The following is a 72,089-nucleotide window of genomic DNA, read 5'->3' on the forward strand; positions in this document are numbered from 1 at the left end:
TTAGTTGGCCATTATCTAATGGATTTGGTAGTTTATAATGTATAGTTATGTGTATTCAATTGAATAATAATTTCTAGTTTTGCTTTTGAAGACTTATTTGTTTTCTAAGAGAGTCATTTGATATGACATTAGATTTTAAATTTTTAGTCTCTTAAAATAAACTGTAAGCATTATTAAGATTTGTTTTATTTTCTCCAATTTAAATAGTTCTTCCTATAACCTGTTTTGGAGAACATGGGGCAAATTTACTTATATGAAATTTGTGGCTTGCTTATTGGAATTAAATATTGTTAACTAGTTATAGAAAAATCTGCTGATTCCACTTATGTTGAACCTATGAACAGAAAGTATAGAATTTGTTTTATATAAGAGTCAGTGAATTTATTACCCATGAATGATGCCAGGTGAGCAACCTTTGAATGGTGCCAGATGGAGATGGAAGATTTTATTTTTTTATTTTAATGAACAGAATAGAAAAGCAGGGGCGATAGGACTACCTTCATGGTACTGCAGCGAATTAAGCTTGCATTTCCATTCTAGCATTATTTCTTGGTTTGAAAGAGCTAAGGACTAGGGATAAAGGGAAAGGTTGAATGGTGGTCATCAGTTGAGAATTTGCATGATATGAATTACTACCATAACTAAGATTGTAACATTAAGATTTTAATACTCAAATACTTAATGTATTAGAGCTCTTAGAATCAATTAGTTTAGCATCACTGTATCTCTGAACTGAAAGAGATCTTAGCAATCCTCTATCTCAAAACCATATTTGTTCTGATGAAACAAAAGAGGCCTAGAGAAAGGAGGAGATTCACTCAATTACATGGCTAATTAGTGGTACACCCACAACCCAACTCTGGATTCCTGCCTTTGAATCTATCACTACTGCCATCACAGTATATTGATGAATTCTTAGCAGGGAGAAGAATAAAAACATCACCTTTGACACCACCCCCCCCTTCCCCGGCCCCAGTAGGAACTTTTGAAACAAACAAAAGAATTAGCTGCTGGTTGGAACTTTCACATCAAGACACTGCTTCCTTATTTGACAGATTCTCCCCATGAATTTCCATATAGACATTCTTCATTGTCAATTAACTATTAGAAAGAAAAAAATATTTACAGCCTAACTTAGATCTCCTAATGAACAGCAATTATTATTTTAATATAATCCAAATGCTCTATAACCATTGCAGAAAACAATTAAAGGCAAGCTGAGAGAGAAAACCTGTCACAGTCACCACATTGCTGATCTCTTCTAGACTATTTCATATTGTGGATATTTTTCTGGAGCTAAAAATGGTCATTTTCCCCAGTCTCTTCATCTGGGCCATATAGTATATGACTGTCCTCATACCTTAAAAATGCTCTATATTAAAAATTAATGCAGTAAAAGTTCTGTCTAGTGACAACATTGAAGAAAGATCAAGTTATAGGATATAAGATGCACAGAAAAATGAACATGTATAAATGTGGAAATGTGTCTTGATTTATAGCCAGAGCTTTTGCTAACCAAACATTGGTGGTTAAGATAATTTTATACAGCTTTCTCCATATCCTTTCTTTCCCCTTTATTATTTCTATCCATAGCCACTCATTCTTGGCTTAATACCTAGCCTGCCTGATTCTCAAATCTAGAACCATGTGGCCCTCTGGGCAGGCTCTGGGCAAATTGCCTGGCACTTCTCTTTCCTACCATTCACAGGCCTTTCACCTCAACCCATGCACCACTCATCCCTGTCTGACTGGCCCCTGTGAGCATCAATCATGGGCAGGGCTGGCTACAGGAAGGATTCAATCCCTTTTCTTCTAGCTCAGTACTGAGACATTCGCCTTTGTTAATTGTGTGGCTTTAACCTAGTACACCTCTCTTGGTAAAGATTAATTTTTCGTATCAGGGATAACAATGCCGAGGATAAGCATCTTGGCAGACTAGATTTAAAATTCAACATAAATTTATTTCCTGGTTTATATTAAGCAAATACCTTTTCTTTCTAAGTCTGTTTCTATCTCTTAGAGGTGTAAGGAAGCCTAAATGAGAGAATTGATGCAGTTCATCTTGCAGAGAGCAACCACCAATACATTATACAATGTCCATTATGATGCAAGGCAGGAGAACATGGAGAGTAAGAACTTAGGAGGCAGTCAGACATACCCATCACTTGTAAATTATTTTCTTCTCAGAGCTCAATTTTCTCATCTGCAAATTATAAGAATAATAGTGCAATCTATAGAATATTTAGAGAGAGGATGCAAGAAAGCAAGTTCACATTGTACAATATTTCCTCCCTCTGATTATCTTATTGGCATGGTCACCTTTTCCAGCAGAAGACTGGGTTACTTTCTCTTGGGTCTCCCAGAAAATTGGAGAAATTCTACACCTTATCTATCCATTCATTTATTTATTCATAAAACAGATGTCTATTATTGGCTTTTGTCATCCTTCACCTTTGTGTTGGACTTCCTCCCAAAACTAACAGCTAGGTCTGTCCCCAAAGTATCTCACCTCTCACTGGATAAGCTGAATTTCAAGTCCCCAGCAACTCTATCTTCTGTGTCCTGCTGTGGTTATGGGAGCAATACCCCACGGCTATTGACCCCCTGAGGTTATCTTCTCCATTTGTGTTTGATTGACTCTCCTTTTAATCCAGAACTTCTTGTTTTAAAACTAATTCTCAAATCTTCTTCCCATTTGAACCTATTTCTCCCCTATTTCTTTCCTTCAGATCTAGGTCCTTGTGCCATCCAACATACAATGAACTGATTTGATAAGCTATATTGAGCTCACAGGGAAAAGTTAGAGGATATTATTTATCCAATTAGTAACATATTCTGAGAACCTGCCAGGTACCAGACACTGTAGTAGTTTTTGTGGAAGTCAATGGGGAAGTAGATGAATGCAATAGATGTTTCCATAGATCTTACAATCAATTATAAAGAGGCAATTTGAACACTGTGTGCTAAAAATTTCTACAGTAAGGGAAACACGTAAAACACTCACCTGATTAAGACTTGAGGGGTCAGAGATGGCTTCCAGAAAGGAGAAATGTCTTAATAAAGAGAAAGGAATGGTTTGAAGTCAGTGTTTCAGGCCAGGGAAAGTGCAAAATGTCTGAGCAAAGAGAGGGCATGATCTGTTCGAAAGGGGAAAGCATTCAGCATGACTGGAGAATGGAGTGTCAAGAGGGATTGGAAATAGATTGGGTGACAGACTTACACAGCGCTCAGGTTACAAGTGGCTTTGTAAACTGCATGGAGCTTAGACTTTATCTGAAGAGCATTAGGGAGCCATTCAAGCATCTTAAATAGGGCAGAGACATTGTCAAGTTTTGGTTTAGAAAGTTCATTTTAGCCGAAGTATAGAAAATTATCTGGAAGGAGGGCAATTCTGGAAACATCCATCCAATTAGAAGGCTTCTTGCTGCAGTAATTTAGATGAACAATGAGGTTTCTCAAGCCAGAGAAACAGAGAAAATCTGCAATCATTCATACATCCCTTTATTCATTCAACCAATATATATTGACTGTGTCAGGCACTATTCTGGATTTCAGGGATTTAATAGTGAATGAAAGAGACAGGGCCCAAGCCTCTAGTGGTGGATGCTGGCTGGTTGTGATCAGTGCTAGCACAGGGTGCTGACATACCACAGGGCTGACATCTTGCTGGGACTTTGAGGGGTGAACTAAAAGACATATTTTTTTAAAAAAAGTAAAAGGCAAGCTCAGATCTGAATCCAGTTATTCCACAAATATTTATTATTTCCTGTGTGCCAAAAGCTCTTCTTAACATAGAAGATATAGCAGTGAAAAAGACAAATTCTATAGGTCATGGGGCTTAAATTCTAGTGCAAAGCTTCCTTTCTAGTCTTCTGATTAATGAGTATCAGTAGAAAGCTAGACTAGGGGATGACAATAGAGATTACTGGTATATAGGACATACTGATAATCAAAGGTGAAAAAGGAGAAAGCAAGACTAATGCCTAGAGAATTCAGGAAAAGAAACAGCTTTGGGTAAAAAAAGACAAGGTCAGTTTTGTACATGTTGAGTCTGAGGTACCATAGAGATATCAAACAGGAATTCATCAGTAAATAGTACTGTAAAATGGTTAGGTATCTGGGCTCTGTATGCAGCTTGCCTGAGTTCAAATACTAATTCCACCACTTATAAACTCCATTACCTTGGACAAATTAATTAACCAAGTTTTGGCTATTGCCACATCTGAAGTTAGAGTTAGACATTTTGAAATCACATTCATGCATTTGTATAAGTTGTGCATGTCACAAAAGTGTCACACTTAAAGTGACACCACTAATATAATAGATGTAAATTTGTGCATTTATTTTAATAGCTATTTGGTAGATGTAAGCAAGGAAGCATTATCTTTTTCTAGTGTATATAAAGGTACTGAAATAATTAATAGTGGCTCTAATACAGTTGATTATTGGTGCTATCTATATGGTATGAAATTTCCCAAGGAGAGAGTGTTAAGAGAAAAGGGTGAATGGCCTAGGATATCACTTCAAGGATCAACAACAACATTTAAGGAAGTGAAACCTGCAAAGGAGACTGAAAAGGCCTGGCCAGAGAGGTAGGAAGAAAACCAGATGTTCACGATATCATGAAAATTAAGGAAAGAGAATGTAACAAGAAGGACAGAGTCGTTAAACCATTCCAAATGGAGCTGAGAAATCAGGCAACCGAAGAACCAAGAAGTGGCATTGGATTAGAAGTGGTAACCATGGGAATAGAAATGGTGGAGGAACCTGGCTGCTTTGCATAAAAAAGTGAATAGAAGATGATCTTTTGTGTGTGTGAAGAGAAGGTGTGGTGACTTGAAGGAGATGTGAAATCAAAAGGGGTTTTCTCCTTTATTTAAGGCAGGAGAGTCATGAACGTACTTCAATACTAAATATAAGGTGCCAGGAGAAAGGGAGAGGTCAAATTTCTTGAGTGAAGTGGTGGTAATTGATAGAGAAAGATCACTTGGATGTTTGGGGGAGGATGAAATGGGATATCGGGCCTCCTCAAATATCCATCGGTCCATATGTACAATTTCACTGTTCTTCTGGAGGCTTTTCCTCTCACAAGGCCTGAATTTTAGGGCCACCTTAGAACAAATACTCATACAGATTGAAACTGAAGGGATGGAAAAAAATATTGCATGCAAATGCAAATGAAAAAAAAAATAACACTGGGATAAAAATACTGTTATCTGACAAATGAATTCCAAAGAAAGGCCATAAAAGAGACAACAAAGGGCAACACATAATACTAAAGGGATCAATCCAACAGGAGGATATATACTAAGTATAGACTATACCAAATGACACAGCCCTAATAGATGACTCCTTCTGTTATGTTGGTGAAACTTGATTTTTTATCAGAAGCCTGGGGAGTTGGCCAGCAAAGTGACTTGACTGAACCACTCCACTGGGAGCCACTATGGAAAACAGTATGAAGTTACCTCAAAAAATTGAAAATGGATCCCACTTCTGGTTATATGTCCTAAGAAACCTGAAATAACAATCAGAAAGAATACATGCACCCCAATGTTCATAACAGCGTTATTTACAAAAACCAAGACCCGAAAACAGCCCAAGTGCCCGTCAGTGCCCATCCTATATAACAAAATTGACCGTCACACCCTCACACAGATGGTCACCCCATGTGGTCACAAGATGGCTGTGCCCATGTCGTCACAAGATGGCCACCCCCATGTGGTTACAAGATGGCTATGCCCATGTCATCACAGATGGCCGCCCCCATGTCATCACAAGATAGTCACCACAAGATGGCTGGCAGGGGAGGGAAGTTAGGGGTGACCAGGCCAGCAGGGGAGGGCAGTTGGGGGCAATCAGGCTGGCAGGGAAGCAGTTAGGCACCAATCAGGCTGGCAGGGGAATCGTTAGTGGGTGATCAGGCTGGCTGGCAGAAGCGGTTAGGGGCAATCAAGCAGGCAGGCAGGAGAGTGGTTGGGAGCCAGCAGTCCCGGATTGTGAGAAGGTAAGGCTGGGCTGAGGGATACCCCCTCAGTGCATGAATTTCATGCACCGGGCCTCTAGTTATATACATAATGGAAAACTACGTGGCTGTAAAAAAGAAGGCACTCTTATCCTTTGCAACGGTATGGATAGACCTGGAAAGTATTATCCTAAGCACAATAAGCCAGTCAGAGAAAGACAGCTGTCACATGATCTCATTTATCTGTGGAATCTAAAGAACAAAATAAAGTGATGAACAAAATAGGACTAGAGGCATGGATAAATGGAACAGACTCACAGATCTCAGAGGAGAGGAGTGGGAGGAGGATGGGAAAAGATAAACCAAAAATTATATGTGCATATATGCATGACCAATGGACACAGACAACAGAGTGGTGAAGGCCTGCAGGGGGAGTGGGACCATAGTGGAGAGAGACAACAGGGGTACTGGGGGACATCTGTAATAGAGCCAACAATAAAAAAATAATAAATTAGTTGAAAGAAATAATGCAGTGTATATAAATTAAAATGTCATCATGACAGTCTTATAGAGTAAAAAAAAAAAAAAACATGGTTGAAGCACTAAGAAAGCTTGCTGAGTGTCAGATGAGGAGTTTTTCTCAGAGGCTGTTCTAAGAACACTGAAACTGAGATCTGGAAAGATTGGACCTGTCTCCACTATGGCCCCCCTCCCCCCGCAGGTCCAATTGGACCAATTGATAAAACAATCATTAATCATCTGAGTCACTTGGTAAGTTAGTGGCAGTGGCAGAATTAGAATTCAGGTAGTCTTACTCTCAGAACTACAATATTTGTCATGTTATGATCATTAGAAAAACATAGTCTGGTTTTCTTTCTAAAATGTGCCAATATAACCAACTTAAAAATTTTAAAATGTAAATAACACACACATACATTTTTGGCCACATGGTACCTATGAATATGTTACTTAACATTTTTCCCCATAAGAATTATTTTTCTATGCTAATAAACAAAACTGGAATACACAAACACTTTCAGAGAAGGCTTCCAGGATGACTAAGAAAATACTGCTTCTTTGAAATTTCTCTCTATCCAATGATTTTGTAATTCCTTTATTTCACTGAAGCAATGTGATGTGCTATAATAAGAATTCAATCTGTTGTGATATTATTGCCTAGGAATATTAATCAGACTCATAAGCTTAGACATGATTAGGTCTGCCCTCTTCAGACCTTTTCAGACTCAGGATTCTTATTAACTCATCCATTATGTGGCATTTATGCCTAAAAAATGCCTTTTTATTTCCCTAGACTGAAAACAGCTGTTTGTATTTTTCATCCCAGGGTGCCATTTATTGCATTAGCAGGAATCACAGCCTTTGTTTTGTGTTTTCTCTTCTACTACTTTGGTTGAATAATTGGTCTCCTGAGGGCAGCTTGAGGTGGGCAGCCTTGGTTTGTGGCCCCTAATTTGCTCTTCTGTGGGCATAAATTCACAAATGGATTTATTCAAACCCCTTATACCATAATAACCTTGAAAATCTTAATTTTATGGCATATCCTTTACAAAGAGTAAACACCTAGAAATTTCAGGTCTGTACAATGACTAGGAAAGAGAACTAGAAAATTGCATTAAAAATTTTTTTTATTATTGTTGAAAGTATTACATATGTTTCCTTGTTTCCCCCATTGACCTCTTCTAGCCCATACCTGCCCCCCACCCCAGCCCTTCACCACCCTATTGTCTGTGTCCATGGGTTATGCATATGTGCATACAAGTTCTTTGGTTGATACCTTCCCACCCTCCCGCGCCTTCCCTTTGAGGTTTATGAGTCTGTTCCATGCTTATATGTCTCTTGATCTATTTTGTCTGTCAGTTTATTTTGTTCATTAGAAATTGTGTTTTTAATTTGACTTCTTTTAAAGTGAATGCAGTGTAATTGTATCTGAATTTTTAAAAAATCATGCTTACTAAAAGTTTTAAAATAATACAGAAATTCAAACTAAAAGCAATACAAAATTGTACAGAATAGAAGCACATATTTTTAAAAATAATAAAATCAATAGAGAAATGTTTGCATTAGTCATATCATTCAAAACAGCCATTTGAGTCTCTTGACCCAGAAAAGCATTTCCTATTGTTGCTGGCATTTACATGATGGAGTCAGGCTGGTATTATTAGCCTTTAGGCCCTTTCTGAAAGGGTGGTAGGTGAATTGTGGAGTGGCAAGGTAAACTAGCTCTAGAGAAATAACCGGTGTTTGTAAATTTCTTCCTTTTCCCAAAGAGGCCAGTTTCTCCCTCATTTTACTCCCTTTGCAGTGTTGCCTGGTTAAAATTTCAAAAATTAAAACTTACTTGTCTACTGAATAGGACCGAAGCTACCAGTGGGTTACCCTCAGTCCCCCCAGGTCCATAGTATTGTACCACAAACTTTTCTCAGTGAATCCATTCCAGCCACCAGTCTGTTTCTCTTCTCCGCCTGGCCAGCGCTGTCCATATTTATGGAAAAGGTGGCTTTGGGCAGATATTTCTAAGCTAAAAAAAGAGATCCCTGTTGTCTTTTATTTTTGGCACCTTTCCTTGAAATTTAAAAACCAGTGCTAATTGGCCCTGGCCAGTGTGGCTCAGTTGGTTGGAGAGTCTTCCCTTACACCATAAGGTTGCCAGTTTGATTCCTGGTCAGGGCACATACCCAGGTTACGGATTTGATCCCGAGGTTGGGGCATGAATGGGAGGCAACTGATAATGTTTTTCACTCTGTTTCTTCCTCCCTCTTCTCTAAAATCAATAAAAACATATCCTAGGTAGAGGATAAAAACAAAGCAAAACATGATGCTAATCAATAATTTATTATCTTCCTACTAAGTATAGAGTAGACTATACCAAATCACACAGCCCTAATAGATGAATGCTTCTGTTATGTTGGTGAAACTTGATTTTTATCAGAAGCCTGGGGAGTTGGCCGGCAAAGTGACGTGACTGAGTCACTGCACAGGCCTATAGAAGGACCTACTATAAGCGTAGAAGCCGATGGTCTCGCCCTCTAGCAGTGGCACGCAGTCTTGTGCTATAACTGGTATTTTACTGACGTAAAGGTGCCCAGTATTCAATCTTGATTTGGTGGGATAGAGCATCATCGGCTTCCCTGCCTGGGGAAATCAGTTGTTTTGGGTACAAACGGTGGCATGATGTTATTTTCTTCAATCATTAAGATTTAAAAGTAAGGGTGACCGATTTTGCGTTGGCTGGAGCCGGCGGCGGAGGTGGCAGCGGTATCCCCGCCCTAACTCACCGCGCCCCCTTTCCAGCCCGCGACGCGGCCCCAAAGCGAGGCGGTGGCGGCGGCCGGACACAAGCGGCCCAGCCTGGGAGCCCCGAGAACCCCCCTAAACTGCAGCTGAGCACAAAGGCACCTGACACAAAGGCGGTGATGGGGTGCCCCTGGGCGGATTCGGGGCCCCGTGACGCCAGAAGCCCACGTGCTCGGTTCCCTGTCGCCCTGCTCCGCAGCCCTGCTCCCCGGACCAGCCCAGAGCCCCGCGTCCTCCTCTCCGAGGTGTCGGGGCTGGGCCTCACCCTCTGCCTCCGCCTCCGTCTGTCTCCCACGATGGCGATGGCGAGCAGCAGCGGCTCCAAGGCCGTGTTCCTTGTCGGAGGGAAATACCAACTGGTGCGGAAGATGGTGCCTGGCTCCCCTGGGGACATTTACCTGGCGATCAGCATCACCCATGGCTGGAGGGGCAGTGACGCTGGAGGCTCAGAAGTCCAGGCACCCCCAGGTGCTGTAGGAGAGCAAACTCCCTAAGATTCTTCAGGCGGGGTCGGCATCCCCCACAGATGGGCAGGAAAAAGACCACCACGTGCTAGTCCTGGGTCTCCTGGGACCCGGCCTGGAAGACCTCTCCAATTTCTGTGCCAAAAGGTTCACAATGAAAACTCCTATGTCCGCTGACCAGATGGTCAGTAGAATGGACTATGTGCATACGAAGAATTTTATACACAGGCATGAAACCAGACAACTTCCTAATGGGCATTGGCGTCACTGTAATAAGTTGTTTCCTTATTGATTTTGGTTTGGCCAAAAAGCACAGAGACAACAGGACAAGGCGACACATGCCACACAGAGAAGATACAGATCTCACCGGCACTGCCCGATATGCTGGCATCAATGCACATCTTAGTATTGAACAGAGTCGCCGGGACGACATGGTATCATTAGGATATGTTTTGATAGCACTAGCCTGGCCCTAGCCGACTTGGCTCTGTGGATAGAGCTCGGTCTGCGGATTGAGGATGCGAGTTCGATTCTGGGCAGGGGCACGTGCCTCCCGGGTGGGGGGCGTGCAAGAGGCAGCTGATCAATGATTGTAATCATCTGATAAAAATTGGGTTACTTTAATAGTACATTTTACAAATTTATTTTAATTATTGGGGAAATATACTGATATTAAAATTGCTTATTTACACTTGATAATCCTAACTCTTGATCTTGTCCTTAGTAATGTAAAATGTATTAGTGTGCCTCTTTTAAAAAATTCCACCAGTTTAATTTTTAAATAAAATTTTTTTAAATATATTTTATTGATTTTTCACAGAGAGGAAGGGAGAAAGATAGAGAGTTAGAAACATCGATGAGAGAGAAACATCGATCAGCTGCCTCCTGCACATCTCCCACTGGGGATGTGCCCACAGCCAAGGTACATGCCCTTGACTAGAATCGAACCTGGGACCTTTCAGTCTGCAGGCCGATGCTCCATCCACTGAGCCAAACCGGTTTCGGCTTAAATAAAATTTTTAATGTAAGTGCTTACTAAAGCATAAATTAAGAGCTATCCTTGTTTAATACCCACCTATGAATATCGTCAAAAGTGAAGAATGTTTCAAAATAACATCTTAAAATTTTTTGAATACTCTACCTATTTATATTAAAACTAGAGGCCTGGTGCACAAAAATTTGTGCACTCAGCACGGGGGGCTTCAGTCCGGCCTATGCCCTCTCACAGTCTGGGACCCCTCAGGGGATGACCACTTGCTGGCTTAGGCCTGCTCCCCGAGGGATTGGGCCTAAGCTGGCAATCAGACATCCCTCTGGCAGCCCAGTAGCCCTCGGGGGATGTCCACTTGCCAGCGGGGAGCAGGCCTAAACTTCAGTCAGACATCCTTAGTGCTGCTGAGGAGGCGGGAGAGGCTCCCACCACCACCGCTGTACTGGCAGCCATCAGCCTGGCTTGTGGCTGAGCAGAGCTCCCCCTGTGGGAGCACACTGACCACCAGAGGGCAGCTCCTGCATTGAGCATCTGCCCCTTGGTGGTCAGTGTGTTTCATAGTGACCAGTCATTCCCAGTCTTTCTGCTGTTAGGGTCAGTTTGCGTACTAACCTTTTACTATATAGGATAGAGGCCTGGTGCATGGGTGGGGGCTGGCTGGTTTGCCCTGAAGGGTGTCCCGGATCAGGGTGGGGGTCCCACTTGGGTGCTTGGCCAGCCTGGATGAGGGGCTGATGGCTGTTTGCATCTGGTCGCAGCCCCTTCAGGGTGGGGGTCTCCACTGGGGTGCCTGGCCAGTCTGGGTGAGGGGCTGAGGGCCGTTTTCAGGCTGGTGGGCGACTGAAGCTCCCAACCTCCCTTTTTTTTTTTTATTCTGGGATTTATTTACCTTCTATGGCTGTCACTGGAGCTGAGAGCCAGCTCCAGCTCTGAGGCTCAGCTCCAGCTTGAGGCCTCAGCTGCTGAAAGCAGGTATCTTGGGGTTTGTTTGGCTTCTATAATTGAAACACTGTTGCAGCTCCAGCTCTGAGACCTCGGCTGGCTGAAAGCAGGTATCTGGGGTTGTTTAGCTTCTATAATTGAAACATAGTTGCTTTTGGAGCTGTTGCTTTCGGAGCTTTTCCTTTCGGAGCTCAGAGCCGGGCCACGGCAAGCGGGGAACCTTGGCTTCCTCCATCACTGGAGCAAGCAAGCCTCCTGTTCACTTCAGCTGCGTGGCTGCCGGCCGCCATCTTGGTTGGCAGTTAATTTGCATATCGCCCTGATTAGCCAATGGGAAGCGTATCAGAGGTATGGTTAATTACCCTATTTGTCTTTTATTAGATAGGATTGCAGATCCATTATAAATAAAACATATAGCCTTTCTGATTATGTAGGCCATTCGTCTGAAACTTCTCAGAAGAAAGCCCAGTGAGAAAGTGTGAATAGTTCAAAAGTCTTCACTATTTCAGAAAATGTTAAAGTTCATTTGTCCTTAAAAAATTAGTAGTATACCCCTGCATTCGAAAGTGATTATGGGCTGTCCGTGCCCTGGTCATTGAAAAAAAATTAGTAGTATACTCATTTAAAAAGGAAATGGCAGAATTATCTAGATTTTGATTACAGAGTCTCTCTCTTTCTATGCCTGTTTTGGAAATAATATTTGAGATAACATCTCAACTGGGATAAGGCAAAATTTATAATAAAAAATTTCTAAAATAAGTAAACCACATATACAGTAAACCTTACATGTAAATAATATTTCTACTTTTTAAGCATTTATTTAATACATAGTCATTAGCTAAGGTACTTTGTGAGGGCCGAAAGTAGGCAGATGACAAGATCCATGAGATTACAATCATACTAGAGAAATCTTAAGTAATTAGAGAACACCATCATCATGTAAAACTACACACATTACGTATAACCTATGCATGCAGAGAGCTGAGAAATAAATGTGGATCAAAGTGATGAAAGATGAAATTTGAGTGGGCTTATGGCTTGAGTCAGATAGCCTGTATGTTGGGGGAAATGTCTATATGTGTTTATGTAGTATTAGTAAGAAATGGAAAATAGAAAAAAAGCAGAGAAGAATATCAGTAGATTAGTAAAGTGCTGTATCATAAAAGGTCATAATACCTAGTGGGATTTGAATTTGATCTTATGTACACAATAGAGAGAATTAAAAGTTCTTAAACAATGGAGTCAAAGTGTAAACCACCTAAAATATGTATTAGTCTCATTCTTTATTCCTTTTACTGTCATACTTTTCAAACTCACTTACTAATAAAGATTTTGTTTCTAGTATCACTTGTTCCCATCACTGGTATAATCTTACCATTTTCTTTCAATTCTTGTGTGGCTTTTTTTTTTTTTTTTTGGTAATTAAATATGGGTGCCCTTGCTATATTTTGGTTTCTGATATTAATGGTTAAATGTATTTAACTATATGTGTTTTGTCTTCTACCATAAAGAAACATCTAAGGAAGTTGAGTCTGCATTTTCTTTACATTCCCATTCTGTTGATCATAAATAACACTTTATAATTGATCATGACTATCAATAAAAGAATAGTTTTATTTGGTTGAAAATAGAATAGTTGAGTATTTATTAGGATCTGTTTTATCGTGTATACAGTTTCAGTTGGACTTAAGGTAAATATTCTTAAGCAAAATTCAGCACATTAGAAAATGTCTTTTTCTCTCATTGTTTTTTCTTCCTGAAAATGACAGTTTTTCATGCCCATGATGGAATAGAAAGCAGAAAATAAACTGCAGAAAATGCCCAAGACCTTCCAGACGTAACAAACAATGGCCCCTCAGAGGAGAAAAGAGGTTCTGTCTGCATCAGGAAACTAAATGGAATCATATCTTAAAGCATTGATGCGGGGGGGAGAGGGGGGTCTGGGTACACACCCTCCACATACCATAGGGCCCAGTGCTGCTAAACACCAACCTAGGAGCTCTGCTTGTCCCTCCCAAGGTGTAAGAAATAAGGCGAGCCCCCCGAGTCAAGGGTCCTGGTAGAACACAAAACATACTCGGGAGCCAGGCAGCAGGCAAAGATCTTTACTTCTATGTAGAAGGCTGCACACACAATTTGGGGAAGCACATGCACACTGAGCAGGTGGTCTGCTAAGCTTTATAATCCCTGATGCATGTGACCTGTTGCTTACTTGTGATTGGAACTCAGATGCACAGTCTTTCGTGATTGGCTAATTCAAGGGGAGGGGCTGGCCTTTGCTGTTTTAAGATGGTGACCCCCAGGGGAGCTGCAAGCCATGTGGCCAAAATGGCAGAGTCCAAATTGGTGGCTGTCTAAACTGTTCTTTGACAGAAAAGATGATTTGTTTATTCTCACAAAGGGCAGACAGGTCCAGGGAAAGCAGCCACAATATCGCTTATAGCTTTGAACAGGACACCAAAAGCCAAACTTGACAGCTTCTGACATTACCTTGCACAGAACTACCTCCTGGGAGGCCTAAAATCAGCATGCAAGATAATTACCTTCCAGCAGCATAAAAGCAGGACCCCTTGCAGGCACTGAAATCTGATCAGATGAACTTCACTTGGTTGGTTTTTGTTTGTTTTGTTTTCTTTTTTCTCAATATTTTATTTTTTATTGCTTCAATATTAATGTTTTTCTCTTTTCACTCTTGTTTCTTTTATATCTCTTTTTTGCTTCCTTCTTTTTCTTATTCTATTTTTTCTTTTTTTCCTATTCCTCCTTTTTATTTACCTCTTTATTTTCTTTTTACCTTCTCATTTTTCTCTTTCTTTCTTCTTGTCTTTTTTCCCCATTTTCTTATTTATACTTTTTACTCTTATATTTTTCTCTCCCTTCTCTCTTTTCAGAATATTTTTTCTGTCCCTTTTTTCTTCTAGTATTCTTGTTATTTTACTTTATTATTAGTATTATTATCTTTTTCTTTCTTTCTTTTCTGTTCATTATTCTTGTCCTCTTTCCTAATTCTCTTTTCTTTTGTGGATGTTTTTGCTATTGTTTTCTGGATCTTTTGTATGATTTGTTTGTTTCTTGTGTATTTTGTTTTGTGTTATTTTGCCCTGTCAGCGCCTGTACAACAGCTCACATGACATGGTTGGGACTGAGACTCACAACTAGTCAGCCTGAAAAGAGATCCCGTCCATGACAACAGAAATCAAGACTCAGTTACAACAGGAGAGCCCAAATAATCAACAAAAGGGTCACTGCTAGAGCATCAAGCTTTGGAGTTCAAGGAGAATGCACCAATGGATCCCACATGACATTTACTACAAAAGGCCACCCCATGGACACTAGTAATCACAGCAGGTATATCTAATACATAGGAACAAACACAAAGAGACAACTAAAATGGGGATACCAAGAAATAATCACTAAATTAAAGAAAAAGAGGAATCTCCAGAAAAAGACCTAAATGAGATGAAGATAAGCAATTTATCAGACACAGAGTTCAGAGTAATGGTTATAAAGATGCTTCAGGAACTTGAGTACTACAAGGAATTAAATGGGGACTATAATGGAAACTACATCAGCATGAAAAAGGACATAGGTGCCATGAATAAGAATCAGGTGGAAATGAAGAATACTATATTTGATGTGTAAACACACTGGAAAGAATTAAAAGCAGGCTTGATAAAGCAAAGGATTTAATCAGTGATTTGGAAGACAAGGTAGAAAAAAACACTCAACTAGCGAAGTAAAAAGAAAAAAAAAAACGTAAAAAACATGAGGAGAGTTTAAAGGAACTTGGGACAATATGAACAGAACAACATCCATATCATCGGGTACCAGAGGGAGAAGAAAGAGAGGAAGGAATAGAGAACATGTTTAAAGAAATAATGACAGAAAAGTTCCCTAATCTGGTGAAGGAAAAAACAATACAAGCACAGAGAGTCCCAATCAAGAGGAACACAAAGAGACCCATAAAAAGACACATTATAGTTAAAATGGCAAATGTAAAGACAAAGAGAGAATCATAAGGGCAGCAAGAGTGAGGCAGTCAGTTACCTATAAGGGAGCTCCAATAAAGCTGTCAGCTGATTTCTCAACGGAAACACTACAGGCCAGAAGGAAATTGTATGAAGTATTCAAAGTAATGAAAAGCAAGGATGTGAAATCAAGACTACTTTATCCAGCAAAGCTATCATTCAAAATAGAAGGTGAAGTAAAGAGCTTCCTAGACAAAAAGACAAAAACAAAACAGAAAAAAAACTAAAGAAGATAATTACCACCAAACCAACATTTCACAAAATGCTAAAGGGACTGTTGCAAGAAGAAAAAGAAAGAGAGAGAACGAGAGAGAGAAAAGAATATAGGCATAAAGAATTTAAAAGGCAATAAATAAGTACCTATCAATAATAACCTTAAACATAAATGGATTGAATGCTCCAATCAAAAGACATAGGGTAACCAAATGGATAAGAAAACATGACCCATACATCCATTGGTTACCCTATGTCTTTTGGTTATATATATATATATATATATATATATATATATATGAACTGAGCCACCTCAGAACAAAAGAAACACAGATTGAAAGTGAAGGGATGATGGTAAAAATATTTTCCAAGAAAAAAAAAAGCAGGGTTGGCAGTACTTATATCTGACAACATAGACTTCAAAACAAAGGTTAAAAGAAGAGACACAGAACAAAACTATATAATACTAAAGGAATCATTCCAACAAGGGGATATAATCTTGGTAAACATATATGCACCCAATACAGGAACACCTACATGTATTAAAAAACTCCTAGAGGACTGTAATGCAGAGACAGACATCAATACAGTCATAGTGGAGAATTTTATTTTATTTTTTAAAAATATGTTTTTATTGATTTTTAGAAAGAGGAAGAGAGAGAGAGAGAAACATTGATTGGCTGCATCCTGCATGCCCCCTACTGGGGCTAGAGCCCTTAACCTGGGCATGTGCTCTGACTGGGAATGGAACCTGTAACCTCTTAGTTCATGGGTTGACCCTCAACCATCATCTGGGCATAGTAGGGAATTTTAACATCCCATTGACATCAATGAATAAATCTTCCAGACAAAAAGTCAATAAGGAAACAGTGACCTTAAAGAAGACACTAGATCAGATGGATTTAATTGATATTTACAGAACATTTCATCCCAAAGCGACAGAATATACATTCTTCTCTAGAACACATGGAACATTCTTAAAGATAGGCCACATTTTAGGACACAAAACAAGTCTGTACAAGTTCAAGAAGATTGAAATCATATCAAGCATTGTCTCAGATATCAATGGCATGAAGCTAGAACTCAACTATAATAAAAATACACAAAAATATTGAAACACATGAAGGCTAAATAGTAGTCATTAATAAATGAATTGGTTACGAATGATGTCAGAGAGGGAGGAAATAAAAAACTTCCTGGCAACAAATGAAAATGAACACACAATAATGCAAAATCTATGAACCACAGTGAAAGCAGTCCTGAGAGGGAAGTTCAGAGCTCTACTTCAAGAAAAAAGAAAAATTTCAAATAAACTATCTAACCCTACAACTAAAATAATTAAAAAGAGAACAACAAGAAAATCCCAGAGTAAGTAGAAGGAAGGATATAATAAAGGTCAGAGTAGAAATAGATGACGTAGAGACTAAAAACACAATATGAAAGATTAATAAAACCAAGAATTATTTCTTGGAAAAGATAAATAAGATTGATCAGCATTCAGCCAGACTCATCAAGAAACCAAGAAAGAGGACTTAAATAAATAAAATCAGAAATGAAAGAGGTGAACTAACAGTTGACACCACAGAAATATAAAGGATTGTAAGAAAAGACTATGAGCATCTTTATGCCAACAAACAGGATAATCTGGGTGAAATGGATAAATTTCTGGAAACATATAATCTCCCCAAACTCAACCAGAAGAAATCAGAAAATCTGAATAGGCTGATAACTAATACAATTGAAGTAGTAATCAAACAACTAACAGCAAACAAAATTCCTGGGCCAGATGGATTTATAGATAAGTTTTATCAAACATTGAGAAAAGATCTAATACCTATCCTCCTCAAACTATTTCTTTTTTTAAAAAATATATATATTTTATTGATTTTTTACAGAGAGTAAGGGAAAGGGATAATTAGAAACATCGATGAGAGAGAAACATCAATAAACTGACTCCTGCACACTCCTTACTGGGGATGTGCCTGCAACCAAGGTACATGCCCTTGACGGGAATCGAACCTGGGACCCTTTAGTCTGCAGGCTGATGCTCTATCCACTGAGCCAAACCGGTCAGGGCCCTCCTCAAACTATTTCAAAAAATATAAGAAGAGGGATGATTTCCAAACTCTTTAACAAGGCCAGAATTATCATGATTCTATAACCAGATAGAGATATTAAAAAGAACGAAAATTAGAAGCCTATATACATGATGAAGATAGATGCTAAAATCCTCAATCAAATAATACTACATCAATTTCAGCAATACATTAAAAAGGTCATACACCATGAACAAATTAGAATTATTCTGGGGGTGGATTCAGGACTGGCACAATATTTGCAAACCAATAAAGGTGATACGTGACATAAACAAAATGAAGCATAAAAATCACATGATCATATCAGTAGATACAGAGAAAGCATTCCACAAATCCAGCATAAAAACTCTCAGCAAAGCAGAAAAAGAGAGAACATGTCTCAAAATAATAAAGATCATATATGACAAACCTACAGCCAATATCATACTCAGTGGGCAAAAGCTAAAGCCATTTTGCCTAAGAACAGGAACAATACAGAGATATCTGCTTTCACCACTCTTATTCAACATAGTACTGGAAGTCCTAGCCACAGCAATCAGATAGGAAGAAAACATAAAAGGCATCCAACTTGGAAAGGAGGAAGCAAAACTGTCATTATTCACAGATGACATGATATGTACATAGAAAACTTCAAAGACTCCACAAAAAAAACCTGCTAGATTTAATAAATGAATCTGGCAAAGTAGCAGGATACAAAATTAACATCCAGAAAACAATGGCATTTTTATACACCAATACTAAACTCTTTTTGAAAGAGAAACTAAAAAAACAACAACACCTCACTTACTACTGGAACAAAAAAAATAAGATACCTAGGAATAACCTTAACCAAGGAGATAAAATACTTGTCCTCAGAAAACTATAGGACATCAAAGAAAGCAATAGATGAATATGCAAATAAGTGGAAGCATATACCATGGAAGAATTAATATCATTAACATGTCTATTCTACCCAAGCAATCTATAGATTCAATGTCATCCTTATTAAAATATTGCAGTTTTAGAGCAAATATTCCAAAAACTTATCCTAGGGCAAGAGAAACAAAGGGAAAAATAAACAAATGGGACTACATCAAACTAAAAAGTTCCTGCACAGCAAAAGAAACTTTCCTCAAAAGAAGTATTTCTAAAATTCCTCAAAAAATTAAAAATGGATCTGCCATTTGACCCAATGATCCCACCTCTCAGACTATATCTTTAGAATCCTGAAACACCAATCAGAAAGAATATATGCACCCTATGTTCATAGTAGTGTTCTTTACAATAGCTAATATCTGGAAACAGACCAAGTGCCCATCAGGAGATGCGTGGATAAGAAAGCTGTGGTACATTTACACAATGGAATACTATACAGCTGTGAAAAAGGATCTCTTATCCTTTGGAACAGCCTGGGTGGACCTGGAGATTATTATGCTAAGCTAAATAAGCCAGTAAGAGAAAGACAAATATCACATGATCTCATTTACATGTAAAATCTAATGAACAAAATAAACTGACAAATAGGTCCAGAGGCATGGAAGCATGCAACAGCCTGACAGAACTCAGGAAAAGAACAATCAAAACTTATATGCATAGTCCATGGACACAGACAATATTCCTGGTGAAGGCCAAGGGTGGAGCTGGAGCTTGTTGGAGAGGGGCGAGTAGGGGGGTGGTAGATGACATCTGGAATACCCTCAACAATTAAAAGAAGAAAGAAAAAGAGCTGGTGAAAGGCCGCTGCGTTCCTTCATTTTGATTCTTTCTCAGTACCTGAGACTCAACTGTGGAAATATGAGTCGGCATGTAACACCAAGACTCGATTGGAGTTCAATACTAGTAGAAGATGAAGAATCAGACCAGCCAGTTGGAGCCATGGTTGACCAGCAGCCTAGGGATGAACAACCTCAACAAGAGGAGCCACCCACTGAGAGTCAGGATATTACACCTGATGAAGAGAAAGCAGACGCAGGAGCACCTGAGGTTCAAGGGACTGACCTTGAAGCTGTTCTTCAAGAACTGGCGAAACCAATGAATGAGTGGGGCTGAGAGTGGAGATGATCCTGAAGTCATCGGGCATGCTTGTGCAAATCCAGAGCCCATTGAAATGCCAGAAACAGGGGAAGGAAAAACAGCCGTTTAAAGGAAGATGATCTGAAGACACAGATTATTTTTATGTTGGATACTTCACTGTTAAAGTTCTCTCAATAAAGTTTTACAGCATTAAAAATAAAATAAAAAAGAAAAACATGTGGGAGGGAAATAAATAAATAAATAAATGCATTCATGCAATGATTGTGCAGGATTCTCAATGCACTGGGGGTGAATCAGGACCATGTAAAAGTGTGTGCATTTGTTTTTTTGAATGATGAACTCTAGGTTTCACAACTTACTTTTATTCATAGCTAAAACGTAACTACCATGATAAGAATATCTTTTATAACTCATTCTCTTAAAAGTAACTAGACTCAAAATATTTTAAAAGTTGTTTTATAATAACTAAATAGTTTTGTTGCTATAAACCAAAAATTATAAATAAAAATCACCATCAAGTATAGCCACTAATTCTAAGGGTGTGATTAAAAATAATAGGAAAACACTTTTTTACTGGATTTAATTTAAAAGCCCATGTTATCGTGGATGTAATGCACAGAAAAAACAATTTAAAAAAAAGAAAACTAGATTTGTGTTCATTTTACAAGTCTTTAAGACTAAAAATACCAGATTCAATTAAAAGATTTATTAAGAACCCAATACAACTCTTTGTACATAGTAGGAACTTATTAAGTGTCTGTTCAAAGATGGGTCATTCTATAATCACAAGTAATAAATATCTTCCTAAATTTTATGTTTTATATTTGAAACAGGAACTTGGTGCCCTCTAAAAATTATTTACAAAATGAGAATAGAACATAAACATTAATAACAGGCCATAAATATCCATAATTTGGTCATTTCAAATGGGAAGCAGGGCATAAAGTCTGTCTAATTAAAATGAAAAGTGCTATTATGAAGTTAGCACATGAATAAAACAGAAGCCCAGTGAAAAAGTATTTTAATATACTATAGATATTCTATAGTGTTTGATACCAACAAGCTAGGATCAGGTTGGGTCTATAGCTGCTTAGGAAGGAACCTAGCTAATTGAAATATTGAACAATAGGAAATAGCACTCAGTGTATTAGCATCAGCAATTGGAAGCTATGTTTGTTAGAAATAACCATGTCATTAATGTCCTGGAAACATCAGTGACCAGAGGTATAAAGCATCATTTTTTTTCAAGCTGGAAAAAGTTTAGAAATCAACCCCTTTATTATCCAGTTTAGGGAACTAAGAAATCAAGTGAATTGAACATGGCCTGTAGCTGGTCAGCAACTCACAGCTCCTGATACCCAGGCTGGCATGCTTTTCCACATTAACAGGATTATTAAATAGAAAATATGTTTACTGAGACCACAAATATCACCAAACTGGAATGGAGGAATGGCACAGGCTATCACTTTAAATTATAAAATGGAATCTCCTTGGTACAAATTACTGATAAATTAAGAGGTCAAATTGGCAAGAAGCTCAATTGGCAAGAGTGTATGGAAATTCAAATGGGCAAAATAACAGCTTTAAAAAAGAAATGCAGTGCCGGAAGCCGGTCCATCCTTGCTGCTTGACACAGTCGCTGCAGAGAAGAAACATCTGCACAGCATATGTTTCAAGGGACTTGGCATATATGACATACTGTTCTTAATATGTTTGCTCCCCTTTTTGGCGCTCTGTGTTTTAACCAAGGTCACCTCTCCGAGAAAGGTTGTTTCCCCAGGTAGGGATTTTTCCCTGAAGTTAGGGAGGGAATAAAACCCCTTAACTAAATGCCAGGTGGGTAGTTAATCACTTTAACTACGAACAATCACCCTTAAGCTACATAATCTTTACTCCCTGGAATGGAAATAAGAAACGCCCTAACCTTTGCAATAGAAATTGACAGGATTAAAATCAACTGGTATAAATACAGATGTAATAAGACAATAAGAGACAGAACTTGGCTAGAGATCCTGGCTAGGCTGCTGATCAACTGAACGCTGTCTCCGTGTCATTCCTTCTTCGCCGACTCCGTCCACACCTTTGGGGACCCCTGGACCTGCTGGGGTTGGACCCCAACAATGCAGTGAAGGATGGCCAGGTAGGTAAACAACTGACTATGAGTCAATAAATAGAAAAGTGTGAATACCAGGTTTATGCATGAATACTAAGCAAACAGGACTCATGAGGTAATTCTTCTAGTTTATTCTCCATTAATCATCCCTTTACTATATAGTATTATGAATGCTAGAGTTACAGAAGGCTCTGGAGAGATTATAGGGTAGGGAAAGAAGTGCCTGGGAATGGTGATCCTAAAAGGTGGACCCTTAAAGGGAGACTTGACAGCAGACTCCATGAAAAGACTGTGCACGGAGTTGGGTAACCACCATTTAAAATCTCCGTTTTATATAGCACATAATGAAATTGATTTAGAACCGAAGATTATGAGTCAGATCTAAGTAAAACTCTCCACACGGCCTGAGGTGTGTAGCCCACTTTTAAAATGTGAGTGATATATTGAGCGATGAGCTTCTAAGAAGTCATTTGAAAAAGCAGGTGGATTCTCCTGGTTGGGTGGTAATATGATCCTATGTGAAAGCAGAGAGGGGGTATTAGGCAACCAACTATTCTTTGCTTCCTTTAGATTCCCAGTGGGAAAAGAGGGAGAACAAGTTGGAGCTGAAGTCTGCAGGGTGGAGCTCTGTTTCTGCTCACTCACTTCATCTCCCGTTAGTCTCTCACCTGCTTCGGTGATTTTGTTAAAATCAACAACACCAGCAAACACATTCACTGAGTGTTCACTCTGTGCTAAGTGTTTTATATTCATGACTTGCTTATTACTAACTTGTGCAAGCTACTTACCTTCTCTGTGTTTCGCTTTCTTTATTTGTAAAGTATGGAAAATAATAGCATCTACTTATGATGATAATCATAATAAATGAAAAATACTTAGGAAGGGTCTTTGAACTAAGTACTTAATTAATAATAGTTATTATTAGCTCAACAAAAAAAAAATCTTTGCAAGTCGTGGTTGCTCCTACTTACTCCTCCATTTTACAGATAAGCAAATTGAGACTCAAAGAGTTGAGTTAGCTTATTTAAGATTATAAATCTGGTAACAAACAGAATAACCACTTAAACTTCCAAATCTTGTGTTTTTTTAACCTTTATGCCATGTGGGTCCTCCCCTTCTAGGTATCAAAGTTGCAGCCACACCACATTAAATGTCCCTGCTTAGTGGATCTCTATGTTGAACATACCCTGAGCTCTCAAATCTCTTTATTTGCCTTTTGCTCATTTTATTTCCTCTGTCTGAAATCACCTTCCTCTTCCCATCTTCGCAGAGTTAATTGCTTGTCTGTGTTTCTTTAACACTTATCTCACATACAGCACTTATCACATTGTCTCATAATTTGTGTGCCAATGAAAAGTAGCATTTAAGATGCCAGAGTCTCTTTTAAGGGCTCCACAAGGATGCATTCATTGAGTCCTCTCAATAACCTGAGGATGTTTTTATTGATGAGACATATAAGATTAAGTAACTTGCCCAAGAACAGACATGCAGGAAATGATTATTGATTGAATGATGGGTAAGTAAAAATGCTTACTAAAATGATCAAAAAGTCTTTTTATCCCCGGGACAAAATTAACATCCTCAACTTTTTTTTTTCATGGTGGAGAAAACAAAATGACTTACTTCTTCACCTCATGATCTTGACTATCCATATAAGTTAAATGCTATTTTATTGTCTATTCAAAATCCCATAAACCAGGGCATGCATTATAGTATCAATGTTAGTATTTGTATCAAGAATCTATTATTTTCCAAACACAGAGGAAAAAAGGAAACTTTTTTGTCTCCAAGCCAAACTTAAAAACTTGCCTTTCTGCCCAGCCAGCATGGCTCAGTGGTTAAACACCGACTGATAAACCAGGAGGTCATAGTCCCATCCCTGGTCAGGGCATATGCCCAGGTTGTGCGCTCGATTCCCAGTGGGGGGCGTGCAGGAGGCAGCTGATCAATGATTCTCTGTCATCATTGATGTTTCTAATCCTCTCTCTAATTCTCCCTTGCTCTCTAAAATCAATAAAAAAATTTTTTTAAAAAGGAAAAAACTTGCCTTTCTAAAGATGATTTTGTTGTCTAGGAGGTGGCGGGGGAGGGGTGTAGGGGCAGTGGCTGTGAATAATTCCAAGCCTCAACCACCTGTGGTGTTTTTGGGGGCCTTTTCTAATCATCAGAGAAAAACACATTCTCTTTCCTTTCCTCCCCAACCTTTCAAGGTTTCAGTTCTTGAATTAACTGCCTGATCTGGCGGGAGGAAATCTGGCTTTAAAATCCTTTTAATCAAAAGGGCTTGAGCAAGCTAATGGATATCATCCCTTTGGCAAAAGGAGATGATATAAAAGCTCCTTCTCAAAAAAAACAAAAAAAATCCTTATTTTCATAATTCTTTTATAAAATTAAAACCTGTTATACTGTAGTATAAGGCAAAAAAAAAAAAAAATTAGACTTCCCTCCCTCCCCCCAAATATTTTCTCCATTGCTCCAGTTCTCAATATCCTTTTAACGTATTTGATGGTGTTAACTGATGGCAAAAAAAGGAATCCTTTCATTTACAAATAACATCTTCATTTTAACCACTACGTAGACTAATTAGGAACTTGTGCCTCAAAATCAAACAATTCTATCATTTCAATGCGGTTTTAAAAAAGTTTCTGAGGGGATTGGGAAAGTCACAGAACACTAGAGTGCTCTGAGTTGAGAACAATAAAAATGTCAGCAATAAACTGTTATCTTAGTAGGCCCTGCAATTTCCATTCAAAACATTTGTAAGAGAATATTCACAGACATGCAACACAGACATGCAAGTGATGTATTTTGCATAGAAAACAAACTTATAAGATTTTGGAATCATAAATAATCCTAATTCTGATAACCACCTACCTAAATTAATGTGTTTAGCCAGCATTTGAAACATTACCATTTATCATCTTATCTTCTTTCTTTTTTTATATATGAAACTAATATAAGCTGGATCTTTTTTGTTTGTTTTACTAACAATACAGTCTACGATGCTGGTGGGATAAAGTAAAAAATGGCACAAAGTAAATTTATCTAACGGTGAATACATATAAGTGAAGATTTTTGGTTCCACTTGCAAGGGTCCTACAGTAACACCTGTTGCAACAGAACTCTACTTCATGGCTGAGAAGGAATATGTCTCTACAATTATAAATATGTTTAATTGTATTTGAATTTTGCAGGCCACACAACTTTTCAGCTAATAGATTAGGTAATTTGGTTGTATATCTCCAATAGGGGGCAGTAGAAAAGTTGAAGGAGTGGCATACTTCAATAATAAAGATATGTACCATTTCATAGGTAATTCTCATCTCTGCTTGAGCACCAGGGGAGGCCCCCTGGGAGTGGGCATCTTAGTGCCTTCCTTTACCCAGGCATTCACAAGCTAACTTGCAGGAAGCTATAAAAATGGATGAAAAGACACCTCCAGGTCTCTTGAAGGAGCTGAAATATCTCTCATATGGAAGTGGACAGTCAAGATATGGAGGAACTTGAACTCCCATTTTGTTGTTGTTATTTTGTGTATAGCATTAAGAGCACAGGAATTTAGGATTCCAAAATACAACATGGCAACTGGTCTCTCTCTGTCCTCGGGATCCTTGCTGAATTTCCTACCAGTTGCTCTCTATAAATATAATCATTGTAATAATGTCTCTACTGTACTTTTTTTTTAGTTGGACACATAATGTCTCCAGAATATCTTTTGATAACATTTCCTTTATTGTAGTATATTGGATAATGATTTTAGTAGCAACCAGGGGACTTTATTGCTAGATTCAACCCAGTGTTGTACATTAAACTGTTTCAGATCCAATCAACTTTGGTATAAAGTAAAAATGAGGTCTAACAGAGTCCTCACTAAATCATCGCTTCAGCTGTCCTTATATGAGCAAACTGAATAGTTATATACATCACTGAGACATTTTATTTATTTTTCCTTATTTATATTTATATATTCTCTTTACAGATATACTATAGCAAAAAAAATTCTGTTCCATTATTCCTAAGCTTATTTTTTAAGTACAAAAACCCCCAAACAAATAAAAACAATGAAAAACAAACAAAAAAACAATAACAGCTTGTCTGGTTTGTCATAACATTATTGTAAACTATTCTTCTTACAAGCTAAATATTTAGAATCCCGAATTTCTACTCTGCCACAAATTAAAATGTGATATTTATATGAAAATTCTGAATTAACCAACTACACGGGTATGTCTCTAAATGTTACTGGCTTATAAAAATAAAGAGAAAGATAATTATAACAAGCTATCAAATAATGCTTTTACAGATAATAAAATTTGTTGGTGTATCAGCTTTATACTCCCTATCATTTATGCATTTCCATTTCTAAATTAATAGTGAGCAATAAAAATTAAAAAAAAGCTATATTAAAGCTAGTCTTCCTAGTTTGTGCTTGCTTTCCAGGTCCAAAAAATTTTTTAATTGTCAAAAACTATAAAACTTATTCCAAGAAAATAACAGGCTACACAGTTAAGTTTTGGCAAATGCAACTTTATATTGAAATTCACACATCTGTATTTTAAAGAATGAGACTCACAGACTCTAATATATTTCTAAAATACCAGAAATCATATTAAAGCTTTCACAAGTTAAATCTTAAATAATTTAAATGACAAATACACTGAATGTGCAGAAAATATAAACAAGACTGTGCCCTCTGTAGAATAAACACTTCACAAACTGTGCAGGCTGTCACACTAAGGCTGTGGTCTCCCCTTGACAGCTGACTTAAAATATAAACATACATCAACTGCCTGCTTCTTAGAACATACTAGAATGAGTAGCACAATTTCATTATTCCAATAATGTGCACCTTAATTTTTAAACCACGTGAGGAAAAAGAAAAGAGTTAATGATCTTCCATGTACTTCCAGATGCATGATCATGACCAGTTACTGATTTGATATCCCTTGACTATTTGCTCCAATACTAAGTAAGATGAAAGATATCAGATAACTCTTCAAAGCAACATGTTTATTCTGAATTATTAGAACAGCTCAATTGTACCATTAATGTTGCCTTCCAGGCCAAATAAAAGCGAACTGGGAAAATTTTGTACCAAATCAACAAAAATCAAATAATACAGTTCAATGCTAGCAATTTAACTAGTAGGTAAGGAAAGTGGTATTTAGTAATGGTAACGTATTAATTTTTAAAAAGTAGATTCTAGCTCCGACTGGTGTGGCTCAGCAGTTGAGTGTCTACCCAGGAACCAAGTGGTCAGCAGTTTGATTTCTGTTCAGAGCACATGCCTGGATTGTGGCTCAATCCTCAGTAGGGGGCGTGCAGGACACAGCCCATTAAAGATGTTTCTCTCTCATCAATATTTCTATCTCTCTATCCCTCCCTCTTCCTTTCTCTCTAAAAATCAATAAACACACATTTTTTTTTTTTTTAAAAAAAAAGTAAACTCTAATTGGAACCAATATACTGCTTTGGAATGCACCTCCAAACTTACAAGATGATTTTTTTAAATGTCACAATTCAGTAATTCATGGCATATCTTTAGTGGATTATGGTACTTTAAGTCCCCAAGTATTTTAGTATTTGCAAAACAATAATAGTATGAAATGTTTTAAACTCTTCAAACTTCTAAAATTAGTTTTTATCAACATATTTACCTCAAGTCAACTTAACTTATTAAGATGTCCAATGCTAGTTTTTTTTGAAATGTTTTTTTCATAAGTAGTGGTATACACAGCATTTAGCACTGATACTTAGCACCTGCTAATTTCATTACCTAGTTTTCAACCACATAAAGAAACTTAGGGCAGTGGTTCAGTCCTTTCTCAGTATCAAACCTCCATGGGCAGTCAGCAGGGTCACGCTGAGATGTAAAATAGGATTATCGGTGAACAATTGCAAAGACTGCAGAAAGTCCCCCAAATCCCTAGAACCACTAATCCCATTCTTGATTTTCTTCTCAAGATATGGCTACAGGCCACAGTTGCTTAACAGAGAAGGTCAGTGTTTCAGAAGGCTAAAGATTTACAGATGCTCCTTCATATAACACAGTAAGGTTCCCTTGGTAACCTGGATTTTCTGCAGTAAAGAAGGGTTGTGCTGAAACAGCGTCTCAGCTCCCTGTTGGAGAAAATGCAGACAAAAGGATTGATTCCTGCTTGGGCAAAACTCATCCAGACAGCAGCTGTTAGAAATCCTCCCGGTACGACCGGCCCTCTTGCAAAAACTCTCCAATAGCAGGCTACCAGATAGGGGCCCCACAAGGTTAGGAAGAGAAAAGTCATTATGTAGAACATTCTGCTGATCCTTTTTTCCATTTTGAACTCATCTAAGACCAATAGCCTTCTTCTGCTCGTGGGGTTTGCATTCTGCCGGATGCCCAGCAAGGTAGGTGGTGTGGGGCCCCTTCCAAATCCCGATAGCCAATTGGCAGCTGCCTGGCCGCTGGCTCCGGGGCCATGAAAGGTCCAGTTCTGGCTGACCGCTGCTACAAACTGAACTGGCTTCATTTTCCTTCGATCGTGGACAAAAAATATCAGCTTGAGGTAGACAAGCTGTGTGGCTAGGAGGATGAGAGCAAGGAGCAGCATAAATCCCAAGGAATCGTTGGCCCTGAAGGAGCGGTGTTGGAAGGTGCATTGATCTTCCTCCCTAATGAATGAGTAAGTGCCCACATCTAACACTGGGGGAAACGCCATGGCCACCGACAGAGTCCACACCATGCAGATCACAGCCAGGCACGTCCAAAAAGTCAGCCTCTTTGTATAAAAGCGATGATGGGCGATAGCTAAGTATCTGGTGACACTGATGCAGAAGAGCATGAAAGCCGTGTGGAAACAGGACAGAACCCCCAGAAAGGCAATCACTTTGCAAGTCAGAGTCCCGTACGTCCAGGTAGAGCCATTTTTGACAGAGTTGAACACAAATGGGAAACAAACTGCAGATCTGAGGACATCAGAACAGCCAAGGTCCAACAGGAAGTAGTAAGGTGCTCTATGCAAGGTCTTATCTTTCACCAGCAAAATGGAAATCAGAAGGTTGCCCACCACACTGACTCCTATTATGAAACCCAAGGAAGTCAGTTTCAGAAAGGCTGTTAGAGGGGAGAGATTTTGCAAAATGTTGTCAGCTGCATGGCTATAGTTCGCCATAGATGGATGGAGGATAAAGATACAGCCTTAGTCAAGTCTCATGATCTAGATAGAACAAGGAAAAGACAGACCCATACATTTTACTGAAAATGTAATCCACAGAGAGAATCGATCCAATCTGCTGTCATGCTTCCTCTTTTCTTCCATTTGATTTGCCATCAGAATATCTGGGGGGACAAAAGAGCTATCAGGCATGAAGTTAACAAGCAATGATGTCAGGCAGTACTAACGTACAGCTGTTGATTTATGGGAAGTAAGTAAAGTTTTAATTTTGAATGTTATTATTTGCTTTAGTATTGTTGCTTGAGAGTTCAGACCATTGGCTTGCTTAGTTTTGCAAGCTAGATAAACTTAAAAATGTTCCTCTTTTGGAGAACATGTGGTTTGTTTTTTTTTTTTTGGTACCTTTAGGACAAAAGGGATAATGTCCCACAATCATAAAATAAGCCAGTCTAGGAATTAGTCACTAGTGCTGCAATGGAATCTAGACAATTGACAATAGAAGACAGAGAGGAGACTACATTTCTTTGAGGTCTATTAGTATCTGTCAGTATTTTATAGGTAACTCCCCTGTAGATATGGATCCAAAGAACCATTGCAAAATATTTGTCTTTTAACTCATGTGTCACTATTCATGCTGCATATTATGAGTGTATTTTTTGATTCTTTAGAGTATAATTTCAACATTTCTGATTTCTAAATGAGTAGGAAATTATCCCAGGATTTGATGTGATTTAATCTTTTGTTTCCCCACTCCCACCCCACCCCATTTTTGGCAAATCTTTCCTCTTTTAAGCACACACGATTATTAAAAATGGTTAATGCAAATACTGGCCAGGAAAACACACCCAGAGGAATAATGGACTTCCATTTGTAAATCTTGGATGCCTGGATTCAAATAAATTTAACACGAACCTGTATTTCTTGGTCAATTAAGCCTTTCCATTTACACTGATCATCTTAGTTGCAAATCGAAAGTGGCTTCGTTAAAAAAAAAAAAAAAAATGCACATTTTCTTCTAGATGCCTGGGAATCACACCGGGAAAATCGGCTTCCTCTGCTATTTCCACTAAGCATATTTCCTTTGCCACTTTCCACTTGCTCGGAATATGCTGACGGTAACCCAGGCAAAACTGCTTCGATGATTTTAATTTCCCCACTGGTACGTCCCCGGGTAAATGCCGATCTCATCATGCAACATTACGAAACCTGAAATCCGCCACCCCTGGATTTATAATGGGGGGAGGAGGAGGAGGGGAGAGACATGCATTACATACGCGAAGATGGTGCGAGAAGATTGTTTCTGTGCTGCAAGGGAACTGTTTCCGGCGGCTCGCAGGCTGGTAGTCCTCAGTCTCGCAACGCTTTCCAGAAATGGAGCTTTGAATAAGCCCGACTGAAGATGCATTGTCCGAATGTACTTCCATTATGTAGTTTATTGTAAAAAAAAAAAAAACCAAAAAAAAAAACAAAACAAAACAAAAAAAAACCCACCTGGGGGGGAGGGGGAGCGCTTTCCTGGCGAACCTGCAGTTTCATCGACACTGTGAGCCCTCCTCCCCACAAACTTAACCGAGAGGCTGGCCTCCTACCTGTTGGTGTTGGGCATCCCGACAGACTATAGCTTCTTCTTTCTATAAATTGCTGATTATTTTTTATTTTTTATTTTTTTTGGCCTTAGTGCTTTGACTGAGCATCCAGGCAGGGCTCGGCGGCGCCTGCGCGCTGAGCCTCCACGAGTTCCAGCCGCGTCCGCCTGGCGCAGGGCGGCCTCGCTCAGCGGCGCAGGGCAGGGGCTGCGGGGGCCTCGCGCGGACCCGCGCCCGGGGCTGGCCGAGTTGGCCGCAGGTCCGGTCCTGCTGAACGGGCAGAATGAGGCTCCTGTATCCCTGCGGCGGCTTCTGAACTCCACCCGTTCCCGCATGGGAAGTGGGAAGCGGAGAGGCTGGCTGGGGGCCGCAGGCCCAGCCCCCCGAGGGCAGCGCCGAGAGGCCACCTGGCCCGGGGCGCCCGCGCCCCCTCTTCCCGGACCCTCGCCTTCCGCGAACCTTTTCCTCCTTCCTCTGCAGAGTGGTCCCCAGCAGCGCCGCTGACCTTGCGATTTGCAAGTTACGGGGTGGGGAGGAGGCTGGGGGAGAGCAATAATAAATCTACAAAAAATGTAAATGACTCTTCCTCGCCTTTCACCCTAAGCAGCAACAGACTTTCGTTTCCGTCTTGCAAGTGCGATTTACCAATAGGTTGGTCCTGTCAAAGCACCTGTGTGTGTTTCCCTTTGTTATTACTGAAGAAAAATACCAGGAATACATAAAGGCCCGGTGATACCACGGCACACCACATGGCCTGACACCGGGGCGCTTTAGGGATGCCTCTATCATGCATTTCCTTACGTTGCCATTTCGGAAGAATTTTGTTGGTGGGGTAATAAGAGATTTTAAACAACTCCCCACTTCCAAAAAAACTAGCAGACTTGCTTTTTCCTTCATTCCCAATGTAAAACGTCTGCTTCTCACCCATGCTTTATTGCTTTGTAATAATCTGTTAATGAAACAGAAAAAAAATAAAGATCTTTACAGTAATAAATTGATGTCCGAACAGCAATAAAATACCTCATTGTTGGGTGGTGAGAATGTGACGTCAGGGAAACTGAAGCCAATCAGCATACAGATAACATGAGTTAATTTACATATTGTATTTCTATTGGCTATACCAAGATAAAGCTTTTCCTGTTTAAAGCCTAAAAATATATACTTCACTGTCATGATGTCATACTCATTACACAAAGCCCTATGTTGGTAATACTGAAATGATTACATTTTCCTAATTTGTTTTCGCATGTCCTAAATCCATTTAAAAAAAGATAATGATCTTTTTAAAAATAAAAATATAAAATATAAAGCACCTAACTCTGGCATTCCTTTAATCTACAAGAATCAATCCTGCAAGTACTACTGGAGTAACTTGAGAACATTTCCATTCAAGTGAAACACTCCACTTTTTTTGCAAAACAAATTCAGAAGAAATCAAAACCATATGATGGCTTACAATTTCTATGTGAAATGGCAAATTACTTTGTTTTAATCCTCACATGAAGATATGTTTTTATTGATTTTAGGGAGAGGAAAGGAGAGAGAGAAAAACATCAATGTGAGAGAGAAACATCGTTTGGTTGCCTCCTGTTCACAGCCTGACTGGGCATGAAACATCTTTGGTGTAGGGACTGGGCTTCAACCAGGGGAGCCACCTAGCCAGGGCTCAAATTCATTTTTATGGAACTAAAAATACATTCAATTTGTGTTGTTTTCTTTTACTTTCCAATTAGTGCCTCAATGTACTTTGCAAAGAGTTATTTCCTGAGGTTTTTATTTTAATTCTCATCCAAAGGCCTATATATTGATTTTTAAAGAGAGAGAGAGGAAGGGAGTGAGAGTTGTGAAACATCAATTGGATGCACCCCACCCAGGGATTGAACCCAAAACCTAGGCATATGTCCTGACCAGGAATTGAACCAGCAACCCTTCAGTGCATGGGAAGATGTTCCAACCAACTGAGCCACGAGGCCAGGGCCTGAGTTTTTGCAGTTCCAAAATCCATAGAATAAAAACAAACACGAAGAAATTCTGAATATTCACGATTGGCCTAATCCTTGCATGGATTAAGGAAAGATTATTTAAAAGTAAATTTAAAAGGTGACTGCCCTGTCAGGCCATGAAGCAATAATTTATTCTGCCAAAAGGTATAGGACCAAGGGTTTATATATACTTTAAGGAACAGGTATTTCTTCCTTAAAAATAAAGGAGAGGATATATGTGTATGCAATATCTTTCATATCTACAGCTCAGGGTATATTAAGGCTAGAATTTTCCTTTGCAAATGAGTACAGTGACATCTACTAGTTACTCAGTTTCTCTAGCTCTTAGATGAGAATGGCCTTTTTTTTTTTTTTTCCTCACTAGGGGGTTCAGGAAAATAATGAGATAGTTTCCAGTTAGTTCATTAACTCTATTGGAGAAGAAATTGAAGTCTACACCTTCCACCAACAGGGGTTTTAAAAAATGGACTTAATAACTAACAAAAATTTCGTATCATCTACTAGTACTCAAATGTAAAGTTATTGGTTCAAAGTGCTCAAATCATAACCTTGTTTGATCTTAGCTAATATCTTTTTTATTCCTTATATCATCAAACCTAGAAAATTTATGTTGAGAGTAGGACTAAGCAAACAACAGCAAAATATTATATCCACCCTGGGTTTGAAGGATTCTAAAGGTTTTCAAGTTCTGGGCATATTACATTTACTACATTGATCATTGGATTAGGAAATCTGATATAATTTGCTTAGTTTGGTTCTTATAATAATGTATATAATTTTATTTAAAACAGCAATTATCTTCTTTTCAAAATTAGTGCCTCAATGTACTTTGCAAAGTACATTTCAGATTTTTGCCAAGTGATGCACAATTTCTTGAAGGTCAAATGCAATATTTCGGTTCTATGCATTGTTTATGTGAAAATGTGTGTCAGGTTGTAAATAATTTTGGCAAATACACAGATTGATAGTCTAGGACAGTGATGGCGAACCTTTTGAGCTCGGCGTGTCAGCATTTTGAAAAACCCTAACTTAACTCTGGTGCCGTGTCACATATAGAAATTTTTTGATATTTGCAACCATAGTAAAACAAAGACTTATATTTTTGATATTTATTTTATCTATTTAAATGCCATTTAACAAAGAAAAATCAACCAAAAAAATGAGTTTGCATGTCATAGGTTCGCCATCCCTGATCTAGGATAAAACGTTCTAAGAAAATATTTTTTAATCATTTATTTAAAGTGCCATCTCTCCCACTTAAAACTTGTCATTAAATCTTTAAAACCATGTGTCTTTGGTATTCTCAATTCTTACTAAAATCTAAAACTGTATCTGAAAAAGAGACTTAAACATTTTCTGAAAGCTATCTTATTAAGGAAGGCTCCCATTGGGGACTTTTTCAGAAAAACATTTTAATTTTTATCAAATTTATTGGGTAACATTGGCTGATTAGTGTAAATGTACCACAGCTTCTTCATCCACTCATTTACTGATGGGCACTTGGGCAACTTTTAAATTTTGGCTATCGTAAATAATGCTGCAGTGAACATAGGGGTGCATATATTCTTTTGTATTAGTATTTTGGATTTCTTCAGATAAATTCCCAGAAGTGAAATTGCTGGGCCATCCACCGTTCTATTTTTAATTTTTTTTGGAGGAAATTCCGTACTGTTTTCCACATTGCCTGCACCAATCTGCATTCCTAACAACAATGCACAAAGGTTCCCATTTTAACCTGATCTTTGACAACACTTGTTATTTGTTAATTTGTTGATGATAACCATTCAGACAGGTGTGGGGATGATACCTCACTGTGGTTTTACTTTGCATTTCTTTGATAGTTAGGGACTTTGAGAATTTTTTCATATGTCTATTGGCCAGCTGGATGTTCTCTTTGGAGTAATGTCTATCCTGATGCAAATTTTAAAATTGGATTGTTGTTGTTGTTGTTGTTGTTGGTGGTGGTGGTGGTGGTGGTGTGTGTGTGTGTGTGTGTGTGTTGAGTTAAATGTTTTTATAAATTTTGGACATTAACCCCTAATCAGATGTCTCACTGGCGAATATGTTCTCCCGTTTGGTGGGTCGCCTTTTCATTTTGTTGATGGTTTCCTTTGCTGTGCAAAAGCCTTTTGGTTTGCTGTAGTGCCATTTGTTTATTTTTTCTTTTGTTTCCTTTGCTCTAAGAGATATATCAGAATAAAATATTGCTACGAGAACTGCCCGAGATGTAACTGCCTATGTGTTCTAGAAGTTTTATGATTTCAAGACTTACATTTAAGTCTTTAATCCAGTTTGAATTTCTTTTCCTGTATGGTGTAAGAGGGTGGTTTTTCCTTCCTTCCTTCCTTCCTTCCTTCCTTCCTTCCTTCCTTCCTTCCTTCCCTCCTCCCTCCCTCCCTCCCTCCCTCCCTCCCTTCCTCTCTCTCTCTCTTTCTTCCTTCCTTCCTTCTTTTCTTTCTTTCTTCTTTTTCTTTCTTTTTTGCATGCATCTGTTCAATTTTCTCAATAACATTTCCTGAATAGACTCTTTTTACCCCATTGTATGTTCTTGTCTCCTTTGTCAAATATTAATTGACCATAAAGTTGTGGGTTTATTTTTGGGCTTCCTATTCTGTACCATTGATCTATATGTCTGTTTTTATGCCAGCACCATGCTAATTGATTATTATGGCCTTATAGTATAGTTTGACATCAGGTAGCACGATCCCTACAACTCTTTTCTTTCTCAAGATCACTGTAGCTGTTTAGGGTCTTTTGTGGTTCAAATAAATTTTTGAAATATTTTTTCTAGTTCTATGAAACATGCCATTGTAGCTTGATAGGAATTGCATTGAGTCTATAGATTACTTGGGTAGTATGGACATTTTAATGATGTGAATTCTTCCCGTCCACAAACACAGTCTATGCTTACACTTATTTGTATCTTCCTCCATGTCTTTCTTCAGTGTCTTATAATTTTCCAAGTACAGCTCTTTTACATCCTTGGTTAAATTCACTCCAAGGTATTTTTTGATGCAATTGCAAATGGGGTTGTTTTCTTAGTTTCTCTCTCTGATAGTTCATTCTTAGTGTATAAAAATGCCACAAATTGCTGGATATTTATTTTGCTTCCTGCTGCTTCACTGAATTCATTTATCATTTTTAGTGGATTTTTGGTGGAACCTTTAGGGTTCTCTGTGCATAGTATCATGTCATTGCAAATAGTGACAGTTTTACCTCTTCTTTTCAAATTTGTCTTTTTTTTTAATTTTTTAATTAAATCTTTATTGTTCAGATTATTACATTTGTTCCTCTTTTTTCCCCCCATAACTCCCCTCCTCCCAGTTCCCGCCCCACCATCCGCCCTCACTCCCCACCCACTGTCCTCATCCATAGGTGTACGATTTTTGTCCAGTCTCTTCCCGCATCTCCCACACCCCTTCCCCCCCAAGAATAGTCAGTCCATTCCCTTTCTATGTCCCTGATTCTATTATAATCACCAGTTCATTCTGTTCATCGGATTATTTATTCACTTGATTCTTAGATTCACTTGTTGATAGATGCATATTTGTTGTTCATAATTTGTATCTTTACCTTTTTCTTCCTCTTCTTCTTCTTAAAGGATACCTTTCAGCATTTCATATAATCCTGGTTTGGTGGTGATGAACTCCTTTAGCTTTTCCTTATCTGTGAAGCTCTTTATCTGACCTTCAATTCTGAATGATAGCTTTGCTGGATAAAGTAATCTTGGTTGTAGGTTCTTGGTATTCATCACTTTGAATATTTCTTGCCACTCCCTTCTGGCCTGCAAAGTTTCTGTTGAGAAATCAGCTGACAGTCGTATGGGTATTCCCTTGTAGGTAACTGAGTTTCTTTCTCTTGCTGTTTTTAAGATTCTCTCTTTATCTTTTGCTCTTGGCATTTTAATGATGATGTGTCTTGGTGTGGTCCTCTTTGGATTCCTTTTGTTTGGGGTTCTCCGCGCTTCTTGGACCTGTAAGTCCATTTCTTTCACCAGGTGAGGGAAGTTTTCTGTCATTATTTCTTCAAATAGGTTTTCAATATCTTGCTCTCTCTCATCTTCTGGCACCCCTATAATTCTGATGTTGGTACGCCTGAAGCTGTCCCAGAGGCTCCTTACACTATCCTCGCATTTTTGGATTCTTTTTTCATTTTGCTTTTCCGGTTGGGTGTTTTTTGCTTCCTCGCATTTCAAATCATTGACTTGATTCTTGCGATCATCTAGTCTGCTGTTGGGAGTCTGTATAATATTCTTTATTTCAGTCAGTGTATGCTTAATTTCTAGTTGGTTCCCCAATATAACATCGAGGGTCTCATTAGTTTTCTTGTAGATCTCATTAAGTTTATCGGCGGCTTCTAAACAGTTCTTGAGAGACCTTAAAAGTGTGGTTCTGAACTCTAGATCTTCCATTGACAATTTTGTCCTGTTTCTTTGTCTCCGCATTTTGTTATGCTTCCTTGGTGCACCCCCTAGTGGTCTTTGTTTGTGGTTTTATAGTTAAATCTTGATTGTTGTAGCTAATTCCAGGGAGGGTTTGACCTCCAGGCCAAGTGGCTATGAGAATCAGCTGTGTCAGCAGTGAGAGAACTTCTGTCCTCTAGGGAGGTGCTAATCTGGCGTTTGCCTGATGCTATCCGGCAAATGCCTGTGTGCATGGCTTGGGCGGGGCGGGTCGCACAGGATCAACAGGGTGAGCCTGAGAGAGCAGTTATGGCGGCTCTCAGTCCTGTCCCCAGGGGCTCTGCCTTTCTGAGTCCCAGCACCCGCTGCAAAGCTCGGAGAGAAAGCTGCACTCGCTCTGACCGAAGCCAGACAGACCCGCTTCTCCCGTTTGAGTCTGGGTCCCTAAAGACTCGCCCGGATCTGGAGCTCAGAGTCTGCGACTCCCTCCGGATTGAAAACGCCAACCGCGCCCTCCGCCGCCAGCCCGCTCCGCGCGCGCACTCCGCACCTCAGAATTTGACTTCAGCACTGCGCCTCCTCTGAGTGTCCGTATGCGTTTCTCTTTCCTCCTAGTTGTAGGACTTCCATTCAGCCAGCGTTCCAGTGGTTTTGGGTGATGTCCGTTCCGTCTTTTAGTTTCACTTTTGAAGTAGTTGTTCAAAGCAGCAAACTCCGGCGTTAACCTATGCCGCCATCTTGGTTCTCTTCTTTTCAAATTTGGATGCCTTTTATTTCTTCTTGTCTGATCTCTGTTGCTAGGATTTCCATTACTACGTTGAATAAGAGTGGTGAGAGTGGACATTCCTTTCTTGTTCCCGATCTTAGAGGAAACACTTTTAGTTTTTACCCACTGACTATGATGTTGGCTGTGGGTTTTTGCTACATGGCCTTTATTATATTGGGGTATGTTCCTTCTACAGTATTCCCACATTGCTGGTATTCTTATTATAAATGGGTGCTGGCTCTTAGTAAATGCTTTTTCTACATCTATTGATATGATCATGTGATTCTTTTAACCTTTTATATTGTTTATGTGGTGTATCATGTTTATTGATTTGTGGATATTGTCCCAACCTAGTGTCCCTGGAATAAATCTCATTTGATCATGTTGTATGATGCTTTAAATGTATTGCTGGATCCAGTTAGCTAATATTTGTTGAGTATTTTAGCATCTATGTTCATCAATGACATTGGCCTATAACATTTTTTTCTTTATTTTTTATTGGGGAGGGTGGAAAAGGGAATATAAAATTTTCTAATTTTATTTATTTATTATTATTTTCATCATTATTGTTCAAAGTATTACATAGGTTCTCCTTCCCCCCTTATTAACCTCTTCCAACCCTCTCCTGGCCCTCACCCTCCACCAGGCCCTCTGGCCCTCACCATTCCATTGTCTGTGTCCATGGGTTATGCATAAATGCATACAAGTTCATTGACTGATCTCTTCCCACCCACCCTCCCCTGTCTTCCCTCTGAGGTTCAACAGACTGTTCATGCTTCTATGTCTGTGGGTCTACTTTTGTTCATCATTTTATTTGGTTCATTAGATTCCACATTTAGATTACAGTAAGATCATGTGGCATTTATCTTTCTCTGACTGGCTTATTTCACTTAGCATAATACTCTCCAGGCCCATCCATGCTGCTGCAAATGGTAAGAGTTCTTTCTTTTTTATTGCTGTGTAGTATTCCATTGTGTAAATGTACAATAGTTTTTTCCTCCACGCATCTACTGATGGGCACTTAGGCTGTTTTCAAATCTTAGCTATTATACATTGTGCTGCTATGAACATAGCGGTGCATATATTCTTTCTGATGAGTGTTTCTGGTTGTATGTTGCTTTCAGGGAATATGATGGGTGTTTTTCCTGTCCCAGAGCTACTCCTCCGCAAGTGGCCTAAGATATTACTCTGTTCTTGGCTGGACAGACATCCTTGTATGGAGACCAATGTGGTCAGCTGGGACCCAGGAGTTTTTATCAGTCTGGTTCCTAGAATAGTAGGGTGGATAGCCCCTTCTCCAATTCAGACACAAAGGGCTCTTTGAGGCTGTTCAGACATAAGCCTGGCCTCTGCCTTTTTTCCTCAGTAAAGCTCCAAATGCAGGCTGTGGCAGGTTGTATCACCTGGGGCAGTTTTTTCCCCTTCCTGCCCTCTGTGTGCTGGCAGCAGGTAGCTCCTTCCAGGGAAATGGCAGTTTTGGTTTGGAAGACTGTGCATGGCCCAATGCAGGATTCCTGGCTACTGCCTTCCCAAGTCTCCCTGCCCTCCCTGCTGCTCACCCCGCCTGTCCTCAGGCACCTCAAGCCAGCTCCGCCCTCCCTGCACCAATGTGTCAGGTGTGTAGTTGCCAATGAAAACGCCTGTGCTCTGGGGCAGCGGTTCTCAACCTGTGGGTCGCAACCCTTCGGGGGTCAAACGACCCTTTCACAGGAATCGCCTAAGACCATCCTGCATATCAGATATTTACATTACGATTCATAACAGTTATGAAGTAGCAATGAAAATAATTTTATGGTTGGGGGTCACAACATGAGGAACTGTATTTAAAGGGCGAGAAGGTTGAGAACCACTGGTTTAGAGATTTATTTTTTTTTAGTGCAATAGAAACTGTGGCTCTCTCCCCCATGGGCTCTGGTCTGCCCCCAGCAATCCTGCTGCTTCGATGATATACGATGATATACGGGTGCTGTGGCCCTGGGTTGCACTGCCACAGGTCGGGAAGCGCAGCCTGTTGGGTGTGTGGAGCCCTGAGGGTGCTCCCAAAACAGTTCTCCCTGCAGCTCAGATCCCTCCCCTCCTGGCTCCCCATCTCTCCGATCTCTCCCTTCCTATGGGCCTCCAGGTGCATTTTGTTCTTCCCTGTTATAAGTCACCTCCCCAGCTGGACCACAGTTGGAAATTCAGGTGAATGTTCTCCAATGTAGCTGTATTTCCAGCTTAGCCCTGGGATGAGGTGCCCGACAGGTCTACCTATTTGACCACCATTTTCTCCTCCTAATAATTTTTCTTTACAGTGTCTTTATCTGCTTATGGAATTAGAATAATGCTGGCTTTATAAAATGAGCTTGAGAGTCTTCCTATTTCTTGAATTTTTTTGAATAGTTTGAGAAGGATAGGTGTTAGCTCTTCTTTTTTTCTTTTCAAAAATTTTATTGCTGAAAGTATTACATAAGTCCCCTTTTTTCTGCCATTGACCCCTTCTAGCCCACTCCCACCAACTGCCCCAACCCTTCATCACCCTATTGTCTGTGTCCATGGGTTATGCATATATGCATACAAGTTCTTTGGTTGATCATTTCCCACCTACCCACTCTCAATTGCCTTCCCTCTGAAATTCTGCAGTCTGTTCTATGCTTCTATGCCTCTGGATATATTTTGTTCAATAGTTTATTTTGTTTATTAGATTCCACATATGAGTGAGATCATGTGATATTTCTCTTTCTCTGACTGGCTTATTTCACTTAGCAATGATACTCTCCAGGGCCCTCCATGCTATCTCAAAGGGTAAGAGATCCTTCCTTTTTACTGCTGCATAGTATTCCATGGTGTAAATGTACCACTGCTTTTTTGTCCACTCATCTACTGAAGGCACTAGGGCTGTTTTCAGATATTAGCTATTGTAAATTATGCTGCTATAAACTTAGGGATGCATACATTCTTTCTGATTGGTGTTTCAGTTTTCTTAGGATATATTCCTAGAAGTGGGATCACTGAGTCAAATGGCAGTTCCATATTAAATTATTTTAGGAAACTCTATACTGTGTTTCATAATGGTTGCACCAGTTTGCATTCCCACCAGCAATGTACTAGGGTTCCTTTTTCTCCACATTCTCACCAACACTTGTCATTTGTTGATGGCAGCCATTGTGACAGGTGTGAGGTGACACCTCATTATTGTTTTAATTTGCATCTCTCTGCAAATTAAAGTGACTTTGAACATTTTTTTATGTTTCTTGGCCATCAGAATGTCTGCTTTGGAGAAGTGTCTATTTAGGTCCTTTGCCCATTTTTTAATTGGATTGTTTGTTTTTATTTTGTTAAGTTGTATGAGTTCCTTATATATTTTGGATATTAACCCTTCATCAGATGGATCATTGCCAAATATGTTCTCTCATACAGTGGGCTCCCTTTTTGTTTTATTGATAGTTTCTTTTGCTGTAGAGAATGTTTTATTTTGATGCAGTCCCATTTGTATATTTTTTCCTTAGTTTCCTTTGACCTAGGACCGTGGTAGGCAAACTGCAGCTCGCGAGCCACATGCGGCTCTTTGGCCCCTTGAGTGTGGCTCTTCCTAAGCCTTAGGAATACCATAATTAATAACAATGTACCTACCTATATAGTTTAAGTTTAAAAAATTTGGCTCTCAAAAGAAATTTCAATTGTTGTACTATTGATATTTGGCTTTGTTGACTAATGAGTTTGCCGACCACTGACCTAGGAGATGTATGTGTGAACAGACTGCTATGAGAAATGTCTGAGATTTTGCTGCCTATGATTTCTTCTACGATATTTATGTTTTCAGAACTTGCATTTAAGTCTTTTATCCATTTTGAGTTTATTCTTGTGTATGGTGTAAGTTGGTGGTCTAGTTTCATTTTTTTGCACCTATCTTTCCAATTTTTCCAACGCCATATATTGAAGAGACAGTCTTGACTCCATTGTATGCTCTTGCCTCCTTTGTCAAATGTTAATTGAGCATAATGTCTTGGGTCAATTTCTGGGGTCTCCTTTCTGTCCCATTGATCTATATATCTGTTCTTGTGCCAGTACTTGGCTGTTTTGAGCACAGTGGCTTTGTAGTATAACTTGACATCTGGTATTGTGATTCTTCCAATTTTGTTCTTCTTTCTCAAGACTGCTGTGGCTTTTTGGGACTTTTTTGATTCCGTATAAATTTTTTAGAGAGTTTGTCCTAGGTTTGGATATTTTAATAGGGGTTGCATTGAATTTATAGATTGCTTTGGGTGGTATGGACATTTTAATGATGTTGGTTCTACCAATCCATGAACACGGTACATTTTTCCACTTGTTTATATCTTCCTATATCTCTTAGTTTTCTAAGTACAGGTCTTTTACCTCCTTTGTTAAGTTTATTCATAAGTATCTTAATTTTTGTTGTTGTTGTTGCAATGGTAAATGGGTTTTTTGTTGTTTTTTTAGATTCTCTTTCTGAGAGTTCATTATTGGTGTGTAAAAATGCCTTGGATTTCTGTGGGTTAATATTATATTCTGCTACATTGCTGAATTCATTTATTAAATTGATTAGTTTTGTGATGGAGTCTTTGGGGTTTTCTATGTACAATATCATGCCATCTGCAAATAATGAGTTTTACTTTCTGCATTCCAATTTGGATGTCTTTTTTTTCCTTCTTCCTGTTTGATCACTATGGCTAACAGTTCCAGTACTATGTTGAACAGAAGTGGTGAAAGTGGGCATCCCTATGTTGTTCCTGTTTTTAGGGGAAATGGTTTAGTTTTTGCCCATGCAGTATGATGTTGCCTGTAGGGTTGTCATATAAGGCTTTTATTATGTTGAGGTTGAGCTCTCTATTCTCACTTTGCTGAGAGTTTATATCAAAAATGGGTATTGAATTTTGTCAAATGCTATTTCTGCATCAATTGATATGATCATGTGGTTTTTATCTCTCAGTTTGTTTATGCAATGTATCATATTTATTGACTTGTGGATATTATAACAGCCTTTCTTGCCTGCAATAAATCCTACTTGGTCATGGTGTATGATCTTCCTAATGTATTGCTGGATCTGATTTGCTAGAATTTTGTTGAGGATTTTAGCATCTATGTTCATCAGGGTTATTAGCCTGTAATTCTTTTTCTTTGTAGTGTCTTTGTCTCCTTTTGTGATTAGGGTAATGCTGCCTTAGAAAGAGATTGGAAGTGTTCCTTCCTCTTGAATTTTTTGGAATAATTTGAGGATGATAGGTGTTAGTTCGTTTTTAAATGTTTGGTAAAACTCCCCTGTGAAGCCATCCATATCAGGCCTTTTGTTTGCTGGGATTATTATTATTATTAATTACTGCTTCAATTTCATCAGTAGTTATCAATCTATTCAAGTTTTCTGATTCTTCCTGATTGAGTTTTGGAAGATTGTATTTTTCTATGAATATGTCCATTTGTTCAAGGTTGTCCAGTTTCTTGAAATAGAGTTGTTCACAGTATTTTTTTTATGATCCTTTGAATCTCTGTGGTGTTAGTTGTTACTTCAACTCTTTAGTTTCTGATTTTGTTTATTTGGGTCCTCTTCTTTGTTTCCTGGTTAGTCTGGCTAGAGGCTCATCAATATTGTTTATCCTTACAAAGAACCAGCTCTTGGTTTTATTGATCTTTTGGTCTCTAGGTCTTTTATTTCTGCTCTGATCTTTATTATTCCCTTCCTTCTACTTACTCTGGGCTTTTCTTTTTGCTCTCTTTCTAATCATTTAAGTTGTATTGTTAGATACATTATTACAATTTTTTTCCTGTTTTTTGAGGTAAGCCTGTAGTGCTATGAAATTTTTTTCCATCCTTTCACTCTCATTCTGCTTAAATTAAGTCTTTTGTCCTGAGGTGGGTCTCTTGTAGACAGCATATAGTTGGGTTATGTTTTTACATCCATTCAGCTACCCTATATCTTTTGATTGGAGCATTTAATCCACTTACATTTAATGTTATTATTGATAGGTACTTCTGTAGTGCCATTTTAATTCTTTATGCCTATGTTTCTCTCTCTGTATTTGTTCTCATTAGAGCAGTCCATTTAGCATTTCTTGTAGTGCTGGTTTGGTGGTGAAATTCTCCTTTAGCCTTAAAAAAAATCTGTGCAGCCTTTTATTTCACCATCTATTTTGAATGCTCTCCTTGCTGGATATAGTAATCTTTGGTTCAGATCCTAGCTTTTCATTACCTTGAGTACTTTATGCCATTCCCTTCTATCCTGTAGAGCAGGGGTCCTCAAACTTTTTAAACAGGGGGCCAGTTCAGACCCTTGGAGGCTGGACTATAGTTTAAAAAAAAAACTATGAACAAATTCCTATGCACACTGTGCATATCTTATTTTGAAGTAAAAAATCAAAACAAGAACAAATACAACATTTGTATTTGCATGTGGCCTGCAGGTCATAATTTGAGGACCCCTGCTGTAGAGTTTCTGTTGAGAAATCAGCTGTCAGCCTTATGGGAGCTCCTCTGATGGAAACAAACTGCTTTTCTCTTATTGTCTTTAAGATTATCTATTTGTCTTTAATTTTTGGCACTTTAATTATGATGTTTCTGGGTGTGGGCCTGTTTGGGTTCTTCTTGGTTGGGACTCTCTGTGCCTCCTGAACTTGTGTGACTTTTTCCTTCACCAGGTTAAGGAAGTTTCCTGCCATTATTTCTTTGAACACTTGTCTCTTTCTTGCTCACTTTCTTCTCCTTCCGGCACACCTATGATGTAAATATTGTTACATTTCATGGTGTCATACAGCTCCCTTAAGCTGTCCTTGTGTTTTTTAAGTGTTCTTTTTCTTTTTGGTTCTCTGATTGATTTTCTACCCTGTCTTCTAATTTACTGATCTGATTGATCCTCAGCTTCCCCTAATCTGCTGTGTATTCCTTCCACTGTGTCCTTTATTAGTGCTATGTCATTCTTTATAGTTACTACGTCTTTGCTCATGCTCCTGAGTACTTTTGACATCATTATTCTGAACTCTATGTCTGATAAATTTCTTATCTGCATTTTACTTAGCTCTTCTTCTGGAGACATCTCTTGCTTTTTGGTTTGCGGTCTTTTTCTTTTCTCCCCATTTTGGCTGCCTGTTTATGTTTGTGACTATTTATTAGGTAGATCTGCTATGACTCCCAATCTCTAGTGCAGCACAGTGCTGTTTTGACTAATTAGATCAAGCAAAGTCTCAAAGCCTCCAGAGTCCTGCCTCTGCCTGCAGACTGATTGTATTCAGTCTTGAATAGCCTCAGGCAATTGCCCACTAGCAGCAAGAGGTTTTCCAACAGGGTGGGGAAATTGCTTCTGCCTGGGAGCTGTTATTCTCAGTCTCTTAATGGGTCTCAGAAACTCAACAGGGTGGAGCAAGGGGTTTTCCAACAGGGTGGGGCAACTGTCTCCCCCCCTGGGCAAAAACTGCCCACATAGAAAAGTCTGTTGGATAAAGATGTCCTCCACAGTATAAGGGAATGACTCAGCACAGGAAACCAGGGTGTCTGCCTTCCGAACTCAAACCTGCCTTCCGAACTCAAACCTGCCTTCCAAGCCCTAACCCCAGAGCCCTCAACCCTGGCTTCTGCTCACACAGCTCCAGTCCACTCTGCCCTACCTCTGCTGGAGCCTAAACTGAGTGGCTGCACATGAAATTTTGTGAGTTGACCCTTTAAGAGGGTGCCTGTATTTCCAGCCATCTCTCTTTGGCAGACAGCAACCCTACTGCCTTTTTACAGCCAGATGTTATGTGTGCACCTCTCAGTTCTGGTGCTCTGGACTGGGTTGCTCAGTGGGAAGCTCACACAGCTGAGATACTTCTCAGAAACTTCAACTGCTGTCTATAGGAGCCTGGCCTGTCCTTTCACACTTCCACCCTCCCTACCAGTCTCTATGCAGTCTTCACTTTCTCTCCTTGTTTATCAGGGTTCTCTTATGCTAGTCTTCACTTGCTTATTCAATAGTTTTTTTTTTTTTTTTTGTATTTTAGTTGTAATTCCAGTTTGTTCTTGGGAGCGTGTTTGTGTAGCATCCACTTACTCCACCGCCAATTTTATCCCTTTTTCAAAACCAGTTCTTTGAATGTTTGGTAAAATTCACCTGTGAAGCTGTACAGTCCAGGTCTTTTGTTTGCTGGGAGTTTTTTGAATGCTGCTTTAATTTTACTAGTTGTTATTGGTCTATTCAGAGTTTCTGATTATTCCTGTTAGTTTTGGAAGATTGTATATTTCTAAGAATTCCTCATTTCTTCCAGATTGTCCAATTTCTAGGTAGTTGGTTTTAATATTTTTCTTCCAATCCTTTGTATTTATGTAGTCAGTTGTTACTTTCCCTCTTTCATTTCTGATTTTATTTATTTGGGTCCTCTCTGTTTTTTTCTTGATGAGTCTTGAGAAATGTTTGTCAATCTTATCTTTTCAAAGAACCAGCTATTGGTTTAATTGACCTTTTGTAATTTTTTAGACTCTATTTTATTAATTTATACTCTGTTCTCTCTTATTACTTTTCTCCTACTCATTTTGGACTTTGTTTATTGTTATTTCTCTAGTTCTTTTAAATGTAGTTAGATTGCTTATTCAAGATTTTTATTTTTTCTTGAGGTAGCCCTGTAATGCCATGGATTTCCCTCCTAATCCTACCAGAACTGAGGCCCTGAACCTAACTGTCCCCTATACCTGGGCTCTTGAGCATTAAAGAGAAAAAACCAACATGATATAGAAAAATGTTAGTTACATGCAAAGAAGTGGCTAGAATAAGATGGAACTTGGAGACATTGTAGAAAATAGGTTTACCTTTCATCTAGCGCCAATATTCCACCTTTGTGTGGAAATTACTGAAAAATTGGTACAGCAGTCTGGTAGGGTTAAGAGTGCTTCTGCAGTGTCCCTTGATTTTGGATTGTTGTGTTCTCATTTTCATTTGTGTCCAAGTATTTTTTATTTCTTCCTTGATCTCACTATTAAGTCATTCATTGTTTAATAACTTGTTATTTAGCCTCCATGTGTTTTTCTGTTTTTTTCTTGTTATTGATTTCTAGTTTTATACCATTATGGCCAGAAAATATGCTTAATATGATTTCAATCTCCTTACATGTATTGAGACTTGTTTGTGTCTTAACATGTGATCTATTCTGGGGAATGTTCCATGTACACTTGAAAAGAATGTATATTCTGTTGCTTTGGGGTGAAATGCTCTGAAAATATAAATTAAAATCCATCTGATGTATGTGTCACTGTTTTCTGTTGATTTTCTGTCTCGAAGATCTAGCCATTGATAATGGGGTGCTAAAATCCCCTAGAATGACTGTTTTACACTCAACCTCTCCCTTTATGTCTATCAAAATTTACTTTATATATTTAGAAGCTCCTCTGTTGGGTGCATAAATGTTTACAAGACATAATTTTGCATGAGGTTTCGGGTTTGGTTCCTGGTTGGGGTGCATGTGGGAGGTGGCCAATGTATCTTTCTGACATAGATGTTTCTCTCTCTCTCTCTCCCTTCCTCTCTCTCTAAAAAGCAACAAAAACAAACAAAAAAAACAACACAAAAATATATCCTCAGGTGAGGATTAAAAAAACAATAAAAAATAATTAACCATCTTGTATATAAAATTCATAATTTCACTTCAGATTATCAACTGCCAACTAATATCTTCAAAATTTTAATCACCCACATATAATGGGTTCATTGGGAATATTCATGAGAGGAATATTGTAGCTCTGATATTACAATAAATGAGATATCAAACCACATTCTAGTATTTTGCTGCAGTCATCTTTTTCTGGTCTTTTGCATTTAGATGTTAGTTGTATATTACTTAATCACAGACATGATTTAGCAAAATTACGTTACTAAAAATTAGAAAAATTTTAAATATGCTATTCTGCACACATAGTTATTGATTTGGCCCTGTTTATAGAATAAAACATCTGTCTGGGCCCGGCTGGTGTGGGTCAGTGGTTGAGTGTCGACCTATGAACTTGGGGGTCACAGTGTAATTCCAGTCAGAGCACATGCTTGAGCTGAGGCTTGATCCCCAGTAGGGGGTGTGCAGGAAGCAGCCAATCAATGATTCTCTCATCACTGATGTTTCTCTTTCTCTCTCTCCCGCCCTCTCTTCCTCTCCGAAGTCAATAAAAATATATTTTAAAGTAAAATACAGCATTCCCAAAGATTATTGAAAGAATAAAAACAAACAAACAAAACATCTGTCTGGGATTACTAAATCAAAATAGAGGCTTCCTCTTCATTTCCCACCATAGGAAACAAACATTAAATACATTTTATATTGTTTATATCTTTTATAACTTCTAATGAGAAAAGATTTGTCAGTCTATGGACCAGATTTGCAATTTTCTTGAATAGGCAGAACAAAATTCCTTACATCTTTTTAAATGACCTGAGCAGTTGCTGCTAAGCTTTTGTTATGTCACTTAGGAAAGACCCATGGTTGAACACATTAGGAATAACTAAAACAGAATCAAGCAATTCTCTTTTCCCTCAAGAAACTAAGGTACAAATTAACAGACTTGGGGAAACTTTAGGGAAGCCCGATTTTCTTTTCTTCACAGATGCCTTTGAGTTTCAGCAATTTGTAAGCCTATGGTGGGGGGAAAACTATGGTAAAGAAAACAGACTCAGGGAAAATGTCAAAATTAAAATATAATGAGCTATTTAATATGAGATTTGTTTGTGTAACTTTCTAAAGATGCCCTCTTTAAATAAAAAATTAATGCTAGAATTAATATCAATAATATCCAATGCCAAGCTTTTCACATTCATTATTGTATGCATTCCTCATCTATCTATGAGGTAGGTATGGTTATTTTCCCCATTTAGCAAACAGAGAGACAGAAATTTTTAAAAAGTGGCTTGAAGCTGTGGAACCTGGTTATCAAGGTATGTTGGATTCCAGGGCTTTGGCCCTTAAACCCTATTGTGATACTGACACCCTTGTAATAACCTGGTTGTTATTTAACAGGAAAGGAGTGAAAGGGGAGACTAATAGTATAGGCATGCCATTTGTTGAGCTTTGCCAAAACGCTGCATTTATCACTCCAACTCTGTCCTCAGCTCATTGAAGGGGGAAAGGGACTGGACAAAGGCAGTTTAGAGGCATGCCCAGTAAGGTCTGAGTGACATGGGAAAATACTTGCCCATTAACCACACCAGGAAACAGGTAATTGGCCAGGATGGGCCTGGCCACAGCAAGCTCTCAAAATCTAAATATATAAACTTCTAGACAACGGAAGTTCCCTCTTTCGACTCCAGGGTGAGGGGCCCTCCCATGACCCTGCTGCAGGGGCTGCGCTCCACTGTGCCACGTGGTGCATGGCCACTTGAGCTCCACACATGGACTGATGGACTTTAATCTGGCCTGAATGCTAAACCACCGGCCGCAACACGGAACGGGAAGTCTGGACATTGGCTCTCTTTCTGGCTCTGCTGAACTTCCAGCTGCCCCTCTGTCGGGATTGGGTTGGGGGAAATGGGACATTGCAACCCGAGAAATGGAACTCATGCCAATAAAGCTTTCTTCCACATCCCATCCTCCCACGGGGGCTTCTGAAAATGCTTCTTTCAGTGGTTCCCCAAGAACTTCGCTCCCCCAAACAACGGGGGCATTTTACTCTCCGGCATCGATACCACCAAAGAGACTGATGTGAATCAATGGGAGATGGTTCCTATGCAGATAATTCTCCTCCCTTCATCATGTGCTGCAGGCTATGAGCTACAGGCTATGTAGATTTTTGGATGGCCACCAACTTTCCTACAGCCAAAGTTGGAAATGGCACTTGACAAGGCTCTGCAGAGCTTAGAAAGCCTAAGAGGGCAAAGGTGCAGGTGATGTGTAGCTTCTAAGATTTCCTGGATGTGGCTGGTTCCTTTGTTAGTACATTTGGTATCACATTCGTTTGCTGCCACTTGCAGTCCCTATTCTGAGACAAAATATGAATAAGCCCATTTTGTTAAACTTCATCTGCACTCCTGAATTCTTGTTAGTCATATCCCTTAGTTGAGTTTATTGGGTAAAGACAGAAATAAATAATACACTGGATGGGTGAAGAGGGGAGGGCAGATGTGGGAGACCACAGGACAAAGGTCTGTGAGTGAAATATTTTGAATTCGTCATTTACCTGATGTTTTCTCTCTCCAAAGATTTCACTCTTTTTTTTTTTTTTTTTAATTAAATCTTTATTGTTCAGATTATTACATTTGTTCCTCTTTTTTCCCCCCATAACTCCCCTCCTCCCAGTTCCCGCCCCACCATCCGAAATCACTCCCCACCCACTGTCCTCATCCATAGGTGCACGATTTTTGTCCAGTCTCTTCCCGCATCTCCCACACCCCTTTCCCCCCCAAGAATAGTCAGTCCATTCCCTTTCTATGTCCCTCATTCTATTATAGTCACCAGTTCATTCTGTTCATCGGATTGTTTATTCACTTGATTCTTAGATTCACTTGTTGATAGATGCATATTTGTTGTTCATAATTTGTATCTTTACCTTTTTCTTCCTCTTCCTCTTCTTAAAGGATACCTTTCAGCATTTCATATAATCCTGATTTGGTGGTGATGAACTCCTTTAGCTTTTCCTTATCTGTGAAGCTCTTTATCTGACCTTCAATTCTGAATGATAGCTTTGCTGGATAAAGTAATCTTGGTTGTAGGTTCTTGGTATTCATCACTTTGAATATTTCTTGCCACTCCCTTCTGGCCTGCAAAGTTTCTGTTGAGAAATCAGCTGACAGTCGTATGGGTATTCCCTTGTAGGTAACTGAGTTTCTTTCTCTTGCTGTTTTTAAGATTCTCTCTTTATCTTTTGCTCTTGGCATTTTAATGATGATGTGTCTTGGTGTGGTCCTCTTTGGATTCCTTTTGTTTGGGGTTCTCCGCGCTTCTTGGACCTGTAAGTCCATTTCTTTCACCAGGTGAGGGAAGTTTTCTGTCATTATTTCTTCAAATAGGTTTTTAATATCTTGCTCTCTCTCATCTTCTGGCACCCCTATAATTCTGATGTTGGTACGCCTGAAGCTGTCCCAGAGGCTCCTTACACTATCCTCGCATTTTTGGATTCTTTTTTCATTTTGCTTTTCCGGTTGGGTGTTTTTTGCTTCCTCGCATTTCAAATCATTGACTTGATTCTTGCGCTCCTCTGTTCTGCTGTCGGGAGTCTGTATAATATTCTTTATTTCAGTCAGTGTATGCTTAATTTCTAGTTGATTCCCCAATATAACATCGAGGGTCTCATTAGTTTTCTTGTAGATCTCATTAAGTTTATCAGCGGCTTCTAAACAGTTCTTGAGAGACCTTAAAAGTGTGGTTCTGAACTCTAGATCTTCCATTGACAATTTTGTCCTGTTTCTTTGTCTCCGCATTTTGTTATGCTTCCTTGGTGCACCCCCTAGTGGTCTTTGTGCGCAGTCTTATAGTTAAATCTTGTAGCTAATTCCAGGGAGGGTTTGACCTCCAGGCCAAGTGGCTGTGAGAATCAGCTGTGTCAGCAGTGAGAGAACTTCTGTCCTCTAGGGAGGTGCTAATCTAGCCTTTGCCTGAGGCTATCCGGCAAATGCCTCTGTGCAGGGCTTGGGCGGGGCGGGTCGCACAGGATCAACAGGGTGGGCCGGAGAGAGCAGTGATGGCGGCTCTCAGTCCTGTCCCCAGGGGCTCTGCCTCTCTGAGTCCCAGCACCCGCTGCAACGCTCGGAGAGAAAGCTGCACTCGCTCTGACCGAAGCCAGGCAGTCCCGCTTCTCCCGTTTGAGTCTGGGTCCCTAAAGACTCGCCCGGATCTGGAGCTCAGAGTCTGCGACTCCCTCCCGATTGAAAACGCCAACCTCGCCCTCCGCCGCCAGCCCGCTCCGCGCGCGCACTCCGCACCTCAGAATTTGACTTCAGCACTGCGCCTCCTCTGAGTGTCCGTATGCGTTTCTCTTTCCTCCTAGTTGTAGGACTTCCATTCAGCCAGCGTTCCAGTGGTTTTGGGTGATGTCCGTTCTGTCTTTTAGTTTCACTTTTGAAGTAGTTGTTCAAAGCAGCAAACTCCGGCGTTAACCTATGCCGCCATCTTGGTTCCAAAGATTTCACTCTTTAAATATGCACTGAGACCTCTGCTTCCAGGAAGATGGGATAGACATCTTTTTTTCTATTTCTCCCACTAAATACAGCTAAAAATCCTGACATTATGTATAAAACAAACGTAAAAAGATCCTTAAAGGTGAAAAGAAGGCAGACAGTCTAGGACCTCCAGACCAGAAGAAAGACATGGTGGTGAATTCTCTGGGTTTTCATTTTGCCTCATAAATCTCTGACTAGGTACTGGAGAAGCTGGTGACCCAGAAATGTCAATGGGCTCAGACATGGCCATGGGAATCTGGACATCTACTCTTACCACAATGTACAAAGAAAAGCCAAATGGAAAATTTAGAACTGAAAATACAACAGCAGAATCAGTGAACTTGAGGAGAGAAGACTAGAAATTACCCAATCTGAATAGAAGCCTAAAATCAATCAATCTTTCGATTGATCAATCAATCTATCTATATTGAGCCCTGGGGAGGAGTGGAACTGTAACAAAAGATTTAATAATTGGGTCACTGGAGTCCCAGAGGAAAAGGAGCAATGAATGGTGCTGAAAAATAAAATTGAAAAAATAATGGCTGAAAATTACCAAAATTTGGAAAAAGACATAAACCTGTAGGTTCAAGAACCAGAATGAACCCCAAACAGGATAAGTCCCAAAAGAAGACACATCACAGTCAACCTTCTGAAAATTAAGGACAATGGGAAAGTCTTAAAAGCAGTATTAGTCTTCTGCCTTTTTAACTGGATTCACCGGAGTTAACATATACGAAGCATTTACTAGACACCTACAAATTATGTTGTTGGGGGACATTTGTTTATCCCATTTTTTCCGGACACTGCTCCAACAGCAGATGTTATCCCTCAGAGCAAATCAAGGAATTCCAGGATTAGAAAACCTCAAAGAAGGAAATACAACAGCAGAAATTTGCAACTGGGGATTTTTGGATGGGCTTCAGCTCTGTGAACTCCTTAAAATTAATTTTAAAATGCCAGCATATATGTGCCTTTTCTCAGAAAATGAGCATATGTTTTGTCAGATTCTCAAAGGAGCTGGTGGCCCCATAAAGGTTAAGAGCCACTGTAAGAGTTCCTGTTCTTTTCAGGCAAAACCATGTGATCCAACTTAGATGAGAAAAAAGACTAAAAATAGAGAAGGCATTTCCCATCATAATTCCTGAATGCCTCCTCAGGATAATTCTCTACTTTTAAGGGTAAAATAGGAAAACAGCGGTTTCCTAATTCATTCTAGGCACTTTTGGAAATACATGCCATTAAAGCATGTTTACCTGTAGTCCTAGTTTGAACATTTAAATAATAGTATCTAGAGATGGCTCAGTGACCAATGCAGTGATTTAAAATGTACTTTAGGTTTGGTTCCTCCCAATGCCAACTGAAAAGTTCAGACATACAAGCGGCAGCGGCCTCTCCACCTACATTCGTACCCACAGACTAGTTTATGAGACAGGACAAACATATACAGCTGCATTCCTTTTTCTATCTTAAAAAAAAGGCATATAAAATTAAGTTTTATAATTACATGATGTGTAACTGCCAATTTATTTGAACAAAACATGTTAGTGCTTTCTCTGTTGAAAAAACAAAACAGCTAGGATTAAAACAGATCCATTCGGTTTTTATGTTGTCTTTGTAGCGTGTCTGTCCCTCACTCCTTGTACCCGCCACCAAATCCCTCATTAGCCAGGTCAGCTAACACCTGCAGAAATGCACTATAAACAGAATCTTAAGGTTGCTGCTGGTTTTCTGACCAAAATTAGGGCTTCCAATTATCACCCGGAGAGCTGGGGATTAGATAATGCATTATTTTAGGAAAAACTTGACTACCTGCTTCCAATAAGAACTAAAGCAGTTTGATTTACTCAGATTATTCTATACTGGGTGCAGCTACAGAGTCAAAGGCATCACTGGGTGCGCTTGTTAAACACAGAATTCCAGGCTTCAACCTACAGTGTCTCCAACACAACTGTGAGAGGGACCTGGGAATGTAGTTTTATCAAGTGCATTGGGTGACTTGTGGACTCAAACAGGTTAGATCAATCTTCTTAAAACTTAAACGTGCACACAGATTATCCTGGGCTCTGAAACAAGTATAGATTCTGATCCAATTGGTCTGGAGGAGGCCTGAGGTTTTGTATTTCTGACAAGTCCCCAGGTAATAATGCTGGTTTGGGAAAGCAGCAAGGTCCATCAAGCTGGTGTGTAAATCAGTATAAGCCACTATAGCACCCTTCTGTATCTGTGGATTCTCTACCAACGACCTCTTCTAACTTGATTATGCACATTTCTAGTTTTTCACTGATTGTGTCTCTATAAACAAAAATAGGCGCCATGCATGGCTCTGTGGTTGAGTGTTGACCTATGAACCAGGAGGTGATTGTTCAATTCGGGTTTGCAGGCTCAATCCCCAGTGTGGGGCATGTAGGAGGCAGCCAATCAATGATTCTCTCTCATCATTGATGTTTCTTTCTCCCTCTCCCTTCCTCTCTGAAATCAACAAAAATATATTTAAAAAAAGACACTGTACATTAACTTATAATGGGTTTATATTTAATACTAGTAGCCCTGCGCAGGAATCCGTGCACCAGTAGCTCTCCAGCAGCTCACTGCCTCCCTCCAGTTCTTGGCTCACCGCCCTGCCCTCCTGTAGCTCCTCCCCCTGCCCCTCCCCTTAGCTTGCTTCCCTGCCTGCTCCCCTAGCTCTCCCCTGCCTGCTTGTAGCTCTGCCCATAGCTCTGCCCGCTTGTAGCTTGCTGCCCCACCCTCCTGCTGATCTGTGATCTAGTTATTCCGCGGGGTCGGTCATCATGTAACGACCATTTGCATATTACATCTTTATTATATAGGATACTATTTCTCACCAAGAGTTTGGTAGCCATTTAATATAAAGGCTTTATTTTTTTACATTCAATCTCTTCCCTATTTTAATGTCAATACAAAGTATTTTTTTACATTAAATCTTTTCTCCATTTCAATGTCAGATACACTAACACAGTTTTAACTACTTTGCCCCCCCCCCCCCCCCCAAGAAATAAAAGTTTTAAGTTTTGACTGACTATATTGAATATCTAATATCTAAGTACAATATTAACTTGGGAGATAACAAAACAAAAATATAAAAAAACATAGAGAAAAGACTCCTCAACAATGCAGGAGGCAGTAATTACAACCGAATAGCGGCTACTTCCTAGGATTCTGGCAAGAGTTTCCTTCTTCCAATTTCACGTGCTTTGAGAATTTTTGAGATTATTAAATATTACTTCTGCAAATTTCAGCCATCTTACTTCTTTGACCCTCTTTCTAACTAGCAAATAAATTATGGACTGCATTTTTCATTGCATTAATTGTTGTGAAAAAGAACTTTTTTCCATTTAACATATATCAATTTATTCCCATTTATAGGGAAACTTAAGAATGTAAAATTACCCTATGTACTGCTTCTTTGGAACTTTCAGACACCAAAGCTCAGTTTTTAATGGTAATAGCTCAAATGTTTTCAGGGCAAGGCTTGATTCAGGAGGCCCTTCAAGTCACACCTCTCCATTTCTCTTTCGTGCATATACCCCCAAACAAGCACAGATGCCTGTAATGCAGAGAACCACACCTAAGAAAAGAGCGATTGCATCTCCAGCTTCTACTGCTTCAACAGCAGGCAGCACCAAGAGCAGTGAAAGGAGGACCATGAACAGCTGTGCTGAAACCCAGGTCATGATGTTGGGACCTTGAGATGGCTGGATCTGGAGAGCTGAAGGTTTCTAGAAATTAAACATGGAAACAAAGAGGAACCATTAAAATCCCTACCCTTTTCAAAGACAATATGGATACATGACAAACATAACCTTTCAAATTTACATTTCAGACACATATTCTCATTTCCCCATGAAAAAAAACAGAGGGAAGTAAAAGATACTTAAAGATGATCACTTGAGGCTAAGCTCCCCTTCTTAAGATAACTGACTCCAGCGATTCGCCACACTGTAGATGCCAACACCTAACAAACTGGACAGCAGAGCATAATTAAGAACAAACAGAAAATCCACAAAACACTCACTTGGAAATTTAAAATATCCTAGTTAGTAAAAAATGACATGTTCAAAGAGTTTTCTCTCCCATCCAGGAAATGCAGACAAATCTGGTAAAAGTCACACAACATAAAACTCTGACGTTGTGGGGAACAGGATGACTTACCAAAGAATAGATATCTGTGTAACTCTACGGGACTTGAAACACCCCCTTCCGGGCGTTCGGAATGCGGAGGCTAAGAGGTTCCACGTGACAGCGCCTATTACCAGAAGAAGATGGGGAAAATTTAAAAATTATTCATTATTATTCTTTATTCTTCTTCTTATTAAATTATTATTTTAAGGGGGCAGCTACAGTCATTGCAGTGCAGGGAGGCTGTACGGAAGGGGGAGGAAAGCGTAGAGAGAATGAACAAGCTAGAGCAAATAGTTTGTTCAGGCACGGGTGGGAGACTTAAGGTTGGTTAGTTCGCCCATTCAGGAAAAACTCAAAGTAAATCGAAGCGACAGACAAATGCGTCCCAGGAATTAACATTAAATTTTAAAAAAAGAATCCCTGCTTTGGCCCCGCAGGGTGTAGATCTGCCCCGCTGTGCAAGTACACGGGGGAAACCTAAGGATCCTTTGGAGAGAATTCTCACATTACCTTCCAGGAAGCAGCCATTACCGGAGGCGCGGAGGGCGGCATGGCCGAACTACATTTCCCACAATCCCCGCGGCTGCGACTCCCAGGATGCACCAGCTCCCCTCCCTCTGGCTACGGAAAGGGGCGGGGGAAGGGGCGGCCACGCTCTGCTGGGAAGAAGGGGAGCGAGTTTCCCGGGGTTTCCCGCCCGCGTCCCAGTGTTTTACGGGCAAAGTGACTAGTGCATCTGTACGAAAGCTACTCCAAAGCAGGACAGAACATGACAGCAGCGGTTGTTTCCCCCTGTCCCCTGGAGTGAAGGCAGCCGCACGCAGAAATCCCCGAGCAGAGCCCTCCGTTTCGTATACTTTTAAACGAGCGGCTCCAACAGTTTTGAAATCCTAAGAAGGAACTATTTGCATATGTAAGTTATAACCTTTCTGAGTCCCATGTCTGCCAAGGCCTTCCTGCGCCTCTCCAGTCACCGAGTCTTCCTAACTCTAATGCACTGACTCCCTCGGACGTAAGCTACCCAAGAAGTGGGGTAGGGATGCAGCCACTGCCCTGTCTGCAGGCCAGTCTCAGCGCAGCAGCACAGTCACTGCGATGCCCATGGACAGCAAGAATCTGTATTTAAATTCCTACCCAACACACTTCAGAAAGGGCTCGCCGGTGTTGGCCAGTAATTATTTGGATAATCATAAATGCGCCAACAAGATTTTATGAGACAAAGAAGTGCCAAACCAAGGTGTCTTGCAAATACAAAGTCGGAGGATAGCTACACAATAAGGTTGCTACCAAACTCAAGGGGTTCGCTGTTGGGGTGCTCTAGCAGAACCAGACATGGTTGATGCAACATCATTTTGTGTGTTTTCTTTTGTTGTTGTTGTTGTTGTAGTTTTAATTCAACAGGTAATGGAGAAGGGATTCACACCCAGAGCTCTGTCTCCCAGAAGGAAGGCTTAGCCATTGCTTATATACACTACTTGGTCAATTACATGTTGATTTCTTCTTTGCAGTTGGCTACATTGATGGGCTAAGTTCCTGTCAAGCTCATCCTGCTTACAGTTGCATCTAAGAATAGCATTTAGTAAGAACTGCCCAGACCTTGAGACCTTTGTCCCTTCATTGTCTGCATTGCTTCTCAAAACTTGATTATTTTAGCAAGTTCTCTCTTTACCTCATTTGATCTCACTTGATCTACTTTTGGATATGTACGTTTTTTAGTCAATTATATTTGAAATAGGAGCTATTTTCTATGGCTCCCAAAATATTCTCTTACATTCTAGTGTGAACATTTTGGGGATTTATTTTCCCCTATGTTTATTGCAGTCAGCAGGGACAACTTTAAAATTAGTGTCATTACAGAGTTGTTTCTAGATGTGTTAATACTGAAGATAATGATTTGGTTTTAAGTTTAAAAAGGCTGTAGATGGTAAAATGCTTCCCCTCCCACCCCCACCCTCCTTTTTAAACATTAAGAAATCAATTCATGACCTGCCCATCTAAAAAAAGAGTGGCACAAGTTTGTACAGGGATTATTTGGGGCCCCATAGTTTTAAAATAAAATTGGCTAAATTCTCCTTACCAGCACCCACCCCAATTAGGCAATTTAACAAAGGTCTTGTTATATATACTTTTGTGTGCTTTATCATTGTCCTTGTTTCCCAAGTACTATGGTATCCTAGTTATCAGTTTTGCCTTCTCACTACCCTAACTAGTGATTTTTTTAAAAATCAGATCATTTACTCCTGTGCTTAAAACTCTCCAGTTCCATCACATGAGCAGAAATCCAAACTCCTTATCAAAGCCCACAAAGCCCTAAACATTCTGGCTCTGCCTGCCTCTCTGATGTCAGCCCACTGCTCACCCATGCTCATCCCATTCCAATCACACTTTATTGCTGTTCCTTAAACATGCCAATTCTCTTGTTCCCTATTGACTTTGCTCTTGCGTTCTCTCGGCCAGTGAGACTTTCTCTGCAGACTTTTGCATGGCTGTTTTTCTCAACATCACGTAGGGCTCTGCTCAAGTGTCATCTCCTTTCCTGTGCGCCTTGCAAAATGTGTCTCTCCCATTATTCTCTATTTACTTTCTTGCCTTAGTTTTTCATGTAGTGTCTATCATTGACTGAAATTATGTATGTATTTGTGTATATGTGTACCAGGTAAGCAAATAAACTAATGTGAAAATTTTATGATGGGCAGGGACTGTTCATGTCTTATTATACTGACTTCCCAGCTACTAGAATGGTACCTACCATGATAGATACTTTGTAGGTATTTTGTGAATAAATGAATGAATGGTAGTCCTGATCAGATATCTCAGTTGGTTAGAGCATTGTCCCAATACACCAAGGTTGTGAGTTTGATAAGTTTCTCTCTCTCTTCCTTCCCCTCTCTCTCTAATCTATAAATTTATAGATAAATAAATAAGTAAGTAAAGTTAGTATAAGACCTGAATCATGTATTTTTTCCTTATAGTTCCTGAACAGGTTCTTTTACGTACTAATGTTGCATGAGCAGTATTGGCATTTTTTGTGGGATAGTGCTTCGTTGTGCAGACACAATATTGTTGGGTATTTGTATCTCTAGCCCATCTATAATAGTAAAAGAATAATATGCTAATTAGAGCAGATGGCCAAACAGCAGAACGACCATCCGGACAACCTTCTGGATGACCTTCCAGATGAAGCCAGGGCTGCAAGGACTGAGCCCCTTGCACGAATTTCATGCATTGGGCCTCTAGTACCCAATAAATGCCAATAGGATGCCCCACTCATGAAGACAACTGCCCTCACACATTGACAAATACACTTTGGTAGTGGATACTGTCCTTAGCTGAGAACTGCTCAACATTTCATCCAGAAAATAAAAGGAGTAATTGAAAACAGAATGAAACCAAACAGCAGACACTTCACACATGTGTTACCCTAGACCAGTGGTTCTCAACCTTCTGTCCCTTTAAATACAGATCCTCATGTTGTGACCCAACCATAAAATTATTTTCGTTGCTACTTCATCACTGTAATGTTGCTACTGTTATGAATCGTAATGCAAATATCTGATATGCAGGATGGTCTTAGGCGACCCCTGTGAAAGGGTCGTTCGACTGCCAAAGGGGTCGCGACCCACAGTTTGAGAACCGCTGCCCTAGACAGTGGAGCACCAGGGAGTCTCCCCCATTGGCTTATACTGAGCATGCCAAAAACTAGAAATGTGAATGGACAGAGCCTGAGCGTGCAACAAGCTAGAAAGATGAATGGATAGGGCCCTGAGCACACTAAAAACTAGCAAAATAATTGAATAATTTTTTAAAAAGCCCTCTCTTCCTTATTCTTATAAGTATGGCAGGCTTGAGCAGAAAGAGAGATTGGTCTTTGAGACAGGAGTCTGCCATTCTCCCAAGTCTTGTGGCTCCTGAATAAAACCTCTTTCCTTTTGTACCAGCACCTGCCTCACGAGTTTAGCTTTCATTTTGGCAGGCAGCCCAACTTCCTTTTTTTTTGTTTGTTTGTTTAGTTACATGTACTGTGTGTATACACACACACACACACACACACACACACACACAAACACAAACACCCTAACACTACAATGTCTTAATGGTTTAGATTTTATTGCTCTTTGCTTATACTGGTTTTATGTTATCCATAGAGGCCTTCTATATCCTGTCAGCATCCCTGCCAGACAAGTTCCACAGGCGACTTTCTTATAACAGCACTGAAATGCAAATTGAAGTAAGATTTCTGCTTCTATATCTGCCACTTAGTTTAGTCTTTGAGCTATAGAGAGGTAATGTGATATAGTATATAGACTATTAGCTTTTGCCCTTGCTAGCTTTGTGGAATTGGGTAGTTAATCTCTCTGAGATTTAGTTTCCTTTAACAGAATATATTGTGTAAGGATTGAGTGAAATGTTTCTAAAGTGACCAATATTTACCAATTGCCCCTTATTTGTATTTCTGTTCTGCTGATTAGTAACTAAGAGTTAGAGAGTTAGGGTATCTGGGGTTACACCGCTTGGTTAGAATACTAGCTCTACTGCTTACTAACTATATGACAAGAGATAAGTTAGTAAACTATTCCAAGTCTCAGCTTATCCATCTATAAAATGAGCTATAATATTACTTCATATGCATTACTTCATGTAATATTACTTCATATAATATTACTTCATATGTATACTTAATATTACATATATGGATTAAATAAGTTAATTCCTAGAATTAGTGGCTGGCATGTAGAAAGCCCTCATTAAATATTGGCGATTGTTATTCTTTGCTGTTAACAAAATCCATAAAATATGGGGTCTCCAGGATGTGGCTTCTCTCCATTATAAATGTGCTCTTATGCAGACAAATGTGGTAAACAGAAAATGCTTGTGGAACCCTTGAATGCAGAGGAATTTTAGGTTTCCTAGGCTTCCAGTTTAAAGACTCACTGGAAATCACTCCCATATTACTTGAAAGCTGAAGTAGTTTTGGTGGAAAGTTGTGGAGAGCGGCTATAGCTTTTGGACAGGATCAAGCCTCGGACTGACAAGAGGGCACAGTCCTCTTGTGGCAAAGCCACATATAAGTCCCAGCTTGGAGGGCAAAGCCCTCCCTGCACAATTATAGCCAAAGGCTATGGTCGTATGTAAGGTTGACCTTATAGTCTGACATTGTAGTCCTAGGACCTAGGTAGTTGAGAGATGTGGGCTGTGAGAGGTACAGCAAGTGCTGCCAAATCAATGCTTGATAGAGTTCAGAGAATTGCAACAACAGGTAAGAAGTAGATTTGAAACTCGCAAGAACATTGTAAATCTCTTGACCACTCCCTTGTTTTGCTTTGTGTGATCGGAGTATAAAGATTTGGCTTACGGGCGGGGTCACTGTGTCCTCATACAGGTGCAGTGATCCACTGGCCCCAACTGTATTCTCTTGTCTGTTTTCTTTAATCCTTCTCCGCCCCTCCTCAGGTTCAACACTGGCTGTGCTGGACCTGGTTCAGAAAATCATCTAGATGTTGCCTTATTGGATTTTACTATTTAGCTATTTTATACCCAGTGGTGGTTATGCTTATGTTTAAAACATATTCTCCATCCAGCTAGTGTCACATCACTGATTCATCATATTGGGTCCAGAGGTTTGAAAATATTTTTGAAAGTGTCTAGGTATGGGTGAATAGCTTCAAGAAATAATTTAGCTGGAATGAACTCTAGGAGCACCACAACAAAACCCAACAAACAAAGAAACAAACACTCTTAATTTTTTTTGAATTATATTTCTAATTACAACAGCTAATTTGTAACTGCACTTCTTTTTCCATAAATTGCAGCAAAGGAAAAAGCAGTGTTAGAAGCGTTGCTAAAAAAAAATTATAGGAATTAAGACTGTGGGCTCAGAGGAATAGATTGATAGATTTTTATGGGAGAATTAATTGTAGAGCTTGTAGGACAGAAGGAAATACTTTTTTGTTACTCCTAAGAGATGGTACTCACCATAGTGTTGAATATCGTATGAAGATTTTTACCTTACCTCCTCGGCTTTAGTCTGTTCACTGTCTGAAGAGGATAAACATGATTTTTTTCATAACCCTTACTTAGGGCTCATTTGCTTTATTCCATAGTTGAAAGAACTCCAATTTGACAGCTTCAAAAAAGTCATGTTTGTTTCTTTTCAAACTTTGTTTTTGACTTATAAGTCAAAAGTCTATAAATAGTTTTCTATAGTTTATGATGTATATTGTAACTGAAAATGTCACATCAGGGATTATTAGTATTAAGTGATATACTGACAGGGATGAATTTCTGGAATATAATGAATATAATGGTCTCCTCCACTCTTTGGTTTTAAATATATATATATATATATATACTAGGGGCCCGGTGCACGAAATTCGTGCACTGGGTGTGTGTGTGTGGGGGAGAGTGTCCCTCAGCCCAGCCTGCCCCCTCTCACATACTGGGAGCCCTCAGGCGTTGACCCCCATCACCCTCCGATCGCCTGATCGGCCCCTTGCCCTTGGACAGGGGACCCCCATCTCCCCCCGATCACTGGCTCTGGCCCCCGCCCAGGCCTGAGGCCTCTGGCCCAGGAATCATGCCTGGGAAGGGGACTCCCATCTCCCTCTGATCGCTTGCTCCACCCCCCGCCCAAGCCTGACGCCTCTGACCCAGGCTTCAGGCCTGGGCAAGGGGACCATCATATCCCCCCAATCCCCGGCTCCGCCCCCCACCCAGGCCTGATGCCTCAGCCAGAGGAGTTGACCCTCATCACCCTCCGATCACCAATCACCGGATCGGCCCCTTGACCAGGCCTGAGGCCTCCGGCAGAGGTGTCAGGCCTGAGCAGGGGACCCCCAGCTCCCCGCGGTTGCAGGCTCCGCCCCTGCCCAGGCCTTACGCCTCTGGCCTAGGCGTCCGGCCCAGGCAGCGGGGACCTGCAGTGGCAGCGGGGGGTGCCGCGATTGTGGGCTTCGCTTTAGGCCCAGGCAAGGGACCCCTAGCTCCTGGGACTGCCAGCTTCGACCGTGCCCAGCTCCCATCGCTGGCTCCACCCCTACTTCCTGCTATCACTGGCCAGGGCGGCAAAGGCGCCTGATTCTCCGATCATGGCTGGGGGGCAGGGCAAAGGCAGCCCCAGGGCCGCCTTTGCCCTGCCCCCCAGCTCTTAGCTCCCCCCTGGGTTTCAGATCACTGTCAGTGGCAGGGGGCTTCTTCCTGCTTTCCCTTTCGCCTCCCTGCATTGTGCCTACATATGCAAATTAGCCGCCATCTTGTTGGCAGTTAACTGCCAATCTTAGTTGGCAGTTAATTTGCATATAGCCCTGATTAGCCAATGAAAAAGGTATCGCCGTATGCCAATTACCATTTTTCTCTTTTATTAGTGTAGATATATATATATATATTTCAGAGAGGAAGGGAGAGAAAAAGATAGAAACATCAGTGATGAGAGAGAATTATTGACCAGCTGCCTCCTGCACGCTCCCTACTGGGGATCGAGCCTGCAACCTCAGCATGTGCCTTGACCAGTCATTGAACCATGACCTCCTGGTTCATAGATCAATGCTCAACCACTGAGCAACACAGGCCAGGCTCCTCCACTCTTTTTGACCTGAACTTGCTTTCTATTGTGCCTGCAAACCATCTTAATGAACAATGATTTCCTAGATGTAACCCAGATTTAGATATTTTGTTTAGATCACTGACCTCCCGACAATAATTGCCATGTTGCACATGTGTAATCCCTTTTCTAGAAATGACAGTTATTTCCTTAGCAGTCCTAGAGAGATGAACAGCTTCTTTTGTGCCATGCATCTGCCAGCTACAAGTTCTGCCTGAGAACATCTCTGGTAGCAACATGAACTACTGTTCTTCTGAAGCAATGCCGCATTGCATCCCCCCGCCCCCCCCGTCCCCCGCACTGCCCCCCACACTGTCTGAATGCTTCTGCAGGTTGCTATCGAGTTCTTCTTTTGGTGTTATGAGTCAAGGAATATTGAGTTTAGAATTTAATCTTACAATTTAAGAGGACCTAAACCTACACCCTTCTTTACTTAAATAGAGATCACTGGTAAACAATAATACTCAGAAACAAAGAATATTACTTCAGTTACTTATTTGAGCAGTAGAGGGCAAATTTTCCCAAGTGAGTTGTTACCAATAACTGACTATTATTGGAGAAGTGGCTCCTGCTTGTTTTGTAACCATTAGAAGTGGGCCATTGCTAGTCCCTTAAGGAAGGCACTTCTCTGATCCATCAGAGGAGGCAAGCTAGGCAGACATCAGGATTTTCGCAGTGACTAGTGTATATCAGAGAATTCATAAAACCCAGACCGGTAAGCCAAGTCAAGTGAGTGGAGACAGTTTACTGGAGCTCTACAATTAGAAAAGACCAGCCTAGAGTTAGTCAGCCTTTCCCTTCAAGAATAGGACGTTCATCACTGAGATGATTACACTTAGACAGTGATTAATATGTCCCAGGAACATTAATATAAGTCCCTTTACTCCTCAAAATAATCTTGTGAAATAGATACTATTATCATCGGTTACATATGAGGAAAATGAGGCATAATTAAGTAATTTATTCAGTTATATAACAAATGAGTGGTAGAGTCAGCATATGAACCCAGCAATTCTGACAGAATCTCTACTCTTTTTTTTTTTTAAATATATTTTATTGATTTTTTACAGAGAGGAAGGGAGAGGGATAGAGAGTTAGAAACATCGATGAGAGAGAGAGACATCGATCATCTGCCTCCTGTACACTCCCCACTGGGGATGTGCCCGCAACCAAGGCACACGCCCTTGACCGGAATCGAACCCGGGACCCCTCAGTCTGCAGGTCGACGCTCTATCCACTGAGCCAAACCGGCCTCGACCAGAATCTCTACTCTTAATCATTGTCCATATACTTTTATATGGATTATTCCCACAGGATCGAATACCATTAAAAAAAATTTTTTTTTTTTAATAAAGTGCTTGGGAAACTTAATCATGGTGAGGATTTGTTGGTGTTTATATACTTTTCGCCAGGCCCTCCTTTGGTGGATGAGTGATTGCCAATATTCACTAATTTGTCAACTGATTTTAACCTATATTTAATAAATATACTAAATATGTACAAAATGTGTTCTTTTAAAAAATCAAAGTATGTCTGACCCAGGCTTAGAAGCACAGATATTACATGTCAAATAACTGACTGATGGGCATAGATGTCACATGGCAAAGAACATAAATTGTGATGTGTTGGCAAATTTCAACTGTCACTGAGTCCATATAATATACAAAATTCAAAAAGAAAGTCAGAAGGGCCTTTTGAAAATCTTTGCTTAGAGGTCAGAAACTTAAACTAGTCACGACATAAATATAGAGAGGTTATTAACAATTTGGTATATGTAGTTTATAAGGAAATATTAGTTCCTCTGGATATCAGGTGCTCATTTATAATTAAAAGCTGCTAACAGAGAGCATGACATTTATAAAATTAAAAACATACCAAATAGAAAATGCACATAGGAGAGGGAATCATTCCCTAACTTTTCTTAGCTTGATTTCTATCTCGCCATTTTCTGATTAAAATCACTCATTTTTTAGACCTTGAATTTCTGCTTTAGCCATCTCAACTTGTCCACTTGATAATGCTTTTTATCTAGAGCCAATTTAAACATGAGCATTTAGAATGTATAGAGCTATAGTTTTTGTAGATAACCAATACCTAAGAAGGGGTGACTTTTATATTGATCTTTGATGCTGGGGTCCAACCCCAGCGGGTCCAGGGGTCCCCAAAGGTGTGGACGGAGTCGGCGAAGAAGGAATGACAAGCAGATAGCGTTCAGTTGATCAGCAGCCTAGCCAGGATCTCCAGCCAAGTTCTGGTCTGGATCTCCAGCAAAGTTCTGTTTAGGATCTCCAGCCAGGTTCTGTGTCCATGGTCTCTTGCTAGGTTCTCCAGCCAGGTTCTGTAGCCATGTTCCCTCACTAGGTTCTCCAGCCAGGTTCGGTCGCCAGGTTCTGTAGCCGGGTTCTCCAGGTTCTCCAGCCAGGTTCAGTCACCAGGTTCTAGTCAGGTTCTCTTGCAAATTTCTGTAGTCAGGTTCAGTCCAGGATCTTTTGCCATGTTCTCTCCAGCGAAGTTCTTCTGTCTCTTGAGAACGTTCTGTGTAGGTTCTGTGCCTAGGTTCTGTCTCTCTCTCTCTGTCTCCTAAGTTCTGTCTGCTGTTGTCTTGTTTCAACAGTATTTATACCAGTTGATTCCAATCCTATCAATCTCTATTACAAAGGTTAGGGCGTTTCTTATCTCCATTCCAGGGAGTAAAGATTATGTAGCTTAAGCATGATTGTTCGTAGTTAAAGTGATTAACTACCCGCCTGGCACTTAGTTAAGGGATTTTATTCCCTCCCTAACTTCAGGGTAAAATCCCTACTTGGGGAAACAACCTTTCTCAGAGAGGCGACCTTGGTTAAAACACATAGTGCCAAGAAGGTGAGCAAACATATTAAGAACAGTATGCCATATATGCCAGGTCCCTTGAAACAGCAAGCATGGACCGGCTCCCGGCAAATTCCCCCTTTTTTATTTTTTTAAAAGCGGGCATTAAAAAGAAAAACCCGAAATGCTCTCTTGTATCCATTTTAAGAGTAGGATTGGCGCTTTCCGCTATTACCTGAGGCCTGATCTATCACCCCAGGGAGAGCTTGCTAATCCTGCACTTTCCCGGGGTGGAAAGGCTGCAGTGGGGTTAAGGATAAGGCTCCTTGGGCCTACCTTATCCCATGCCTCTACATTTACCTTTCGGGCACCTTTCCTTCCTCAGAAAAGCATGGACGTATTTCTTATATAAAATGTTCCATCTGACTGGGAGTAACCTTAATTCCTCTGCTAGCAAGCATGTGTTAAAAGATCAATACAGAGTCTTATTTCTTTAGACTCAGTATGGCACATCTTCTTAATCTAAGAATCAATACAGAGTCTTCTTTCTTTGGACTCAGTATGGCACATATTCTCAATCTGAGTTCTGTACTATCCACCTTCTTACCCTACTTATCCTCTGTAGGGGGGTCTGCAGTACCCTGGTGGAGTCCTATCCGTCCCGAGTGTGGGGTTCTCAATGGGGGGGGGGGGCTTACCTAGGGGAATCCTGTTCCAGGGGTTCCCAAAGGTGTGGACGGAGTCGGCGAAGACTATCCACCCTCTTCCTATGGTGGAGTCCTATCCATCCCGAGAGTGGGGCGCTTACCTAGGGGTCCCTGTTCGGGCGCCATATGCCGGGGTCCAACCCCAGCGGGTCCAGGGGTCCCCAAAGGTGTGGACGGAGTCGGCGAAGAAGGAAGGACACGGAGACAGCGTTCAGTTGATCAGCAGCCTAGCCAGGATCTCCAGCCAGGATCTCCAGCAAAGTTCTGTTTAGGATCTCCAGCCAGGTTCTGTGTCCATGGTCTCTTGCTAGGTTCTCCAGCCAGGTTCTGTAGCCATGTTCCCTCACTAGGTTCTCCAGCCAGGTTCGGTCGCCAGGTTCTGTAGCCGGGTTCTCCAGGTTCTCCAGCCAGGTTCAGTCACCAGGTTCTAGTCAGGTTCTCTTGCAAATTTCTGTAGTCAGGTTCAGTCCAGGATCTTTTGCCATGTTCTCTCCAGCGAAGTTCTTCTGTCTCTTGAGAACGTTCTGTGTAGGTTCTGTGCCTAGGTTCTGTCTCTCTCTCTCTGTCTCCTAAGTTCTGTCTGCTGTTGTCTTGTTTCAACAGTATTTATACCAGTTGATTCCAATCCTATCAATCTCTATTACAAAGGTTAGGGCGTTTCTTATCTCCATTCCAGGGAGTAAAGATTATGTAGCTTAAGCATGATTGTTCGTAGTTAAAGTGATTAACTACCCGCCTGGCACTTAGTTAAGGGATTTTATTCCCTCCCTAACTTCAGGGTAAAATCCCTACTTGGGGAAACAACCTTTCTCAGAGAGGCGACCTTGGTTAAAACACATAGTGCCAAGAAGGTGAGCAAACATATTAAGAACAGTATGCCATATATGCCAGGTCCCTTGAAACAGCAAGCATGGACCGGCTCCCGGCACTTTGAAACTTGAATGAATATCTGAGCCTTTTATGTAGACATTTATTGAGAATTTTCAGTTGATATATTATAAGTGATTAGTACTTCAAGTTTTTAAATCTATTTCTTTTGATAAATCATATAGATATTATAGGTAGAGAACTTTCTGGTATAACATCATTTTCTGTGTCATGAAATGATTTATTTATCTATAAAATGGTAAGCTGGAGAACAACAATCAAGTTTCTTTATTCCTGCCAGTAATATTTTGATTATTTATGAACCTATTCCCTGGGTCCATTATGACAACAGGCTACTTGTCTGTAGATATTCTAAAAGTGGTGTTGTTTGAATTAAAAATCTTTATAAATAATTTAAAACGTGATAAAAAATATCTTACATTCTAGAAGAATAATTTTAGCCAAAAAAGTTGCCAGATTTTTTTCTATTCAAAAGGAAGTTGTTTATTTTAAAAGTGGAATAGGTGATATTTGAAAAATGATTGCAACTGGTTCGATTGAGAAACAGTCCCATACGATGCTCTTCATAGTTTTCATCTGATTATTATTTGGACCCATTTTAATGCATTTTGAGCTCTCATTTCTCAGGATAGTCAAAAGAAGTAGCTGACCTCAATCTGACAGTCAAAGTGAAGCACTGCCTTTGTGAGCATGACCACCAGCACTGGAATGCAGGGGGAGGAAGGCTAAAGTTTCAGGTATTGTCATCAAAAAGTGGAAGAGACATTTTTTTTTGGCTCCTCAGATCATAACCAGGTAAATTAGCAAGAGACTTGGTAAGACAAGGTCAGTGAGAGACTGGAGCAGCCAGGTGTGTCACAAGCAATTATTTTTAGCACAATGGCCACTTCTCCCATCCTTTTTCTTCCCCTGTTTCTTAAAAAGACACCAGTTCTGTATGCACATCAGCATGATGTATTGGGAAGGATATTAATTTTGGATTCAGATAGTGCTCAAAAGAGACTCAGTTTCTGAAAAATAAAAATGATGCATGTGCAAATAATAACTAACATGTGGCTTCAGATTTCCATACATGTGTTCATATCAATATAGGCGATACTTGTTATTTTACCCCCTTTACCCTTCACTAAGAGGAATAATAAGAGGGATAATTTGCACAAGTCTGAGTAAAGAAGCTTTGCAGCCCTAACCGGTTGGCTCAGTGGATAGAGCGTCAGCCTGCAGACTCAAGGGTCCCAGGTTCGATTCTGGTCAAGGGCATGTACCTTGGTTGTGGGCACATCCCCAGTAGGGGGTGTGCAGGAGGCAGCTGATCAATGTTTCTCTCTCATCGATGTTTCTATCCCTCTCCCTTCCTCTCTGTAAAAAATCAATAAAATATATTTTAAAAAAAGAAGCTTTGCAGAGAGAGCAAAATGTTTTACTGTAAGTCACCTCTATAGAGCAAATTCAGAAATGAGAAGATCTACATTATTTATTCAGAGAGGAGACTGCATCTTAATTATACTCTTGAATGTACAGGGTGAATGAATGAGAGTTGAACACCACAGTCACTGTGCGATGGCAACCTGAAACGGGTGCCTCTGAAGGAAGGCAGAGACCCCCTCCAAGGTCCCTCAGAAGCAAGGCAGCAGCAGCACTGCCGAAGAGGCAACTGCTGGGGAGACCGGCTGCAGACTCTCTGAGGTGGCAGGACAGAGGGCATGTGCTTCAAGACGTCAGCCACTGCAGATCCTCTCCAAAGAGCCGCTCTCGAAACACTGGTTTTGACCTCATTCTTTAGGCTTTGAAGAGCAGTACCCTGCAGCTGTTTTGTTTGTCTTGTTTTGCTTTAATGACTTACAACATTACTACATGGGTTTCAGTGAGAGAGAATTTAGAAAAGGTTTAGAGAAATAGAAAGTCACTGATGCAAGCACAGTTGAAAGGAAACACAAATCTTTTTTTTTTTTAAATTCATCGGGGTTACATCTATCTATATAAAACCCTAATATGCAAATTGACTGAATGGTGGAATGACTGGTCACTATGATGTACACTGACCACCAGGGGGAAGATGCTCAATGCAGGAGCTGCCCCCAGCCTGCAGGCAGCGTCGGGGGGGGGGGGGGGGGCAGGGCCGGCGAGTGGGCAGCACCAGGCCAGTCAAGGCGGGTATGAGTGGGTGCCCCCCAATTACCCCACTGGTTGCCCCGCAGAGGGAGGCAACTGGCAGCGGTGGCAGGGTGTGGGGCTGGCAAGTGGGTGGTGCCAGGCCAAGGTGGGTTTGAGCGGGGGCCCTGATCACCCCTCCGGTCGCCCCACAGATCCGCCCTGATTGCCGGCCAGGCCTAATTACCTGTGCACAAATTTCATGCACTGGGCCTCTAGTTGGTTAATAAAATTATATGTTTGAAGTGTAAGTTCTACAATACATCATCTGTATGTTGCCCATATTGTGTGTTCACCACCCGAAGTCAAGTCTTTTTCTGTCACCATTTATCCCTCCTTGACCCTCTGTTAATTTTACTGACAAGATTCAGGGTAGATGTGGCTAAGCTACTGACAGAAGGGATAGGGAATTATTGGAAGGTACAGTGTGGTCCTGGGTGAGATAGTGAATGTAGGGTGTGAAACAGGAACTTATAGACAACCTTATTAAGAGCAATGTATCAATCATACTGTTCTATTTGTAGCACAATTAAAATAATATTTCCACCTTGTATATAAGAATATACAAAATGAAACATTGCCATGTTTTGGGTAGAAATGTAGTGACAGAATATACAGGAACTTGTGATAATTTATTGTTTTTTTTAAAGGGTAGAATTCAGTTTTTGGTCCTGAATTGGAGCTATGATTTGCTAAGTCTACTGTAGAAAAACTAATTCATTAATCTAGAGCAGGAAGGGATCAATAAGACCGGGAAGTAAAACTCCCCAGATGACACTCCTGGAGACTGTCTCAGTGTATAGAGCCCGTGCAGTCAAGGGAAGCAGGAGGAAGCCCAGCAAGAAGTTAGACTGGGGGAGGGAGGAGTGTGCTGCCACCAAGGGCCAAACGCTTTTGTTGTTCCTATTAATGAGGAAATACAGTATTTCAAAAAACTCTTCTTAAGGAGAGGAATATGTAAATCCTCCAGGGCAACCGTCTCTAGTCAGATCTGCTTGTGTCCTACCACTGGGAACTATTACCTTCTTTTTACTTCTCCCTGAAGCATGTTTAGCACTATGCCCAGGAGAAGATAGGTCTTAACGGAGAATGAAATCATTTACCAGGCCCTTTAGCACATTCTTGACAATTGACAACAGTGAAAACTTCTCCTCATGTTGATCCTGGCGACTTCACAGGAGTAGGGTTATTGGCATAAGGACTTTTCCATTTTTCTTCTTATATTGGTTTGCTAGGGCTACCATAACAAAATACCACAGAACGGATGGCTTAAACAACAGGAATTTATTTTCTCAGAGTTCTAGAGGCTGGGACTCCATATCAAAGTGACAGCAGGTTTGGTTTCTCCTGAGGCCTCTCCTGTTGGCTTCCAGAGGGGCTTCTTCTTGCTGTGACCTCACGTGGCCCTTTCTCTGTGCATGCACACCCCTGCTGTGATTCCCTCTTTCTACATGGACACCAGTCCTATTGTTTCAGGGCCCCAGCCTTATGGGCCGTATTTAGCCATAATTACTACTTTAAAGGCCCTGTCTCCAAATACAGTCACATTAGAGGTGAGGGCTTCAGTGTATGAATTTGCGGGGACACAATTCAGTCTGTAACACTTACCGTGCAGTTTCTGTTGGTGGGGAACATCAGTGGAGATGTAGCTTGAGCAA

General features: G+C 40.1%; 2 protein-coding genes and 1 pseudogene across 4 annotated transcripts; 1 reads left to right on the top strand and 2 right to left on the bottom strand.

Moving 5' to 3' along the window:
• The first annotated feature begins 9,582 nt into the window (after window positions 1–9,582).
• On the top strand, window positions 9,583–10,220 carry LOC308527298 (casein kinase I-like; annotated as a pseudogene). Its single transcript has one exon. The product of its transcript is annotated as a casein kinase I-like (transcript).
• A 16,434-nt stretch (window positions 10,221–26,654) lies between these two features.
• On the bottom strand, window positions 26,655–31,039 carry GPR85 (G protein-coupled receptor 85). 2 transcript variants are annotated; one of them, XM_081101686.1, is made up of 2 exons: window positions 30,569–31,039; window positions 26,655–29,458 (listed from the first exon to the last, which is right to left on the bottom strand). In XM_081101686.1, the coding sequence occupies exon 2, from the start codon at window positions 29,289–29,291 to the stop codon at window positions 28,179–28,181; it is 1,113 nt and encodes a 370-aa protein (XP_080957812.1). In that variant the 5' UTR covers window positions 29,292–29,458; window positions 30,569–31,039; the 3' UTR covers window positions 26,655–28,178. The 2 variants fall into 2 exon arrangements, with proteins under 2 accessions (XP_080957812.1, XP_080957813.1); XM_081101687.1 differs by having other exon boundaries at window positions 30,884–30,964.
• Window positions 31,040–54,950: 23,911 nt separating this feature from the next.
• Window positions 54,951–56,836, bottom strand: SMIM30 (small integral membrane protein 30). The gene is made up of 3 exons (XM_081102109.1): window positions 56,791–56,836; window positions 56,311–56,404; window positions 54,951–55,877 (listed from the first exon to the last, which is right to left on the bottom strand). The coding sequence occupies exon 3, from the start codon at window positions 55,830–55,832 to the stop codon at window positions 55,653–55,655; it is 180 nt and encodes a 59-aa protein (XP_080958235.1). The 5' UTR covers window positions 55,833–55,877; window positions 56,311–56,404; window positions 56,791–56,836; the 3' UTR covers window positions 54,951–55,652.
• Window positions 56,837–72,089: the final 15,253 nt, after the last annotated feature.

The sequence above is a fragment of the Myotis nattereri genome, assembly GCF_964212035.1.
Source record: "Myotis nattereri genome assembly, chromosome: 11".
NCBI lineage: Eukaryota > Metazoa > Chordata > Mammalia > Chiroptera > Vespertilionidae > Myotis > Myotis nattereri.

Bases quoted from the DNA above. Each gene is read 5' to 3' on its own strand.
- GPR85 (XM_081101686.1), bottom strand. From the start codon at position 29,291: ATGGCGAACTATAGCCATGCAGCTGACAACATTTTGCAAAATCTCTCC.
- SMIM30 (XM_081102109.1), bottom strand. From the start codon at position 55,832: ATGACCTGGGTTTCAGCACAGCTGTTCATGGTCCTCCTTTCACTGCTC.